We start from the raw sequence: 70,967 nt of genomic DNA, 5'->3' as shown, positions 1-70,967 counted from the left end.
AGGCAAGAGCAGTGGTTAGTGATTGCTCTAGAGGAATGTGCAGGTGGTCCTGGGTATTATAAGAAAGCAGGCTGAGCAAGCCATGGGGAGCAAGCCAGTAAGCAGCACTCCTCTGTGGCCCTTGCTTCCATTCCTGCCTTCATGTTTCTACCTTGGCCTTCCTCAGTGGTCTATGACCTGCGATATGTAAGTCAAACAAGCCATTTTCTCAAATTGTTTTGGTTATGATGTTTATCACACCAGTAGAAAGACTAAGACAGAATGCATCACACGTGTGCTTGATGCCCCTGGAAGGTTGAGGAGGGTGTGTGATCCCCTGGAAACGGAGTTATGGTTGTCTGTGTGCTTTGTCCTTACTACCGAGCCATCTCTCCAACTCCACGATGTCCTATGTTTTTTTTTTTTTTTTTTTTTGGTTTTTCGAGACAGGGTTTCTCTGTGGTTTTGGAGCCTGTCCTGGAACTAGCTCTTGTAGACCAGGCTGGTCTCAAACTCACAGAGATCCGATCTGCCTGCCTCTGCCTCCCAAGTGCTGGGATTAAAGGCGTGCGCCACCATCGCCCGGCTGTCCTATGTTTTTTTAAATATTTAAGCCAAGCATAGCAGTACACACCTTTATTTCCACCACTGGGAGGCAAAGACAGGCAGATCTCAGTGGGTCCCAGGCCAGGAGATCTCCATAGGGAATCCCAGGCTAGCCAGGGCTCCATTGGGAGACTTTGAAAAACTAACCAAACAACACACAATCATAGTCATATCACACTGTCCCTCTACTGCATACACCTCTGACAGCGCTCCACAGCTTTGTGTCTCGTGGCCTTACTTGGTGTCATCGTCCTGATTAAGGTGACAGGAAGGGCCCTCAGGGAGAGGAGCCAGCGTTCGCTTACTGAACATTGGGTTCTATTCTGATTCTGGAAGCTGTTCCAAGACCGCTTTCACGGAGCCTTAATTGTTAGGGGATTTTTTTGCTGACCTAACACAACTTGGCTCATGATTGATTCTTGTCCTTAAGCTTAAAACTAGGACAAGCCTTAATGAACACCGCACAGTGTCTGTGGTTCTGCTCAGCCAATTTCTTTCCAGCGGCAGGAATAATGTACTTGATTAAAGTCGCTCAGCACTCAAGGGCTTCTCATGGGCAGGAAATTCCCTTGGGTCCCAGGGAATAAGGAGGAAGAGAGACAGGTACACAAAGGTCACCTCTGTTACAGGGTACACCAAGACCAAGATAGGTATTGAAGGAACATGCTAGGCTATTCTACAGGAAAGGTCTTGGAGGGTTGTAACTTAGAGGTTTTGTATCAGTTACTTTCCTGTTGTTGGGCAAAAACACTATAATCAAGAAGTTTACTCCGGTTAACGGTTCTGGAGGGGGGAGTCCATCATGACAGGAAGGCATGGACAGGAAGGGAGGTGGCAGAAGCAGGAAGCTAAAGGCTTATATCTTTAACTACAAGCAAGGAGAGAGAGAGAGAGAGAGAGAGAGAGAGAGAGAGAGAGAGAGAGAGAGAGAGAATGACAGTGGCTTTGAATCCTCAACCCCCATGCCCATACTTCCTCCAGCAAGGCTATCCTCGGAGATTCCTTAAACAGGAAAGTAAGCAACTCAAAATAACTCCAGTAAGTCCCTGAAACTGACCAGATTCACTAGGCCTCTTTCTGCTAGAGTAAGCAGCAAACACTGCAAAGACTCCGAGACAAGACAAACTGCAAAGAAGACTGAGACCAGAACAGCTGCCTGGAAGAGGCAGAGACCGTCTGAGTTGACTGGAGGAGGTTTAGACCAACTGAGGCACCTTGCAAAGGACACGCTCAAGCCTGTTGAGCTGCCTGCAGGCTGTGTGGTGTGCTCGGGTTCTCCTCTTTTGTGAGCCATCATCTGTGCGGAGGTGGGCTTTGGTGATGCAGCTGTCTTTGAGTTATTTCTGCTCCTATAAGTAACCCCTTACCCATATTCCTGTAAGAAGAAGAAAGGAAGAAAAGAAAGAAAGAAAGAAAGAAAGAAAGAAAGAAAGAAAGAAAGAAAAATTTGTGACCTGGCATGGCTGAAGCACGCATGGGCAGCCCGTATATGGCGGTTCTGTTGAACTTGTCCATATTGGGTTTCATGGTCTTAAGTTGATGAGGACAACTGACCAGGTCTCTTCCTCAAGAGGGCACCAGGTCTCATTACAGATAGTTTGAGCCACCATGTGGTGGCTGGGATTGAACTCAGGACCTTTGGAAGAGCTGTGCCATCTCTCTAGCCCATTTTTAAAATTTTGTTTATTTTTTAAAATATTTTATTTATTATGTACATAGTACTCTGCTTGCATGTCTGCCTACAGGCCAGAAGAGGGCACCAGATCTCATTACGGATAATTGTGAGCCCCCATATGGTTGCTGGGAATTGAACTCAGGACCTCTGGAAGAGCAGCCAGAGCTCTTAACCGCTGAGCCATCTCTCCAGCCCTCTAGCCCATTCTTGTAAGTAACTCCAGGCAAACTCACCAAGTTGGACTTTGGTGGTGTCCATACTTTGTTCTGTCTTGAGCTTCCCTGCTAGGATGAGTCGAGATGTGCTTTGTCTCTGCAGGTGAAGTTTTGTCACACAGAATGCCCCCAACGTCATCAACTGAAGGCCAGGTAAACATCTGAGCCTGTGGGAACATTGTCATTCAAACCACCACAGTCTCGTTGATCATTAAATGCCCATTGTGGGTTACTAATGGGTCTGTTCTTTGTCATTTTCATCCTGGGACCCAAGCATATTGGCATCCTTGTCTAAGAAATGTCTAGAAGTCATGGAAGAAGGAAAAGATTTGCCGGGCAACTTCAAAACTGCTCAGAAGTGACACACGCCACCACGTTACTACTTCACTGGCCAGAGAAAATAATACTCAAGCTAGACAGCAAAGGACCAGGAAGTGTTGTGATGAACCATATGAGATTGGCATTTTATTATGTAAAAGAAAATGATAAAAAGCAATTATATGTAGCCTAGTATAATATAATTCCACAGTGAGGGCAGCAAAATTGAATTATTAGTCTACTCCATACAGTAAAATTGTAAAATATCAACAATAAGAAACTTAGTTTTGTTGTGCATTTGTGGAGGTCACATAATCTTAATAAGTTACTTCAGACTATTATGGGTTCTTGCAATGGGCAAGGTGCTAGGGGAGCCAACGACCCAGACTGATAGGATGGCTGTCCGTAAGGGCAGGAGAAGGCTCCACTGTTGGGCAGAGACAGACAAGGTCATGGGTGCTTGTCTAACAGGTGCACAGGACTGTGGCCAAATTCAATTCCTTGGTCCTGAGGAAAGCTAATCATGTAAGCACTGCTCGGAGTGACACGTGCCGGCTTCCTCAAGGCTATCAGGAAAATCTGAGTCAGCTCACGGTAGCCTGTGTTTGTGCATGTTTCTGTGTTTACTCTGTTTTGTTTTAGGAGTGCGAATGCCAAAGGGCTCTCCTGATCAGAGCAGGCAGACCCAGAGAACTCTCCCTTTTGAGGGATTCCACGTTAAACTCATTCGAGACCTTAATTATGCCTGTAAAATCCACTCCCCCATAGCTAACCTAACGACAGAAGTGACATCCATTATAACCAGGATCCTGTCCCCAAATGGGGGGGTTTGAGGACTAAGTAGGACCTGGCCACCAAGAGGCCAGAAACTTTGGAGGCCACCTCAGGATTCTGTCCACTTTGCTCTTTGCATGTTCGTTCTTCTTGTGTACTTGTCCATTGTTTAAACCTGTGTTTTCCTGACGGCAGGGGATGCATTGTGAGCCCCTTATCCAAGATTTTCCCCCTTAGTTTTGCCTTTTTTAAAAGTTAGTTTATGTGAATGAATCTTTGCCTGCTTGTTTGTATTGTACAATGTGCATGCCTAGTGTCCATGGAAGCCAGAAGAAACCATTGTCCCCTGGAACCGGAGTTGAAGATGGTTGTGAGCTGCCATGTAGATGCTGGGATCAGAACCTGGGTGCTGTGGAAAAGCAGCCAGTGCTCTTAACCACTGAGTCATCTCTCTAGACCCGCCCTTTTATTTTTGGGGTGTATATTCTGATTATAATTGCTCTAAAGCCCACTTTTACTGTTGATAGTTTGTCTCCATTTGTGATGAGCAGAAATTCTTCATTTTTAATTAGGTCACATAGGGGTCTTTTTTTTTTTTAATCTTTTCAAGGTTATGATTTTGTGTCCTGTTCAAAAATCTCTTGGTTCCCAGATCGTGCTGTCTTCTTGTGCAGACCCTTTTCACATGAACTCTTCCCTTGTTTCAGCTTTTCCCATTTAAACTTCTTATCTTCTTAGAATGAGTGCTTATGTCCTGATTGGATATGTCCTGTATGCATGGAACTAAAGTTCCCTTTTCCCTACCTGAGTAGCAGTTGGTCCAGCACCTTTATTGAGAAGACCACCCTATGGAATTGCTGCAAGGCCTTTGGTAAATCAGGTGTCTATGGCCTTGCACCTGTCTGACCTGGGCTCCCTTTTGCTCAGTTGGTTTATGTATCTGTGTGCCAGCACCATACTGCCAGCTTATGTTGTGAGACCTAGGCATCACCTTCAGAGGAACCCCAGGAGCTGTCACCTCAATGGGGACAGTTTGCCGGCAAGGTGTTTCCTTATGCTAGAGAGCAAACACGGCTTACGAGGCACAGGGAAGGTAAAACTGGAAAATGGAGAGAACAAGACACGTGTAGCTATGGAAAGAGTTGTTCTGAAGACCCAAAGATTCTGGTGCGTACATGCATGCCTGTGTGTTTTGTGTGTGCAGGTGCATGTGTGTGCATGTTCCCCAAACATGAGATCAAACTTTGGGTGTTGCTCCTCAGATGCCAGCTGCCTTTGATGCTTTGGAGTTATTTCTATTCTGAGATAGGACCTCTTATTAGGCTGGGGCTCTCCCGCTGGCTCTCTGGCCAGTGAGCCCAGGTATTCACCTGTCCCTCTCTCCCCGCACTGGGATTACGTGTGCACTCCACTTATGTGCCTAAGCTCTTGGTGTTTGAACTCAGGTCCCCATGATCGCACCCCAAGCAAAATTTCACCAACAGAGCTATCTCCTCAGCCCCCAAAACCTCTGTTTTTAAGGATGAGAGGGGATGAGGTCATCAAAAGGAGTGTGAATCCAAAACACGTCTCACTGGAAAATGCTGGCAAGAAGCTGCCCATCTCCTCAGGAGCAGTCGTGAGAATACTGAAGTTCAGAAGGCGCCTGTGACCATCTTCTGGCGCTGGGCACGGGGTGTCCCCTCGGCTGAGTGGCCAACTCAGAGAGCAGAGGTAGATGGAGGGAGGGGGTTGAGCTGAGGGAGAAGGCGGACGCAGCACTATGAGTTGGGCAGGCTGGGTCTGCAGTGCTGGGGGAAGAAGCAGGAGGCAGAAGCAGAGCTCTGTGCCTGGTGGGGCCTCCAAAGGGAAGGGCTGTCGAGGGCCAGCTCGGGTGGGCATGGAGGGGAAAGCGGGCTTGCTTGACCTTTCCTTCCTGGTCGTCTTATCGGTAACCTCCTCTAGTGTTAATGGTGAGCGTAGAAAATTAAACGCAGAGAACACCACCCATTGTTCCTCTCACCCAGGGGCACACCCTTGCCCCCATAAAACCTTCCAGATTTTGGTCTGAGGACAAATTTGTCAAACTGTTGGAGCAGCAACACACACACTTGCTTCATCTCTTGCATCTTGCCTACTGGATCAGCAAGGCTCACCCCAGGAACGCGGTTTCCTTTTGAATCTCAAACCAGGGAAGTTCAGCCATTAGGGAGGGGTTCTTGACTTTCCTCGGAGTGACCTAAGTGTCTGGGCTGGGTCTTCCTGAGGCTTAGGGTGTAGGTTTTCTCCCTCTTTCTTCCCAAGCTGTAGGTCTTCCTGAAAGGAAGGGGGCGTGGCTTCCAGGGTCCTGGTTTCTCAAGCAGGTGACTATTCCTTTTGAAGGAATGAAGAGCGAATTTGAATTTCCTAACTGGTGCCAGGTTGCAGGACCAGGCAAGAACATCCAGACATGGCAGCCAGGCAGGAAGAACACAAATGCCACAAGACAAGGCCTTAGGGCTCTCTGGGAGGATGGAGAAGGCAGGGTGGCAGCTAGCCAAGTGGAAAAGTACCTCAGCCGTGAATCACTGGGGACAGTGCTCTGCCGGGGCCATGTCCTTACCCATCTGGCACGCACACAGCTTTTGGCTGAGAGTCACATCAAAAAATGGAATTAAGTTTGGGGCAAGAAGCAAATGAAAGTCAAGTTGAGAATGTGTTGAACCTGGTTGGGGCCACAAACATCTGTTCGCACGGCAACCTCAGGCCGGAGCCTGCTGTATGACCAGCAGTGTAGACACATTGGGCAAGTCAGACTTCCGCGTTGTGGAGAGGGTGATGCAGTCACCATCTGGACACAGACTGACTGAGTAAAAACGAGTGCTAATGTAAAACACCAAGTATTCCAGTGTTTTAGACCTCTAAGGTCATTACCCTGGTTAAAGAATAACTGGGAAGGGGGATGGTTCAGTGGGTAAGAGTACCTACTCTGTAAGCATGAGAACCTAAGTTCAAATCCACAGCACACATGTTCAGAAAAAACCTGGGTGTGTCTGGGTGTTCCAGTATCCCTAGTAATATGAAACAGAGATGGGTAGTTTGCTGGCCGGTCAACCTAACCCAAATGAGAAATTCCAGATCAGTGAGAGACTGCTGTCTCAAGGCAACAATGTAGATAGCACCAAAGGAGGATTTCCCAGTCAGGCCTCTACGTGCACATGTGCCCACGTGGGCACGTGTACTCATATACACACATGTATGTATCAAATATGTACACATACAAAATAAGTGAGTGATTGAAATATATATGCGTATGTTACCCACATGGTGTCAGTATGTAGAACGGCCTGTCTGTGACTCTCAGCATCACTGCTTAGAGTTGGTTTGAGTCTTCAGAAATATGGGATGCTCGGTCCCTGCCCCAGCTGTTTCTAACAGCTCCATTGACAGACTGTTTAAACAGCGTGCAGTTTGCCCATTGAAGTTGTTCAGTTTGATGTGTTTGGTATATTCAGACACACATAACCATCACAATGACTTGTTTTTAGTATTATTTTTTGAGGTTTTGAAGCAAGGTGACTTGAGACTGGCCTCAAACTTGACATGTATCAGAGGATGATACTCTTTGACACTCCTGCATGCATCTCCCCAAGTGCTGAGATTACAGCCCGCCATGCCTGGCAGCCATCATAATCTTCTATCTCTTTCAGCCAGGTGGTGGTGGCAACACCTTTAATCCCAGCACTCATGAGACAGGCAGGCAAATCTCTGTGAGTTTGAGGCTAATCTGGTCTACAGAGTAAGCTCTGGAATGGCCAGGGTTACAGAGGGAAAACCTGTCTCAAAAAAAAAAAAAAAAGAAGAAGAAGAAAAAGAAAGGAAGGAAGGAAGGACAGAAAGTGGAAGCATCCCACTTTCTGACTGTTATGAATAATGTCACTATGGATGGTGACCCCAAGCTTCTGTGTGCACATGTTCCTTTTTCTTGGCTATACGTATGCTTAGGTATATAAATCTGGGTCATATGGGAGTTCTTCATTTAACTGAAGAAGGGCCATCTGTGTCCGCAGCCATGGCACCATTTACATTCCCCCAGTCAGGACTGACTTCCCATACCCTTGCAGTATTGCTGTCTGACTTTCTCGTCCTTTCATTGGAAGCTTTCGATTTGTCGGCTGCTAATGCTTGGTATAGCATCGTCTCGTGTGTTGTTGGTGCCCCTAGAGTTTTCCTTTCTTCATTTGGGTCCTTCCCACTCCCCGACACTCACACTTTTATGTTTTGGGGGGACAGGTTTCTCTTTGTAGTCCTGGCTGTCTTGGAACTTGCTTTGTAAACCAGGGTGGTCTCAGATTTAGAGATCTGCCTGCTTCCATTTCCCAAGTGCTGGAATTAAAGGCATGTGCCATCACCACACCTATCTCCTTTTTTGTCCCCTTAAAAGTTTATTAGTTTGAAATAGTTTCAGGCCTAAAAAACATTACCCCATTGCAGAATCTCACTGCCTTATGACTTGTCTGTCTGTCTGAAATGTCTATCTGAAACATTTGAAATGAATGAGTTGCTGGTTGGTGGTACATGTCTATATTCCAAAGAGGAGGATTTGAGAGGCAAAAACAGGAGGATTAATTAAAATTTGAGACTGGCAAGATTTACATAATGAATTCTGGGCTAACCAGAGCTACATAGCCTCACTATCCCATCTCAGACAGACACACAGACAAATGCCCCAAACCAAAATAAGTTTTATATATATAATATGTATATATATATATACACACACATATATGTATACACCCCCACACATATATACATATATACCCCACACATATATACATATATATACATCCCCACACACATATACATATATATACACCCCCACACATATATACATATATATATACATACACCCACACATATATGCATATACACACCCCCACACATATATACATATATACACACCCCCACACATATATACATATATATATACACCCCACACATATATACATACATATATATAGGCCCTTTATATCTAAATACTTCAGCATTTATAAAAAAACTCATAATGAAACTCATAATTTTATACAGTTAACATATGTCAATAATGTCTAAAAATGCTAAACCAAAATTTTCTCTTATGATATGATCAAAATGAGAAGATCAATCTTGACTAAGTACTATGATCTTCCAAACTTAGTCAAGTTTGCCAAATTCCTGTGATACAGGACAGAAGAAAAACAAAATTTAAGGACTATTATATTGCCACTAATCTCATAAACTTTTGATTTTATTTTGACTTTTTAACAGCTTTTCTTAAGGTATAAATAATATCTCAAATTTTATGAAATTAATTTAAAAATTAATTTCATAAAATTATATAAAATTAATTTATAAGATTAATTTATATTTAAAAATTTTTGTCATGATGTTAATAGTCATATAGAGTTCTAATTAGTTCTAGAAAAAGACTTCTTCTATCTTCCTGTACATGATTTCGGGTTTGAGTCCCTATCAGTTTTCTGCAGTGAACCATCACCATGCCTAGCAGTGACCTTTGAAGTCTCCAAAAGGAGGATTCCACAACGATGTTTTCTCCAGGACTATGATAACACCACTAAGCTGAAAAACACCACTTAAAGATCGGCTTTGGAATACAAACTGCTCAGAACAATTTTGAGGTGGCTAGCTGAGGTGACCCAGCCTCACAGACTGCTCTGGCCAGGACTTGAGACAAGCCCAGCACTTTCCCACTATACAGAGACTGGACAACAGGTGATACAGCTACCTCTCCCAGGACTTGACGATTAACCCAATTTTTTATTCTCAGGATCCTTTAAAGATGTCATTGCCCCAAGACAGAAGACAGTAAATTTAAGAATAGGACACCCACATTCCCAAGAGGTAGGGTGGGTGGTTTTTGGTCATTCATTGGGTTATGGATATTTGACATTGTTTAGTGAGATTGGTTACAATTTGTTATTGGTAATGGTCAGGGAAAAGAGTAAACAAAAGAGATTAGATTCAAGGTTCTTCTTTTGAAAAGAAAAAAGGGGATATAGATATGATAGGATAAAAGGGTAGATTATCGAATCTATTTTTAAAGAGCAACTACTCGTTTTAAATATTTTACATTGATTTGAACTTTTGTGTACTGTATACAAATTTTGTGTATTGATACAAATTTGAGACTAATTTTTTAGAACATACTGTACATACATTTCTATTCTTGTTCAAGTTATTGCACCTATACAACTCATTTAATAATGTAATGTAAATTTTTAGCCCTTGAAAGTTATAATTGCCAACTAATTAGGATAATAAGGAAATGCACCTATTACAGTCAAATTTGCAGTCACATTAGGTATGTTTACAAGATCAAACAGAGATATATTTTAAATAGATAGATCATCCTCAAACACTTCAGAGTTCAGGCATTTAAGATGTTTTAATAATATAGATTCTTTTTTAATGACAATGAGACATGTCTGCTCCTGGCAGCACCAATCTACTTCAGAGAAGATGACAGGATTCAAAGACACTCCACATGGAGTTTACTTTCTTTGTGGCAAAAGTAAGCCACTGGGCAAGAAAGTGCTCTTTTCTTGATTGTCAATGGAATGTTGTCCAAACTGGACAAGCAGGACACAAAAGAGAGTGACTTCAAAACCTTGTTAAGACAAGGTGGGACAGTCCTTCAAAAATCCTGTTTCATAGAAAAGTCTGTCTAATGTTCTAGGCCTATAGGTCAAGGATGGGTCCCCCATTGTTGCAGAGGAACCGTGGGTGACCATCCAGGCAGCAGCTGCTTCTGTCATTTTTTCACACTTCCTGCTTACTCAATTCATATTATTTCCTTCTCAGGTCTCTGAGGGAGTTGAAAAGTAGAAAAATAGTTATAGTTTTTTCTTGTTTACCAGACTCAGAAAGGAAATTCACTAAAGAAATGTAAAATATATAAGGATGAGAGACATAAAAAGATTATTTTGAATTGGTAATTGGTAATGCAAGTTAGAATAGGAAGTGAATTGTGTACAACACTTGGGACTCAACAAGATAGGATAGATAATGGAGTATTTTCTCTGAATTTGTCAAATGCAAACGGACTAGACATTGTTGGTGTATTTATTACCTGTATATACAGTATATAGTTATTGTACTTGGTGTATATAGTTTTTCTTATATTAGTTATAGCCTTCTTTTTATTTTAGACAAAAGGGGGGAATGTAGTGATATTTTATGTTTTAACAAATAAAGCTTGCCTGTAGATCAGAGTGCAGAGCTAAGCCACTAGAGGTCAGGGAATGGTGGCACACACCTTTAATCCCAGGACTTGGGGGACAGAGGCAGAGGGATCTCTGTTAGTTCAAGGCCACCCTGGGCTACACAAGATTGAATCTGTCTAAAAGAGAAACAGAGCTCACACAAAGTCGATCCCAGGACTTAGAATCACACGCAGGGATTAGAGGGAGTTGGAGACAGGAGTGATGTGGCTGAGTGGAGAGAGGAATATAAGACAGGAGGAGACAGGGGCTCAGGGCAGTCTGAGGGTTGGTGGAGACAGATGCAGTCTGGAGATGCAGTACAGTACAGGATTACCCCTTTGGTCTGAGTATTGGTAGAGGTAAAAGAACTCTCTAGTAGCTGGTCACTGTGCCTCTCTGATTTTCAGCATTAACCCCTATACTTGACTCTGGGTTTTTATTAAGACCAACTAGAATTCATGCTACATCTAGCACCCAGCATGGGGCACAAACCCACGACCCTGAGATTAAGAGAAGAGGGCGTTTACCACAAGGTCACCCAAGTCCGGGGCAGAATTGTCAGGGTGTCTGACACTTTTGCCTGTTGTAGGGAAAGACATATCTATTCAGGCTGATTGAGACAGTAAGCTGGCTTGGCAAGAGAACAGTGCCCTTGTCTCTGCGATTCTGTACCCCAGCACAAGGCACCCTTCCCTTCCAGGACCAAGCAGGCTGTGAGAAAGTGGGAGACAGATCAAGGAATCTCTTGGGGATCTGGGATGTTGGGGCATAGCCAAACGTGTACCCTGCATTTCTACCATGGGAGGGTCTGTGCTCACCACTGAACAGGAGGATAGACATGGTGACAGGTGGGGGTAACTGTGCCTTTGTTGCATTCTTACCCCAGCTGCTGAAGTCTGTACCCCACCTTCTACATTAGTGACATTTTTTCCTCGTGATCTGGCAAAGAAATTTAAGGGAGAACCGATCTGTCTTGGCTCCCGGTCTGAGAGGATGTACTCCATCAGAGTGGAGGAGGATGAGCTAGTGGCTCCATGGTTGTGAGAATGTGTAGCTGGAAACAGAAACGGGCTGTGCAAAAGCTTCACTGGAGGAAGCAGGCTACTAAGAGCCTCATGTTCTTGTCATCTCTGCCATGATGGATTCTAGCCCCTTGGAACTGAAGCCAAAGCAATATTTTCTCCTTTAAGGTGCTTTGATCAGAGTATTTTCTCATAGTAACAGAAGCTAAACCAAGACAGGAATAATGTAAAAAACACTGTCTCCTGGACAACTGCTGTGGGGTACCAGCTACCTGCACAGGACTGACTTTTCAACATTGTAGCATGGATGGGGAGGTATAGGGTATGGGGGAGTCATTATTCTTCAGGGTGTGGCTGTGGATAGGTTGCCCATGCTCCTGTGGCTAGCCCAACACCTGTGAGAATGTGGGCAGCACTAACTGGGATTACAAACAGTGGGTTTGCTTGTTTGTTTGTTTTGTTTTTCAAGACAGGGTTCTCTGTTTAGTCCTGGCTGTTCTGGAACTAGTACTGTAGACCAGGCTGACCTTGAATTCAGGAGATCTGCCTGTCTCTGCCTCCCAAGTGCTGGGATTAAAGACATGTGCTACCATTGTCAGCTTTCAGTGGGTTATTTAAAATAAAGAAGAGAAAGTAAAGCATGGTGCATGCCTTTAGTCCCAGCCCTCGGGAGGTGGAGGTAGGTGGATTTCTGAGTTCGTGGTCAGCCTGGACCACAGAGTGCATTCTGGGATAGATAAAACTACACAGAGAGACCCTGTCAAAAAACAAAATAGTAAAAATATAAAAGAAAACAAAGAAGAGATAAGGTGGGAGGAGGATGTGTTGGTGAGGAGTCAAGGGGTATGATTTAGATACATTGTATACTTGTATGAAATTGTCAAATAATAAATAAAAATACTACTTACAATTTCCTTTTAAAAACTTGGGTCTGACCAGGATGGTGGCATCACATACCTTTAATCCCAGCACTTGGAAAGCAGAGGTGGGCAGATCTCTGTGGGTTCAAGGCCAGCCTGGTCTACAGAGCAAGTTCTAGGACAGCCAGGACTACACAGACAAACCCTGTCTCAAAACACCCACCCACCCACCCCCTAGGGAAAAAAAAACCCAACTTAGGTCTGGGGTCTCAAAGTAGGCCTATTGGAAGTATGACTTAAACTTTCCTTTCTTTGAATAATTTTGCCTGAAGGTACCATGTTCCAAAGGTGACCTGGGCTCATGCTTTGCCTGTTGCCTCCGAATAATAGTCTTGTCATTCATTGCACGTTGGCATCTACCTGTGTTTCTGTGGGAACCCATGTTCATCTGAGCCTCATCTGGTGAAGAGTTTGGTCCACAAGCCTGGCACGCTGAAGTTTTCTAAAGCTCCTGTGCTGGAAGGGGCCTGTCAGTGCAGTCGAGTGTTTGTGCAATTGGTTTAATTTGAGGGACCATTGAAACGAGATCGTCAAATGACATCAAATGCATCATTTTGAAGAGTGACAGAGCAGCAACGGATACTGGGATTGCTGGTTAGGGGTCCAGCCTTTTGTAATGAATAGCCATTGATGGCAGTGTTTCTCAAGTGCATTAGAAGTCCTCAAAAGCCAGGCAGTGGTGGCACACGCCTTCAGCACTCAGGAGGCAGAGGCAGGTGGATCTCTGTGAGTTCGAGGCCAGCCTGGTCTACAAGAACTAGTTCAAGGACAGGCTCCAAAGCTACAGAGAAACCCTGTCTCAAAACAAAACAAAACAAAACAAAACAAAACAACAAAAGTCCTCAAAATATATCCTAAACATTCTTACCTTTGTTTTTGGGCTGAAGTGTCACCCTGAAAATGAAATGTTTCAAAGCCATCGGAATCTCTTTAGCCCCCTGGGTTCCATTAACCTAATCGCCATTCTCATTCAAAGTGCTCCTCAACAGAATTCTGCTGAGGGCCTGCGTGCTATCCTGTCACGTGACCCGTGCTGAAGAGACTTCTCCTACAGTGAACCAAACTGAACGAGATGGGATTGCCGCGGGGAAGATGGGCAGAGTGCTTCAGTGTGGCCTTCTGATGCTGGAGGGTTGAGGGAGGAGGTACGCTCAAGAGAATGGAAGCCTAAACCAGTTCAGAAGGAGTTCCATCTGGTGGCAGGCTTCTGTTACTACCAGAAGGGAGGGACAGGTGGGGCGGAGGGGATGAATGTGTCAATAAGGTTGCCTGTAGCCCTGGGATTGACGGGCAGCCTGACTCAAGGGGCAGTTTGGTGACAGCCAGGACACTGGAAAGAAAATGGAGAAACCTGGACTTGATCTTGCTGGGACTAACGGGGGTGGAGTTCAAAGAGCCCAGGAAGAGTCAAAATCACCAATACAGTTCCTTTGATCTGGGGCCGTATGAAGTACAGGCATCCCAGTTCTCAGGCATTTTGGGTGTTTTGCACACGCGAGTGAACATCACGCGGATGACAGATCTTTCTCCTGCTGCACAGTGGCCATAGCTTCTGGGGTCAGCTCAGCCTTTTGCTGAGTAAGGCTTTGGCAGCTGTGGTGTCTCCTCATTCATTATTCATGAATAGATCAACTGTTCAGAACTGAAGCTTCGATGTAAGAAACTGAGGTTGAGAAAGAGTGGCAGGGAACTTGCCGGTTTGTCAGCAGAGCTGCCCTCTTCACTCTGGAAAATACTTCTCTAGGAAACGGTGCCAACACATGATGGAAGAGAAATGAGTTTTCATGATGTGTCAAAAAAGTGCACTAAAAGGAAAAAGAAACAGTCTTTCCATATTAGTGGCTGCAGAGGGGAAGACTCTAGAGGAGAGAAAGCATAAAGCATTATGGTCAGGGTCACCACAACATGAAATATTGTTGAAGCGTTGGGAAGGTTGAGAACCACCGCTCTAGTGAGACTTTGGGAAGAATATACTGGGACTTGCTCTGGTTTGGATATGATTTTTTTTTTCCCAAGATAGGATTTCTCTGGGTAGCCCTAGCCGCCCTGTAGCTCTCTCTGTAGACCAGGTTGGCCTTGATCTTGGAAATTTGCCAGCCTCTGCCTCCTGAGTGCTGGGATTAAAGGCTTGCTTAGCCTTTCCAGCCTTCATTCTTACCTGAAAAACAAGGGAATTGAACAACGAGGAGTTTCGCTACTCACCGCCACATTTTTCCTTTTATGCCACCAGCCTACTGGGATGGAACCAAGTTTGCTGATCACCTTTGCAAATATACCCCCTTGCATCCCTCCTTTATTTTATTTTCTTTCTTTCTTTCTTTCTTTCTTTCTTTCTTTCTTTCTTTCTTCCTTCCTTCCTTCCTTCCTTCCTTCCTTTCTTTCTTTCTTTTTTTTTTTTTTTTTTTTTTTTTGGTTTTTCGAGACAGGGTTTCTCTGTGGCCTTTGGAGCCTGTCCTGGAACTAGCTCTGTAGACCAGGTTGGTCTCGAACTCACAGAGATCCGCCTGCCTCTGCCTCCCGAGTGCTGGTATTAAAGGCGTGCGCCACCAGCGCCAGTCCCTTATCTTATTTTATTTATTTATTTATTTATTTTGATTTTTGAGACAGGGTTTCTCCGTAGCTTTTTTTTGGTTCCTGTCCTGGAACTAGCTCTTGTAGACCAGGCTGGCCTTGAACTCACAGAGATCTGCCTGCCTCTGCCTCCCGAGTGCTGGGATTAAAGGCGTGCGCCACCACCACCCGGCTTCCTCCTTTAGTTTATTACAATAGAGGAAAACCCAAGGTCTCCAGCACATCCTGAGAAGAGTGGATCTCTGATCAAGGACTCCCCTCCTTAGCCCGTCTCTATGTTGTTGTAGGATTCGAGGATTCCAGCTGGGACACCAAAGTATTTCTCACAGAAGACCCCTTTCTGCTGCCCCTTGGTGGAAGGGACCCTTTGGGATCTGGTGGCAGTTGAGACTTAACATGGGCCGGGTATGCTTTGAGGGGAGTTGCATTTGGGTTTTAGTTTTTAAAAGTATTCTTACCGGAAAAGGAATTGTGCACAAGGGACAACCCAGAAGTAGACTAGAGCGAGATCAGCCTTATTTATCAGTGACTCCTCCTTTCCTCAAGGTCAACAGCACCCCCCCAGGTGTGTGTGTGGGGCGGGGAGGCAGCTCAGGTGGGACGTGCACAAACTGCTTGGTTATCTGGTTCTCTAAGATTTAAGTGTTTAGTGTTGGCCAGTAAGTGTGTCAGGCACAGAGACCCCCTTCCAGGCTTACAATTGCTCTTCCAAATGATTCTTACATCTATGTCCCAAAGAAGTGACTGTCATTGAAATCCTCACGTGAGAGCTCAAAGACGATAGGGACCCGGTTGATTTGTCAAGTGTTGGGACTGCAGGGGCGGGCTGGGCGCTTCTGTGTGGTAAAGACGCGTTCCCTGACTACTTAAGGTGAAAAGAAAAACAAAACAAAACAAAAAACCGTCCAAAGCCCTGCGGCCTCTTGCACGCTCCCGGCAAGCCTTCCAGGTACCAGTCCCAGATACCCTCACGCACACCACCGAAAACAACTTTTAAAATAAAAGAAGCGTCAGGAGGGTTTATGCTGCCAATTGCCTCTGCTTTTCGCTTTTCTTGCTTGAAACTAGGTCTGGGCGTTGGGTTTCTGCCAGTCCTGCCAACGCTGCCTTTCCACGGCAGGGTCAGATTGATTCACATCCACAGACCCGCATGCTGGGCACAGTTGTGGCCGGGGTTTATGTGATCGCCCTCCGCGCCGGACAACCTACGGGAACTTTCCCAGGCGATCGCGTGGGGATGAGCAGGCTTCTCTCTGTTGAGTATTACTTTGGTTTTAAGGTCGTCAACTTCAGAAGAAAAAGAAGCCTAGATTGGGAAACTGAGCCTGGACGGAGGGCGGAGTCGCGCGCTGCCCCGCCTCGTCCCCGCGGGCGGTCCCCGATCGGCCCCCCTCCTGGGAGCCGTGCCCGTCCCCCTGGCTCCTCGTCACCGCCGCTAGGCCAATGGGCTGGGCCGCACGGTCGCGCGCACTCACACCCGCTGTCCCCAAGATCCCGACACGCCGTCCCCAGCGCGATTCTTCGGCTCTCGTCTGGTCCACAGCCGTCGGAGTCGCCATGCAGTCCTCACGCACCGCGCTCTTTTCTCTATTGCTGCTGCTGCTGGCGGCGCCCTCCTTGGCGCTGCCGTCCGGGACCGGCCGCTCGGCCTCAGCTACCACTGTGTGCCCGGAGCGCTGCGATCCCACACGCTGCGCCCCACCGCCGACGGACTGTGAGGGCGGCCGAGTCCGGGACGCGTGCGGCTGTTGCGAGGTGTGCGGCGCGACTGAGGGCGCAGCGTGCGGCCTGCAGGAGGGTCCCTGCGGCGAGGGGCTGCAGTGCGTGGTGCCCTTCGGGGTGCCCGCCTCGGCCACAGTACGACGGCGCTCTCAGGCCGGCCTGTGCGTGTGTGCCAGCAGCGAGCCGGTGTGCGGCAGCGACGCCAAGACCTACACCAACTTGTGCCAGCTGCGCGCCGCCAGCCGCCGCTCTGAGAAGCTTCGCCAGCCTCCAGTCATCGTCTTGCAGCGCGGCGCCTGCGGCCAAGGTACCCGCCCCACCCTGCACTGCACTCCTGGGTGGTTCCCCACCCTCACCATCCCAACCCAACCTGTCCGGAGCGAGGGAGAGCAAAGAATTGTGTGGTGTTCCGGGGGAGAGAAACGGCACTCGGGATGGCTGTGTTCCAATTTTTGCGCCCAGCATAGGGTCGTTCCGCGCAACACCGAGCAGGTGCTTTGCGCACTTTGGTCCCGCAGTCCTTCTCCAGGGTAACCCCGCATGCCGTTGGGGAGAGCCCCATAGTACCAGGATCTTGGCATACTAATACACATGGCCTTAGGGGCCACAAGAACTCCTGTCTGTCGCTTTCCCTCCCTTCTCTTTTTCTGCTGCCCGCTTTCTTCTTGAAATTAGCCAGACAGTATTTTTCTTGTAGTTCTTCAGTGAAAACTTTCACTTTGGAGATGTGGAAAGAGGGAACAGCGCTGCCCAAGTCAGTCCGCAGCCCTCTTGCTTCCATTGATTTGAGTTAACTTTTCAAAAAAAAGAAATGAATAAAAAAGCTCCATAACTCATCCTTTGGTTCTTTTGAATGAGCTCAAACGGGTACCGGACCACAGAATTTGCCGAGGCAGAGGAGAGGCCCGCTAGGGAGGGGGAAAAATGTCCCCCCACCCCTCCTTGTGTGACCTTTCTGTACCAACAAGATCTGGAGGGGCAGGGAGCTGGTGATGGGGTGAAGGAGAGTGAGAAAGTGTCCAGCTCCCTGCCGGACCTTCCAGAGAAATGCAAGGTTAAATGCTGAGATACCCTGTGGAAAAACAGTAAGCTCAGACTGGCCACTCAAGCCCTGTGGGGACCAGCCAGTTGGGTTCGGTAGTGCACTTGGCTTCGGCTACAGGGCTCCTGCCCAAACCTAGCACCTCCCTCTGGGCATGTGGTGGGAGGATAGGAAAGCGCAGGACAGAGGGATTGATCTAGATTTTTCTTTATAGGAATATGGTGCATATGACCACTTTGGATTTGGCAAATTTTAACTCACGTGGACAGGAAGGTATTAGCGTGGTGTAGAAAGAGGTGTACCATTGTTTGTAATCTTACTACCAGAGCCCAGGGCTGACCCGCAGCCCCGGGAAACTCAGCCTCATTAGAGATAGGAAAGTTTTTCCAGAGAGGACTGATCCAGAGGGTTTCCTAACGGGCATGGTGAGGACAGATGCCCACTGAGTCCCAGCCCGTGTGACAGGTGAGTTCCCCTTCCAAGCTTATTCGGTCTCAGCCTCTGGAGGAGGCAGCTTCTGTCAGCTTCTGTCTTTATTAGTGCCTTACACAAAGTGGAACTGAGGTTGACTAACTTGTCCAAGGTCACTCAGCTGGAACCTGAACCCAGCAGCTTCCTTCAGACCAGGCCAGAGCTTGACCCCCTAGGCTGGATGGAGGCAAGGGGCTTCCAGTGGGCTGGAATGGCCGTCTCACCCTGGGAAGAAGTGGGCGCGGTGCCAGTGCTGAGTGGACTCTTCTTTGAAGCCGAGAATAGACTGGTGTTGCCGGAGACAAGTAGAGATGTCCAGAAGTAACCCGGAGTAGGCGTTCAGAATCCCCTGGGGAGGAAGGTGTGTCACACAGGCTGAGGTTCTTGACTAGTTCTCTGATAGGCACTTCTCAGAAGAGGGCCGTCGTAGCTTGCACTAACCTAGAGGAGGATTGCAGAGGGCATGGGATCTGGGCCGCTTCTGCAAGAATCTGAGTGTGGGCGGTGATGTCCAAAAAGCACATTTTGATGAAGAACGAAGCAGCTGTTACTGTTTGTGGCTCCACTTGATGGGGCCTGAGTTCCTGACACTGTGTGAAGCTGAGTCAGCTAAGGCCTGGACTTAGCAGAGACCAAATACTTGGCTGGTTGAATTGTCGCGGGGAGACAGGCCCCAGTGGCCCCTCTGTGTGGAGACAGCCAGGGAAGAAGAGCTGGAGGTTAGGCATCCTTCCTACATTTGTAAGCACTTGTTGCTCTGTATTGTGTCTAACATACTATGTCTGCTTACCTGGTACTTAGGCACTGATAGTTACTTGGGTGGGTGGACGGAAAGATGGAAGACGCTTGGCACACACAGTGGAACCGTAGCTTTGCTTTGCCCTTACTTCCCATCTGAGGCTGTGTCCTGAGGTAACTTCCAAGACCCTGGGGGTCAGCCCCCTTCCTTCAGCCTCACCTTGCTCCAGCTTTCAGCAGCTGGTGCCCAGGGCAGCTAGCTCACTTGATGTCACAGTTGAATAAGGAGAATTGACAATGTGCTCCAGTGTGAAGGGCAGAGAAGTGGGTGACCTGTTGTAGCTGGGTGGACATAGAGGCCTTTTGGGAGAAGTACCATTGAGTAGAAGATGAGGGGAAGCGCCGTGAGAAGACACTGAGATCAGAGAGGTTCTGAGGCAGAATGTAGGCAGACAGCTCAGGAGACAGGTGGGAATGTGGTGGGAGGAGCAGCCCCAGGCATTGCATGGGGAGTCACAGTAGCCCTCTGGATGGAGAAAATGCCATCACACCAAATGAAACTTCTGTTGTTGTTGTTGGTTTTGGCTTTGGTTTTTCGAGACAGGGTTTCTCTGTGTAGCTTTAGAGCCTGTCCTGGAACTCACTCTGTAGACCAGGCTGGCCTCGTACTCACAGAGATTCCCCCTGCCTCTGTCTTCTGCGTTCTGGGTTTAAAGGTGTGTGCCACCAATGCCTGGCAAAAAAAGAGAAACTTTTGTCTGTAAGTTGGTTAATGAAAACATCAGAGACCATCTCTTGTTTTGGAAATAGAGATGGATTATCAGGGCTGCGGGGTCTGGCTGAGAAGCAGACAGGTATCCAAAGGACCGGGGTTTGTTACTATTGACCAGGAGAGTGCAAAGAGGAAGTGAGAATAAATGATGGGTGTGCTCGTTCACATCTGCGTTCCCAGCAAGAGTTCGAAGCCAGTTTTGGCCAACAGACCCTGTGTCAAATTAAAAAAAAGTTTTTTGTTTTTTTTTAAATATTTATTTATTTATTATGTATACAATATTCTGTCAGTGTATGTGCCTGCAGGCCAGAAGAGGGCACCAGACCTCATTACAGATGGTTGTGAGCCACCATGTGGTTGCCGGGAATTGAACTCAGGACCTTTGGAAGAGCAGGCAGTGCTCTTAACCGCTGAGCCATCTCTCCAGCTCCTAAAAAAAAAAAAAGTTTTGATCAATATAGCGTGCCAGCAACAAGGTGCCATACGGTTCATACTTCTGCGCCAGGCGTCTGTTTACCAAGCCTTTGGTCCTCCTCACAGTGCTGGTGTGGTAATTCTCCTGGTACAGCTGCCCATCACACAGTAGCACCTTGAGCCCATGTGTGGATCCGGAGCCCACTGTTAACCACCACTCTGTGCTGTTGACACAGCAACGGAGATTATAAACCAGATCCAGCTGAGGAGCAGCTGATAGCTGAAATAAACAATACTCCAGATGGCCGTGGTGTTGGACGATGAGGGATGGATTTCTCCTTCAATGGGCACAGGAGTCAGGGCAAGGTTGCCTTCGGTTACTGGCCAAGGAGAAGCACAGGGTAGAAGGGGTTGTAAAAAGATGAGTCTCCAAGCCAGAGTTCCTGACTCTAAACCGTTCTTGGGCAGGAAAGGGACATTCCAAAAGACCAACCATGGTGTGAGGTGCTGCAGATGTCTGTTAAAGAGCCAGGAAAAAGACTCCCCAGATAGGAGAAACCTAGTCCATCCATTTCTCCTGCTGTACACACCAGGAAAGCCCACCCTACCCCAGACATCCCAAAGGGACAAGCATAGAGGTTTCCAGGCCTCAGGTGGGGGCAGAGAAGGGCTGGAGAGGGCCAGCTAGAGGTTGAACTCTTGGCGGCACAAACTATTTGTAAAACGGACTTTATTTAGCTGACTCTTTTGTGAACCTTGAGAAGATTGTCACTGTGAGCTTTAGTGCCTGGCCTTGCTGGACAGTGGAGATACAAAAAATACCACCAAGTCCCTGCCTGAGGGAGCTCACAGTTAACACAGTGGGGGTAAAGACAGTCGTTCATTACCAGAGGCTGTTTCCTTTTGTTTAGTGCAAGTACACTAGATTAATTTCTGCTATTGGCGGTTGGATGTTCCTTTTGTTCCTTAAGAGAATATGCATACAGGGTGGGGACCAGGCTTCATCTTAGGGCAGGGTCGGTAGGAAGAGTGAGAAGGATTCTGTCATCTTAAACTGTCTTCCTAGCCTTTGTATGGCTTTCTCATGGTCTGGTGCCTTCCCTTATTGCCCTGACGGTTTGCTAAAGTGTTAAATAGTAAGGCTTGATAAAATGAGTAAGTTAACAGGATCAAAAGCCAGGCATTTGGTTTACTTTATCCCATCCCAGGGAGCAATAAATAGATTGCTTTGGAACTTAACCATGGTTGGTCAGGGATGGTGAGGCTGTGAGCTGGCTGGCCGGATGCCTCAGTACAGCGGGCCGAATTCTGAGTTGGTTTAGAGATGGGGGATGCCTTGGATTCAGACACCAGGCTTTTCATGAGCTTATGTTTCTTATGGACAAATAGCTTTGGTCCCACATGCTGTGAGGAGCAGTCATGGTTTGCAGTGCTTTGAGGAAGCCTGAGTACTGACCCCTGGCTCTGGCCTGTGTGGGGGCAGCCTTAACCAGTACCAGTTCCTCTGGCTCTCAGGGCTGCAGCCATGAAGGGCCTGGATCCGTGCTTCTGAGGTCCCTTTTAGCTAGAATGGCCTACAGGTCTTATAAAGAAACTGATCTGTGAGAAGATTGTGGTCCTGTGTCTGTGTCAAAGGCTCGGATGCCCTAAAAGATGCTTCTTGTTTTTCCTTAAATTACGATGGGAAAAGCCAGGGTTGGCACTGAATGGTTACCCCCACCCTATGTTTAGCCGCCTTCATGTCAGCTGTCTGCCAGCTTATGAATGTTTCTGGGAGACAACGAGAAGTACATGCCCGCTCCCAAGAGCCAATGCCAGCAAGTCTGGTAATCCATTCTTTACTCTTTCTCTGTGACTTTGAGCCCTGCCTCCTGCTCCTTCAGGTTGAGATCCCCCACTGAACTATTTCTTTTGCTTTTCCACTTTCTCTGCCATTCGAAAAGGAAAGAAAAAAATGCTTCCAACAGAGAAACCGAGGAGGGTAGTAGATATTCCCTAAAGGCTCTCAGAAATGGCTGGAAAGTTGGTGTGATTCAGTCCTGTTAAATGACGGGCGTCTGGAACCACAGGGGAACATTAGCCAAGACAGCATGCTTCAGAGACAGACAGACAGAAGTGGCAGCGAAGAAGGATGGGTATGGTGCTAGAGGGTGCAGGATTCAGCTTCCAGAAGCAGTGGTGGAAACTCTAACTTCATTCAGTGCATTTACTGAACAGCCACGGTGTATGCAGAAGTATACAAAATAAGGGAATGAGGGCCTGGAGAGATGGCTCAGAGGTTAAGAGCACTGGCTGCTCTTCCAGAAGTCCTGAGTTCAGTTCCCAGCAACCACATGGTGACTCACAACCATCTGTGATGAGATCTGATGCCCTCTTCTGGCCTGCAGGCATACATGCAGACAGAACACTGTATACATAATAAATAAATAAACAAACAAACAAATAAATAAATAAATGGAATGAGAGGTCAGATTGGCTGGCCTTTCTTATCGAGGTGAGATGCCTGACTGTGGGCTAGGCTTCTTTTTGAGCTTCTCTTCTTGGATGTGTGACTAGTGTCCTCACCAGTGAAACACTGATGGAAATAAGATTGTTTGCCCAGACCTCTTGGAGCTGTTAGCATGGAAGGACATCATTTCATGAAGTGTGGAACATCATCTGTTGCCCTTTTAGCTAGAACTCTGTCCTGTCAGATAACCACTGACGTCATCGTCAAAGCTCTAATGAGGTAGTCAGTGCAGAGATAAAGTTTAGAATGTCTTTGTTCCGTGGACCCTTTGGGTTGGTGAGTGGGTGGGTTAGAAAGGATGTACAGAAGAGGTGATGGGAACATGTATCCCGAGGCTGACATGGGAGTTTCCTAGACTGGAAAGGTTCTCGGGGCTGAGGGAGTCAAGTGCCACTTTCCCATACCCTCCGATGGTCCCAGTTACTCATTACCTAACCATTATCTTCTGAGAAGTATGTGACTTCCTTTGAACTAAGAGCTGTATGTGTGGGACACCTGGGAGTGTGTGTGTGTGTGCATGTGCGCGCACGTGTGTGTGTGCATGTGCGCGCACGTGTGTGCGTGCATGTGGAGACCAGCGGTCCATTCTCAATCACGCTCCACCTTGTATTTCAAGACAGAGTCTCCCACTGAACCTAGAGTTCATAGATTCAGCTAGACTGCCTGGCCAGCGAGCCTCATAGACCCTCCCCAGTGCTAGGATGGTAGAGGTGTGCCATTGTGCCTGGCTTTTTCACATGAATGCAGGAGATGGAACTGGGACCTTGTGCTTGTGCCTCAGTTTACAGACCTGGGCGTTTCCTCAGTCCTTAAGACATTATCTTTACACACATTATCTTATTTGCCCTTCATGGAGCTGGTGACCCGCAGGACGTGACGTTTGATCGACACTCCAGGTCCTTCTTGAATCTGGTCTGCTTTTGTTTTTATGTTCTGGAAATTCCTCATAGGAAAAAAATTGTCATGTCTTAAGAAAAGAGGGAAATAAGAAATAACCCAAACAGTTTTACAAATGCCCTATTATTTTGAATTGCTAGAACAATTTGTTGACTTAGCATATTCCATAAATGATCCTGTACGGCACTGCTTGACTGTGAGTGCTCCCTCGCCATGGGACCGTCACATCTGTGCACTGAATTCTCTGAGGGTTGGCTGTCGTGGTTGGAATTTCTGATAATTCCCAAATTTGAATAACCCATGTCTTCATGAGTCAGAGCCTTGTGCAATGTTTCAGACCTCAGGAACGTCTTCCCCCCTGGTTGTGCAATAAGCTCGCTAGAAGGAGATGCTAGGCTGCCTGTGCGGTGAGCTGGGTCTGTCTCAGTGTGGATGAGATGTAGAATTCCCTTCCACACAGTTTTGGGCAAGACGCTATCTGATTATCCAGCACTGTGGCTTGAGATGAGTTCTTTCTGGGTGCCCGTACTCAAGTGGGAGTCCTCATTCTGTGTGAACAGATGGGCACAGAGTGCTGCCATTTGGAATTGTCTCAGTAGATGCTGGCCAGCAGATACGGGGAGGGAGGACTCATGCGGCAGTTACAATTGTTTTTCCACACACACAGTGAGCTGCCTGGAAGTGGAGATTATATTCTTGAGTCAGAATTGGAGAAATGTCACCAAACCACAGTGACCTGAAAAGTTACCACCACTAATTGTGTAACAGGCCTTATCTTGTTCCTTCATGGACACCCAGGAAGAAAGTAGCATCAAACCCTGCTACCTAACTGAAGAAATAAAAGAGGCTCCAAGAGATTTCATTCATCCAGGGCCACCCAGGAAGGAGGAGAGAGCTAAGATTTGAACTTGGCTCCGCTTCACTATCGAACTGTTTGGGGGAACTTCCTTGACTCAAGTGTTGTTTAAAAGCATGCTGGTTAATCTTCAAATATTTGGAGTCTTTTCCAGCCTCTTCCCTTTTATGACTTTCTAGTTCATTTCCATTGTGGTCTGAGAACATGCTTCATGACTTCTGTTCTTTTGAGTTCATTAGAGTGTGTTTTCTTGCCTTGAATGCAGTCAATCTTGGTAACTGCTCTCTCTGCACAGGCTCGAGAAGAGCATGTGTTCAGCTGTGGTTGGCTGGACTCTTCCAGATACTTCTCCCAGATATCAGTTAGATGGAGTTCATTGGCAGTCCTCCTCAGGTCAACTAGATGCTGGTTTAGCACCTCTGCCAGTGGGGTCTGAAAGGGGTGGATGCTGAATCTCTCTTAGCTGCAGTCTCTATTCTGGGGCCCCACCCCCACCCCTGGATGAGTTATGGACTCTCTGTGTTCTGTTTCCTGTCGTGTTGCACAAGGACAAAGATATTGCCTGGAGGACATCAGCAGGATCTTGTGAGGCCAGATAAACTAATGAGATAGTGAAAGGGCATTGCCAATCCTGAGTACAAATGATCGACCCATATCTGGGCTGCTAGACAGCTGTTCCAGGCTCTTCCAGCTCTCCTGCTAGGAAAAAAAAAAATACACCAAGACCAAGGCACTTGAAAAGATGGAAAATTAAGGCGCATGCTTACTGAGTCTCTTCTGGCCATGGTTCAGGAAATCCCTGAGACTAAATACTTTACAAAGAAACTAGCGTTATTCTGCTCACTTTCCTGGGGGTTCAGGCTTCTGCTTGACTCTGGTAGAGATGTCATGGTGGGTGGCACCATAATGGTGGGAGTGTGAACTGGAGAGATCATGAGACAACACGGAAGTCAGAGAGATGCCAAGCTTATTCTATCATAACGACCCTCTCATAAGAACTCACCAGGGACCCAGGAGAACTGCCTTAGTTCCGTCTGAGGGCCGGACCCCAGTCATTCGATTGCCCTGGCTTTTAAAGGCTCCATACTACCTCCTCACAGCAGCACCGCACAGGGGACATGCTCCAACCACAGCGGCTCATCATGGCCACCATGGCGACCTGCGGTACTCCAGCCCCACCACCTCCATGTTTTCATGTTTCCGTGGCTCTTGTGGGCCAAGACTTCACTGCCATGTGGGGATATCAGAGGCTGGCCAAAGCCACCAGGTGACTGCAGGGAAACCAGTCTCCCAGAGCATGCAACCTGGGGCTGAAAGGTAGCTGGGGAATCTGAGGCACCTAAAGGAAACTAGATTCTCACAAGCTGGGTTATCAGACTTGCTAGGGTCAGAGCCTGGGCCCTAGCATCTCTATTGACCTACATTCTGCTGTGTGTCCTCAGTAGGTCAATTAAAGTCACAATTAATAGTGGAAAGCAGAAATATGATGTTCAATGTGGCTGCTTTGGGAGGAGAGAGACAAAGGAGTCCAGTGACCCTTCCTAAGTTTATCTGTGGGAGTTCTGACATGAGGTTAGATTTAAATAGAGGGCCAGAGGCAGACAATGTAAGCAGTCCAGGTCACGGTGTGGTCCCACCCATCACTGACCCATCCTTGTCTCCACTCCAGTCTCTCTTGAAGGATGCTCTGACATGTCAGAATTGTGTGAAGTTTCCCTGAAGACACGTTCCTCCTCGGCCTGGCACCAGGTTTCCCCCTTTCCCATCCTCCAGCATGAGATTCCTGGAGAAATTCCATCATTTCAATAGTCTGATAGCCAATGGTGGGGACACAAGACTCTCTTAGAATTATCTCCCCGTCTGGGGCTGGAGAGATGGCTCAGTAGTGTGAACTCTTGCTGAGGACCCAAGTTGGGTTCTCCTTATGCTGGGTGGCTCACAGCTGCCTGTAAAAGTCCAGTCTGGGTAATCCAGCACTCTCTCCTGGCCTCACATGCACAACACACATAATTAAAAATAAAAATAAAACCTTTTAGAAAGAATATCTTCATCTCTGTCAGAACGGTTACTGCTGTGTATATATGAGCTTGGTGGTGGCGGCTGCTGCTATGAACCAATCTTCGTGATCCCCTTCCCTTGGAGCGGTTTAAGTGTTTGGAGGAGGCTAGGGTCCACACGGGGCGTTCCCCCGAGGCCCGAGAAATAGTGGATGTTTTCACTTAGTCTCACTTTTCAGATTGTCACTGTGGTAACTGGCTTCTCCCCTGGAGCATCTTGAGGCCCCTGGATGCTAATTACAGCGCACACGCCTCAGGGGAAAAGCTGCGTAAATATCACAGATGAATCAGGGCTGAGCAGCCTCAGCGTCTTAACCTGTGGGTTGAGCTTCTTCAGGAGGAGCCTGCTTTCCCCTGGGCGGACAGACTGGGTGTCTTTGCTCCATATTGTTTAGCCATCGTGGGAATCCATCTCTACGTCTGATCCCCTGTACCCTATCAGCTTTGAAAATCAGAAGCATAATCATCAAAATACACGAGGAAAGAGATAAATGTTCCTGCTGTCACTAGGGAACACAAGCTTGGCCCGTCCTCCCCTCAGGGAGCCATGGTTGTTAACACTTCCCTTCATGTTCTTGGGTGTTTTCCTGTGTCAAATTCTTTCAGGAGACACAGTAACAAATACAGTAGCTGGAGAGGAGGGGATCAGTGTGCTGTAGCCCTGGTGTTTATTGTCAAACTCTTTCCCCAAAGGGTTGCTACAGTATTCACCAGTGATGGAATTTTTCTTCCTTCCTTCCTTCCTTCCTTCCTTCCTTCCTTCCTTCCTTCCTTCCTTCCTTCCTTCCTTCCTTTCTTTCTTTCTTTCTTTCTTTCGTGTTGGGGGAGAGTATGAATATATGTGCCTGGGGGTGCACGTTTGCACACCTATTTGTGGGGGTCCAGAATCCAGGGGTTAACCTCTGCTGTCATTCCTAGGAGCTGGCTACTATGTTTTTTTGATTTTTTTTTTTTTTTTTTGAGACCTGGGTCTTATTGGCCTGGAGTTTGCCATGAGTGCACTTGTTTGATTCTCCCGGTGCTGGGATTACAAGCACCTGCCTCTGTATAGGCTTCTTGTGGATTCTGGGAATTGAACCCAGGTCCTCGGTGCTTGTGTAGCAAGCACTTTACTGCCTGAGCTCTCTTCCCAGCCCAGCTCTGGAATGTCAGCCTCTCAAGTCACAAGAAAGTCAATAAAAAATCCCCTCAAAGGAAATCCTTCATGATAAATGGCAGATGTTGGTTCAAAGCCAGCTATACTGTCCAAGTCAGCAGGTTTTCCTGTTGCCTGTCGGGTGCCTTCAAGTTCACCTTCTGTAAGGGGAAACCCTGTTTGGGGTGGAATGAGCGAGCACGTTAGACATTTGGATTTACCTGGGGTAGGTGACTTGGGATCATGGACCATCTAGAAAGGACTTGTGACTGTCATGTCAGTCATCTGGTTCCTCACCTGAGGGGGAGGAGCCTGGGACAGTGAGGGTATATAAAGGTCCAAGGGCATTAGTCCAGGGTATGACAGAGAATGCAAGTCCCCAGATGCCCGTCTCAGGGCTCAGTACATGGAACCTTCCAGATGCCAGCTCTTTCCAGGATGTGGATTAAGGCCAGTCTGTTTCTGTTTTGAAAATCGGAGAATGTGTTTATTCAAATGTTTTGGACACATGAAAGAGTGTAATGTGAGCCCCATAAATTCAGTTTCCTAGTTTATAAAAACAGAACATTATTAATTTTCATTTTAATGACAACATTTCAAAGACTTACTTCACATACAGGGTTTTCATATGTCCTTAGAGCCCCTAGTTCCAGAACTCTCGGGGTGTTCTGTGTAGCAAGCATCAGTCGAAGAAATCTTTTTTTTTTTTTTTTTTCTTTTTCGAGACAGGGTTTCTCTGTGGTTTTGGAGCCTGTCCTGGAACTAGCTCTTGTAGACCAGGCTGGTCTCGAACTCACAGAGATCCGCCTGCTTCTGCCTCCCAAGTGCTGGGATTAAAGGCATGCGCCACCACAGCCCGGCCAGGATGAAATCTTAAGGCCTATGCGGCAGCAGGACAGTCCAGCCGCTGTGATGGACTGAACCCCAAGCTGCCGCACAAATGGGGAATTATTGATGGTTATACCCAAAGTTGTTTTTTGGTAAAGTATTTCCTCATACCAAGGCTCCTAATCTAATCTGTATGTCTCCCTATTGCATCACGTGCCCTCATGACTCTAGTCCTTCCCTGTGTGTCGCTGGCAGCACACAGCAACTATTCATTCTCACGCCTCCCCCAAAGACAGCGGCTCTGTTCAGTTCCCACAACACAAAGCGTTCTTGTCACCTCTGGAATAAGCACAGCAGTCCTTCGCCGTCACCCCATGCGTGCTTGGCCTGGATGGAGCCAGCTACCAGTCTACTTCCTGTCTCTGGGAAGTCACATTTTCAAGATATTTTCTGTAAGTGGGGTCCTATCACACGATCCGCTGGGACTGGCCTCTGTCAGTTGGCATCGTGCTATCATTTCACGACTGAAAAAAGTCTTCCCGTTGTGTGGTTACAGGGAAGCCATCTCTCCCTGCTGGGGAACTCGTAAATCCCAGGCCTGAAAGTTTAAACTGCTCAGGTGGTATTAATGTATTCGGTGGTTCTTTGGGAGGAGACTGGTACCCGAACCACAGGAAGCCATAATTATAAGGTTGAGAATCCCACATCGAAAAGATCAGGAAGCGTACGTTCCAGATTTATTAAGTCACAACACTTTCTTTGTAGTTATAGAAAGGATGTCAGAAATGGTCTAACCTCGTCCCTCGTCTAAGGGATAAGGTAACTGAGGCCTAGAAAGAAGACGTGCCTTGTTTCAGGATCCAGGCTCCCCTTTTCACGTCTTGTTTGAGACATTGTTTCCTTCTGGTGTATGTTTCAGGTTTATAAGCACCCCCTGCTGTTTGGCTCGTCCACAGGAGCAGCGGCTCATTGGCAAGTGGGCATCGGTGCTTCTCTTAGGTTCCATCAGGGGCCAGCTCACTTCTCTGAGATGAGAAGTCCCATCTCTTGGCTCGAGCCCCAGCTCTTCTGACTCCAGAGGTGCGGTCCCTGGGCCCCACCTTCCAGCCCTGCCCTGGAGGCTGGAGTTTCAGCAACTGCACAGCCAGGCAGCCTCAGACAAAACAACTAGAGGAATCTAGCAGGAAGAAGGCTCAGACGAGAAATCTGTGAAGGTCAGGACCGGAGCCAGATGCTTATCAGGGGAAAGTGGAGGGAGGTGGTGTGGCCTGAGCTGTCAGCTTTGTCCCTGCAGTTAATAACAGACACACACTGGGCGTTCTGAGCCATCGAAAAAAGACAACCAGCCCCAAGCATTCACCACGGGCATGCGAGTAGGCTTCCTCTCATTTTCTTTTCTCTTGCCCTTGAGACAGAAAAGTAAATTTTCAGTGAATACGTCAATCTACATCGATACACGCCTCTGTAAAAGGCACCTTATCCCAGGACCGCCAAGACTACAGAATTAGGTCGACTCGTGAGTCACAACACAACAGTTAGGGGCTGCAGGCCAGCTGGCCAGGTGCCCCCAGTTGGGTCCTCATGTGGTCAGTTGAGGAAGACAGCCTCAGACTTGTTTGGGTGATCCAGCCCCCTTTTCTTCACCTGCTGTGAGTGTCTGGACACCTGGCACCGCAGCCTTGCCCCGGCCCCTGCAGGCAGTCTCTTGTACCACCCCCAGCCTGAGGTCTGGCATAGGGCAAGCTTTTCCCACGTGGAGCTGTCTGGGAGACTGTACCGGAAAGAGGGGCTGCCAAGGCTTGGAAGTGCCAGTGTGGGCTGGAAATCAAGGCTAGGCTCCCTGGCTCCACCTCTTCTTCCTTCTTTATTCACCAGGAGGAAAGAAAGAGGTCACAGGAAACTCTCTGGAATTTTATGCAAAAGACAGGGGCAGAGTCCATTTACTATTATTATTATTTTGGCAGGGTCTCCTGTATCCAGGTTGTCTGTGAATTCTCTATCTATTCAAGGATGACTTTGAGTTTTTGATCCTCCTGCATCCACCTCCTGAGTGCTAGGATTACAGATGTGTGCCCTCTCCTCTACTGGGGATTTAACCCAAGACTTTGTGCATTGTAGACACTGTCAATGGTGCCACCTCCCTAGAGCCCTTTTCTCCAATTTTTAATCATAAGAACTATCAGAACCAGGCATGGCTGCACACAGATGCCACCCTAATATTCGGGAGGGAGAGGCAAGAGCATTGCCACAAATCATCCTGGACTACGTAGTGAGACCTTGAGTGTCTATTGCCCCCCCCCAAAAAAAAGGGGGGGAAGAAAAATGACAAAATACTCATTGCATGAGCTTCACACTCAGGACACCAAGGACTGAGTCTTTACTGTTCCCTTTTTCTGCTTGCAGGCGATACCCAGATGATGGCACAGAGGTTTGTTTTCAGGTTAATCTTAGACCTCCATTGCTTGTCTGTGCCGCTCAGCCTTGCCCTTTGTGCCCCTTTCTCTGCCCAGGCCTCCCTGATCTTGCCTGGATCCCATGCTCAACACCCTGGAATTTACAGTCACAGCACCGCTCAGAAAAGGGGTTCTGGTTTCCCGGAATGTTCAAGGCCTTCTGTTTCCACGGCCTTTCCACCTCAGAACCCAGCACTGGAGCCATGCTGGCTGCTGCTGACATTGGAATTTAACGGAGTGGGACATGCAGAACCCAGCCATCCAGACTGAGGATGGGGCTTGTGAGCCTGGTGGGACGTGTTTGCTGTGGTTGCTGGTGGCGTATACCTTTTCTCCCCCTTACCTCCAGGCACATCTGCTTAGGACAGGAAACCCCATGTCCTGCTCACTTTATACTGGTCCAGCCTACAGCTATCCCTGATCCTCAGAGAAAGCAGTCCAAATTCACTGTCAGAGGCGGAGCCCTGCATGTTCCCCTTAGGCCCTTGCCTCTTTCCTTGGGGCTTTCCAGCCCTCCTCCCCCTTCTGCTCCTCTGGGCTTTCGCCCTTGACCTCTCAGGCCGTTCTCAAATTCAGCAAGAACTCTCACAAAGGGAGCCTTTCCTGGGGACAAGTCATCTGTCCCCTCCATGACTGTACAGCTTGCTCCTTCCCATCTGTTCCCATCCCTGGTTTTGCAGCACACACCCCTCCCTCCCCAGCTGCAGGTTCTAGTCCTGTCTCAACATGCCACCCATACCTGCCTTGGGTCTCAGCTGCCTGCATTTCCATCCTGACAAGGAAAGTCCCAAGGTGTGGACTCAGTGTGCTATGCAAGGTTGTTCCAGGTGCTTTCTTCTTCCTTCCAGGGACTAGCTGTTTCCGAAAGTGATGTTAGCTGCCTTGACCTGCTGGCTGCTCCTTCTTGCTGCTGTGTTGTGTCCCATTTAGTGTCTGTCCACCCGGAGCAGTGAAGCGTGTGAGCAGAAAGGTGCTTGCCAGGCAAGACTAAAGACCCGAGCTGACTCTCAGTACCAGCCAGGCAGGGCGGGCGTGACGTACTTGTAATCCCAGCATTGGGGAGGTAGAGACAGGATAGGCCAGCCAACCTAGCAAAATCGGCAAGCCCCAGGTCCCAGTGAGAGACCCCCATCTCCAGAAACAAACAAATAGCAAGGCGATGGCTGTTCTGAGGGATAACATCCGGGTCTCACCTCTAGCTTCCGTGCCATGTAAGCACGTGCGTGTTCAGACTAACGGAGAGAGCGGGGAGGGAGAGTGAGCGGGTAGTGCATGTATGAGGGCTTTGGCTTGAGCTCGGAGTGCTGGGGGCTTGGCTGAAGCTGCACTCCAGCCCCCAGCTGCCCTGTTCTGTGAACTCCTGCGCAGATGCTGCCCAGTGAGTAGGGTGGGTGGGAGCCCTTGCAGATGGGCTACATTGACTTGGTAGCTAGCAAGCTTTTTGTAGTTACTCGTCTTTAGGTCATGCTTCAGACTGACCCAAATATCAAAGACAACACGTGGCTCTGAGACAGCCTAAGGATGAAGAAGAGGATGTGCGCAATGTGTACCCACTTGGCTATAGGTTCTCAGCAGGGGGATCGTCTGTATTTTAGATCTGCTGGCATTTGAAGGTTGCGGCCCCAGAAGCTGGACCTCACATGGTGACTGTTGACTGTGGGAAGGTGCTGGTGACAGCTGAGGTGTGTGTCCTACCCCTTTGCACACTGGACCTTTCCCAAAGATCACTCCTGGTTTCCTCCACACCCGCAGGGTGCTGGCTGTGTTTGCCTGTGTTGTTTATAATTGCTTTGCCAGGGGAGAATGCCTACTTGTGTCTGCGGGAGCCTGGGGAAGACTCTTTTTCCAGACTCATGAGTAGGACTTCAGGGCTCCCAACAGTCAATCTCCTAGATGATAGCTTCTGGGTCTCAGGTGGTCAAGGGATCAAGGTGGTCAAGGCCCCTCCAGTGGGAATGAACATCTTTCTCACAGGCCTTCCTCTCTAACTTCTTGCAAGGCATTTTAGGTTCTTGCCTTGAAATGACTTGTATTACTTGGCCGGGCCTCCATGGCAGACGGAAGCCAATCTGAACCTGAAATGCCAGGGAGGAAGGCATGTTTTCTCTTCAAGGGCCTGTCTAGCCCCTTTCGTCTCCTTGGTCTCCTACTGAGCATGCCCTGGCATGACCTTTGAGTATTTTTTCCTTTCCTTGAGACCTGGCTTCTGCCACAGTAACCCACACTCTTTATTTGCAGTCTTTGAGACGTGAATTCAGGTATAACCGCCTGTGCTAGTATTTGGAGTTGAAGAAATTAGAGGGAAATTGATTTGAGAGCTAGTTGGGACCGTAGAGGCCACCCAGCAGAACTCTGTCACTGTGAAGAGGAGCCCCAGCCTGGCGGTTCCCCCGTCGGTGGTTATATAGCTTGCCTCTGCCTGTGCGTACTGTCCTGACATTGCAGATCACCATGGACAAGGAAAGTTCCTAGTCTCCCAGCAGATGGATGCTGTGTGAGCCCCAGTAGATGGTCAGTGCTCCCAGCAGATGGATGCTGTGTGAGCCTCTGTAGAAAGATGGTCAGTGCTCCCAGCAGATGGATGCTGTGTGAGCCCTAGTAGATGGTCAGTGCTCCCAGCAGGTGGATGCTGTGTGAGCCCCAGTAGATAGATGGTCAGTGCTCACAGCAGGTGGATGCTGTGTGAGCTCCTAGATGATCCATGGGCTCCTTGACTCCACAGAGTAGAACCAAGCCTCTAAGCAACTCTAGCATGGCTTTAAAAGTCAGGTGAACTTGAAATGTTGGCAGACCGACTTCTTTGGGCATGGACCTGTCTAGTCCCACAGGGCCCCGTAGCTATAGTCAGAAGGGGGCCCCACTTGTTTTAACGCTCTGCAGGCCCTGCCTTGAGATTCCTAATCTTTGGAACAAAAGCTTCATTTTCATTTTGCCCTGGGTCCTGCAGACGATGCAGCCAGTGCTGAATGTAGGGCAGTGCATTAAAATGCCACGGGTTTGACCAGTCTGTCCTTGCAACTGATTTTAATTTGGGGAACAAGCTGTTCCCTGGGAATAAAGGAGGATTCATTTCTTTTCCCTCGAATACACTGTGTTCTGTTTTCCAAATTAGCCGGACTTATCAACTCGGCAGAGAAATTAGATGGTGGAATTGTTCTTGCTGGAAGCGAAGGTTGGACTGTTGGACTTGCATCCTGGCCCCACTCTTCCGATTCAGAAGTGTGAATTGGGTTCCCACAGTGGTGTGGCTGTAAGGGGCTGAAAGAGCTGGGGCTGAGAAGGGAGGCTACAAATGCAGAACACAGAGATCAATCGGGGAGCCTCTGCGCATGGCTCAGTCTCCTGTTCTGTTGCTCCCAACTCTGAGGCTTTTTTGCGGGGAGATGAGGAGAAGGCATGGGGGTTCTCCTGTAGCCCAGGCTGGCCTGGAACTTGACAGATAGACAGTCAAGGATGACCTTGGACTTCTGATCCTCCCTCATCTTCCGAGTGCTGGGATTACAGATGTGGTTCCGTCGTGCCTGGATTAATGTGTGGTACCAGGGACCGGACCCATGCCTTCCTGCATACTAGGCAAACACTCTTCTCAATTGAGTTACATACTTAATCCAGTTCCAGGGCTCTGAACAAAAACACACTTTCCTTCTTCTGTATAGATTGAGGCATAAGAGTCACCCTGAAGGCTTTGAGGAGAAACTAGAGGAAACATCTGTGTTTAGCATTGTGCTCAAGCACATAGTCTTATTGGCTAGTCTTGTCTAGTATTTTACTGCCAAAATTGAAGGCTGGGTGGGATTTGACTAGTTGTAGGGAAGAATAAAGAATACCCTGCCTTCCTGTAGGCCGGGAGCAAAAAGGGTGTGAGTGCGGAGGGCTGGAGTGGAGAGCTGTGCTTTGGGGACTGAGAGGGAGGGGCCTAGGATTCTTAGAAGATTCCAAAACACAGGAAGAGCCACTTGGAGCTGTTGCAAGGCACTGGCTCCCCGCTGTTGGCTAAGCAAGTGCGAGCAGATGATAACAATAACAGAGACCTTGGCTTTGGGTGGGCGTGCTCTCTGTACAGCCTGTCACCTAGGGTAGCTGCCGCATGACAGAAGGACAGAGCCTGTGACATCTCTGTTGGCTTTTGGTCACCGTGACAAAATACTTGATATGAACAAACTTAAGGGAGGAGAGTGGTTTCTGTTCTGCTTTGTTTTTTAGACAAGACCTTAGGAATCTCAAGCTGGCGCTGAACTCAGTCCCGTAGCCAAGGATGACTTTGAGTTTTCTGGTCCTCCTGCATGCCTGGAATGCTACCAGCTACTGCACCCAGTAACCTAGGGCTTCTTCCTTCACGTTAGGCAAGCAGTCTGCAGGCTGAGTTACATCCCTAGTGCCAAGGGAGGAAAGATTTACGACTACCTGGCTCCGTTTCAGTGGCCTTGCGAGACACTTGCGGGAGCTGGTGGCAGAAGAGTCTGCCCCTCTCGGGCTGGCTGAGAAGAGGGCTGGGGTGGGGGGAGGGGGAAAGGAAAGATCTGGAGAACTAAAGATACAGTCCAGTGACCTCCTTCCATCTCCTGCTTCCTCCCAATGATGCCACCGTGTGATGACTTCATCAGTGGGTTAGTCCATCGGTGAAGTCAAAGTCGTTCAGTGATTGGATCCACCACCAGTTAGGGAACAAGCCTCCAACACACGATGAGCCTCGAGGGGGACCCTTCATGTCCAACCCACAAAACTCAAGCAACTGCAGCTGATTAACTGTTTTATCTCGACAAGTCTCCCGCATGTTAACGCTTTGCCACAGCCCTGGCCTTGGGGGCTCACTAAAGCCCCTTGTACACGGGGCCCTTTTTGGGAGACTTTCGTCTTATGTCGCCTCTGCTCTGCATCATCCACACCGGGTGTAGGGATTCAGTGGTACTGGAGGTTCCCAAACTTTCCTGGCTTATGACAGTCTCCACGTATCTGAACCGTGTGTCCCTCTCCTTCTTCCTAGAAGACAGCTGTGTCACAGTAAATCTTTCATGGCATTCCCAGGCTGAAAGAATACCCAAGAGTTCCATTTGTCGAGCAGTCCAAACGAATTATTTGTGTCCTTACAGCATAGAAGTCACAATTTCATATCACCTCTTTCCTATGAATGGGATATTTGTCCTTTCTGGTGACTCTTCAGGTATCCACTTACTCGACGTGGAGTTAGCTGAGGGGGTCTTACTTGGGCGATTGCTAATTAAATTGCTCTATGGGGCATTTTCTTGATTGGTAATCGATATAGAAAGGCCCAGCCCACTGTGAGCAGTACCATTCCTAGGCAAGGGGTCCTGGACTGTGTCAGAAAACTAGTGCCAGTCAGTGGTGTTTCCCCATGGTTCCTCCTTGGTTTCCTGCCCTGATTTCCCTGCACGATGGATTGTAACTATAAGATGGAATAAATCATTTTCTCCTCTAGTTGCTTTTGGTTGTGGTATTTATCGCAACAATAGGAAACCAGATAAGACTAGTGTCCCTTGACCTTGCTGGGATTACAGTCAACTGAGTACTCCTCCCACCATGTCCAGTGTTGAGTAAATTTTCTGTGGTCTGTTCCTTTTATCAAAGCGAGTGCCTGCACCCTCACTCACCTTGTGGACAAAGGGGGTGATCCGAGGCATGTGGTGACACATAGTTTTGAAGTTGAATAAGCTGGAACTTGTTTACAAGGTGTCCACTGGATACCGGCTGTCACCAGGGCTGGGGAGTATCCCATGGGTTTGCCATATGCTCTGGGGTGCCTTGGACCAGACATTGAGAATCATGGCACCGAGCTCATCTCGGCTTTGTTCTCTCCGACTCTGTTCTTATCTTTGCATGGCGCGTCTGCCTGAGAGATAAAAGAAACACACATTTTCATGCATCTAAAACACATACCCACTGTGCATGCCTTGCTTTGAGAGATATAAATAAATAAAAAAAATAAATATAAAAAGCTGGTTTGCCTGTGATTTTTTTTTTTCATTTTTACCATAGCCAGTTTTCTTAAACGTAATCATGTGTTATGTCAGGTCATCCTCATCGTGTTTGTATGTCTTCAGACTTCTCATCCATGGATTCAGCTGACCACACATGGCTCTCTCTGGCTAACAATCATCTACCATCAATTTATTTGACCTTCTTCATTTAGAGAAGTAGCCAAGTGGTCCAAGGGCTGCTGAGGTTGCATATGAGCTTGAAGCCCTTAACCTCCAGCTTCCACCTCTGGAATAGCTGGGATCACAGGCCGTGTGACTGCACCATCCTATTTTAGGCAGTGCTGAGGATGGAACTCAAAACTTGTGATGTGCTGGTCCTGCCTTCTACCTACAAAGGTACATTACTATCGTGATGTCATCGTCGTCTGTCACCTCTCTTTCTTCTGTCATCTATCATCTATATGTCTCCCCCACTATGTGTGTATACATAATATGTCTATATAGTTTTCTTATATACATATACTATATATAGTTATATGCAAAACTATATATATATATACACGTATATTTATTTAGTTTTCTTAAATGCACAGAAGAAGCTTCTATCTGTACTGCCCATGTGTAGGCGTCCACCTTGTGCAAATTCCTTAAACAGTATTATAGCGACCATTTACATGACATCTACACCATATTAGCTATGATTATATTCTAGAACCCATTTACATGGGAGGGTGTGGTAAGTTGCATGAAAAACACCATGCCCTTTACTTAAGGAACATAAGCATTAGATGAGGATCTTGGAACCCATCCCCCACCATGCAGAGGGTCAGATGTCTGAACTTCTTTTCAGTTAGCATTCTGTAATCGGTATGGAAACTTCTCCAAATTCTGTGTTTCTCTCCTTCCTCACAGAAAAAATGTTGTTGAGAGTAGCTAAACTTCACCTCCCCCAAAGGAAACTAAAAGAAAAACAAGAATGAAAAAGGCCAGGAGTGGTGGCGCACGCCTTTAATCCCAGCCCTCTAGAGGCAGAGGCAGGCGGATCTCTGGGAGTCTGAGGCCAGCCTGGTCTACAAATTGAGTTTTAGGACAACCAGGGCTATGTAGAGAGACCTTGTGTCAAAAACACAAAGAAACAAACAAAAAGCGGTTAACACAGACCCCATAATGATGGATTCAACATTTATGAAGTAGTGTGCCTGGTAGTTTATAAAAGAGAGAGATGGGTCATTTGCTTTCTTGGGATTGAATCCTGGCAGCCATGAGCTCATAAAGCTATCAGAAATTGTTGCCTGTACTTAATGGGCCATTTGTTGTGTTAAAATCAGTAATACTAAATATTTATTAGCCAAGTGGAAAGATTTATCTCTGTAAATCACTGTGATTCATCTTTCCGCTTGCTAATCCTGGTTATTTAGGATTTTGTTTTTAAGAACAAGGTTCTGTTGTAAGTCATTTGCTTTTTTCTTCCTGAGACTCGCTATGTATATTACAGGCTTTTACTGTCAACAACATTTTCGAGGTAGGTTATCGGTTTTGACCAAAACTCCTGAGATTTTTCCGTGGGTAGTGTGTTTTAATCTGTACGTTCCCTTGGGAAGAATCGAAAACGTAGCAACACTGAGTCTCCAAACGGCAAATCTAGTCTTTCTCTGCGTTTACTTAGGTCTTATTTAATTTGCTTTGACACTGTTTTGGAGCATTCAGTGGACAGTTCTTGGACAAACCTTTGTTAAATATTTTCCCAAGTATTTTAATTCTTTTGATGTTGTTACGATATTTTAAAGTTTCTTTGTTGTGATTATTTATGTATATTGATAGGTTTTCCTGTGGCACCGAAACTCACTTATCCTGGTAATTTTATTTTTATATTTCTAAGAAATTTCTAGAGGGGCCATCGTGTCATGGCAAATGAACACAGTTTTTCTGTTTTCCTTTCCAAGCACCGTGCCTTTTATTTTCCTCCTTTGCCTCATTGTGTGTGGGCCACCACTCCAAGGATATGGCATCACGACAACGAACAGGGCATCCCGTTCCAGCTTTCTGCTCTCTGTGTATAGCTGTGGAACAATCAGGAAGGGCCAACCTCTCAGCCCCACAGACTTCCACAGAAAGGGTGTGATGGGGTCACGCTCCTCAGGGTGTGCTGGTGAGTGGCTTGGGCCACTCCGTTGGGGTTGAGTGCCCACCTGGGCTGCAGTTGGGGTGAGATGAGGTACTGACACAACTGCTGGCCCCTCTTCCACAAAGCTGTGGGAGTGACTGTGTGAACTGGGAAACAGACACAGGCCATCATCACAGGTTACCCTTCCGACCAGTGCAGGGTTGGCCACGGAGACTGTTGAGCTCCCGACCCACTCAAGTTTTAATCGGTTGCACCTCTGCCTCCCTCCTCTGTCCCTGTTGTTTCGCTGATGGGAAATGTCACCACTGCCCAGAGCCTCCTTCTGAACAGCCATTCTCTCCTTAAGCTGTATTCCGTGGCTTCAGCGAACACTTCCTGGGCAGGAGGTCATACATTCTTATTCTGTGAAGCAAACACTGAGCTCTGCGCTCTTCACAAGGTTTTTGTTTTTTGTTTTTGTTTTGTTTTTTATTCTGACAAAGGACTTAAGCTTAGGGGAGTAGAGTCTGGTGATGTGACCAAGGCCAGATAGTAGTGGGTATGATGCCCAGAGCCATCATACGGAGGGCAGAGCTAGTGTTTGGCATTCTTCCCTTCATGTGGGGTCTAGATGCAGCAGTGTTCTGCCCCTCTGCATTCCCTGGGAGAGCAGGTGCTGGTAGAGCCAACCTGGCTTCACCTATGGGGTGGGGGTGTGTGTGTCTGTCTGACCATTTTTACAAGGAGGACAGAGGACTGCAGTGGAGATCAGAGCAGCAGGGCCACCAGGGTATCTGTAGACAGGAGGAGGCGGCAGCGGCAGCAGCAGAAGCGGCGGCGGCGGCAGCAGCAGCAGCAGCAGCAGCAGCTCCCTTCAGTTAAATGAGAGAGATACGGGCCCCTAACCATGCTGCTTTACATGTAAAGATGCTCTGAGGTTGCAGGTGCAGAAGCCACTCTTCTCCTTGGCATGATGCTTTGTCCGTCTTTGAGCAGTTGTGGGTACTCCTGTGTTAAGTCGCTTCCATTTAGTTTCTATGTGGATGTCTACCAAATGACAGCAGTGGAAGTCGGCAGCTGGCTTGTCACTGTCTATCCCCCCCCCTCCTCCTTCTGCCTCATCTACTGAGTGGGAGAGCCCTGTATCCATTCCCAGAGCCACCTGCTCTTTGTCTTGATGCCCCTGTCAGGCTGAGTGTTCCATTCGGGGTTTGAACTCTAAGGAGCAAACCACACACACACCTCATCCTAGCGGCAATGGCCCCATTCTACTGGTGAGAGAATGGGAGTTACCGTGTGGACTTAGGATGGGTCTCAGGCTTTCGTGCCCCTCGGTCTGGTCCTTCTTTTCTGGTGGACAGACCTTGGAGCCACTTTCCCTGCTTTGCATCAGCAAGACACTTGCCCATTTGAGCCTGAAGAAGGATCCCATATTTATGTTCGTATTTCCGTGGGCACATCTTCTTCTGTCCTAACACGGCACATCAGAAAGGCGAGGCGAGTTAGTTATCCTTCAAGGCAGGCATCTCACAGCTGTGCTTCTGGTGCTTGCAGAACACCACGTGCCCTCTGGTTGCTGGCCAGCTGGAGTTAAACCTCCACTTGGTCCTTGCCCAGGGAGCTGGTCTCAGGAAGCCCAGATGCACTTGTTTACAGCTGTGTCTCCGTGATGGCTGCCAGACTCTGTGTGCAGAAGGAATGTGAATCTTCTACTCCCACAGTTCCATCTTTTATTTGGGTGTTCAGGGGACACACCAATCACAGCTATCTAGATTCCAGGGAGAGGAGCTGCGGTGGTTTAAACAAGATCCCCACCCACCCACCGGCTCCGGTGTTTCAGCCAATGCTTCCCAGTTGGTGGCACTGCTTAGGAAGGTCTTGGTGGCGCAGCCTTGCTGGAGGAAGTACGTCACTGGGGGTGGGCTTTGAGATGAATAGCCTCTCATCACTCAGTTTTCTCTCTCTGTGCTTGTGGTTGAGGATGTGAGCTCCGGGTTTTCTGTTCCTGCCATCCCCCACCATGATGGCTCTTACCTCCTGGGGATGTAAGCCCTAGTAAACTCTTCCTCCTATAAGTTGCCATGGTGTCTTCATCGCAGCAACAGAAAGTGACTCATGCAGAAGCAGATCAGTGTATGTCACTGTGGAGGTGGAAAAGCTGTGGATTTGTTGAAACTATGAAGTTGGGGGGGGCGGCTTCCCAGATTTCCCTGTAGTTTATGTTCGTTATTAAGACCATTTAGTATTCATGGAGGAATCCTTGCCTCAGTTTCCCCAAATATAATATGGTAATGATACTTATTTTGAAGTCTGTAAGAAAGTAGAAAGTGAAAAGGCTTTGAAAGCAGGCATATTAGGATGTTGCTGTCATGAATCTGTCAAGTTAGTTAATCTCCCTGGAAGCTGTAGTCCTTTTCTTGAACCTGTGAACATCACACCGTGGGAAGGGAGATCAAATTTCTTGACTGTATCAAGCAGCTTAGGGAGGGGAACCAGGCTGAGGGGGAACAAGAGAGGACTGGAGGATTCCGTGTTTATGGAGGTACCCTTCTTCCAGCATGGGAAGTTAGTCCCCGTATGTCCCTTTGCCCAGTTATGTCCGGTTGGAGTATTGCAGATCTTAGTGGAACAGGAATAATCTACAGATGCCCTGGAACGGGGGGACCCTGGGGACATGCGGCTGTGGTGGGTCACAAGAGGACTGGAAAGGTCCCAGTTCTTAGCCTAGGGAATGATTGTTTCCCTTCCACAGAGGGTATGTGTGTTTGTGATGTGATGTGTATATTGTGCATATGTTCACGTGTATGATTATACAAATGTGTGTGTGCGTATGATTATGCATGTGTATGTATGTGTGCACATGCTCATGCTCTGTACGTGTGAGTGTAGGCATCTGTGTGGAAGCGCATGCATGTGCATGAGTTCATGTGCCTGAGTATGCATGTATGTATGTGTGTGTTGATCCTTTCATGCATTTTGTCTCCCTCTAAGCCACATTGTGTTCCAGGCCCGAGCACAGGCCCAGCATCACTAAACTACCTTGTCTTTGCTTTTGTTTCCAGGGCAGGAAGATCCCAACAGTTTGCGGCATAAATACAACTTTATTGCTGACGTGGTGGAGAAGATCGCGCCTGCTGTGGTTCACATTGAACTGTATCGCAAGTAAAGAGTGCTTCCTCCCCTTTCCCGTAATATCCGGAGCTGTCACTAACTAGTGACAGAGCTATTTTTGACGCACATTAAAGTGTTAGGAATGTCGCTGGGTAGATTCCTATATTATGATGGAGTTCTTTGCCTTAGGAAATTTTTCCTACTTAAATCTATAATCTTGGCCCTTCTTTTAATAACTTCTAGCTCTGAAGAGATTCCCAGGGAATATTTTCTAAGTGGAATTTTTGATTCATTCCAAAAAGTAACCTAATGTTATTTTTAAACCGTTAAACACTTGCTAGATGTGCGTGGGTTGCTCCTGCAAAGCCATTTCCTGGTTTGTGTGAGTGTTTAGAGGTGTTGAGGCTTCTCTAATGTCTGTTTCAGGCTTCCATTTTCAAAGAGGGAGGTGCCGGTGGCTAGTGGGTCTGGCTTTATCGTGTCTGAGGACGGACTGATCGTGACAAATGCTCACGTGGTGACCAACAAAAACCGGGTCAAGGTTGAGCTGAAGAACGGAGCTACCTATGAAGCTAAGATCAAGGATGTGGATGAAAAGGCAGATATTGCCCTTATCAAAATCGACCATCAGGTGAGAAGCTCCTGAGGCCCGAGCGCCTCCCCAGCCCACAGGGCCAGCCCAGCTCTCAGATGCCAGACTTGGAGAGGGCGAGGACACCAAAGTTCTCTGGTAACCCCGGAGCATGCAGCCACAGCGCAGAAGCTGCAGGGCCAGGCGACAGGAGAGAAGGGACTCGGGAAGCTCCTAGTAGAAGCTGGCTCTCAGATCGGAGGTTTTTAATTGAATTAAATTAGTTTCTTAATCAGTTTTTGAGGTGGGATTTCTCCTGAGTGCTGGGATTAAACGCATACCCCACCACCTGTCACATAGTAGAGTTTTTAAAAGTAGCATTTTTTTCTTCATAAAACCAGACTCTAAGGAAGTTAATGGGTAACTGGTGAGAAGAGAGACTCTGTCCCCGATGTTGAGGCATCTATGTCAGAGATGTTTGTCTCCACATGCATAACTGGGGGTGTCCTGGGTTCTCAGTGTGTATGGAATGGATTTTAAAAGTTTTTTTTTTTTTTTTTTTTAAGAATGACTTTTAACCATATGTTGTGTTTGTATGTGAGTATGTAATTAGAGAAGCTGGGTACCCTGGAACTGAAGTTACGGGGTTACCTGACTCTGGGTTTCTGCAAAAGCAGTGTGCTCTTTCAGCTACTGAATCATCATCTCTCTAGCTCCTTGCTAAACTTTCTGTGCCCAAGGTTTTGGGAACCTAAGACAAAATTAACATCTCTTCCTTGAGCCTCTTAGAATGTTTAATGTGCTGATGTGCACATAGCCCCTTGCAAAAGGGCTAGAATGCAATATCTGCCCAAATTATTGCTTTCTATGAGCCCTTAACTTTGAGACAGGGCCAGGGTGTAAAACTAAGACATAGCGAGAGTGAGCTCACTTTGAGAAATGCGTATGTGAAATTGCCTATGGGGGTCGGGGTGTTTATAGCTCAGATTCTTTCTAGTCCTACTTGAATTAATTTTTTTATTTAATTAATTTTTTGAACCGGGCAGTGGTGTCGCACGCCTTTAATCCTAGCACTTGGGAGGCAGAGGCAGGTGGATTGCTATGAGTTTGAGGCCAGTCTGGTCTACAAGAGCTAGTTCCAGGACAGGCTCCAAAACTACAGAGAAACCCTGTCTTGAAAAACGAAAAAAAAAATTAATTTATTTTTCGTGTGATTTTTTTGAGATAGGGTTTCTCTGTGTAGTCTTGACTGTCCTAGACTCACTTTGTAGATCAGGCTAGCCTCAAACTCACAGAGATTCACCTGCCTCAGCTTTCTGAGTGCTGGGATTAAAGACATGTGCCACCACACTTGGCAACTGAGCCACATCTCCCACCGTTGTTTAGCAAAGTCTTCAGCCCTGAAACTAAATCCAGGTCTTACTGGATCGCCAGCAAAAGTTCCCACTCCCCCTCATGCAGATCACATGATGATGTGACCTCTGTTTCTCCTTTCTTCCTGTGCCCAGAAATTTCTTCAGATAGAAGGTAGGAGGGTCAGTGGGAATTTTGTGATTGGTGCAGTAAAAGACCCCCCGAGGAGCTAATGAAGTGTAGCATCTTCTTGTGAAGCTCTTGCTCTCACCTGACTGTTAAGTAGGATGTCAGTTAGGTGAAGTCCTACTGTGCGCTCTGGACTATTGGATAGAAGTGGCTCAGTGTACTGTTGGGGCAGTAGGATGCTGGGTTCTTTTCTCCCTTTTAAATAGTATCAGGCATTCTTCCGGAAAAACCACAGGACCAAACATTCACTCCCTACCCTGTCTATTCCCTTACCTTCTCAGAGGCTGAGTGGTGAAGACAAGACCGAAGGCTGTAGCCCATACAGGCTCTGTGCCCGTGCGGGTGACCGACTTTAGTGAGGTCACAGTGGTGTGTTATTTCTGCCAGGTTACTGTGGAATTTCTATCAACAGTTCATCTTTCTAACTGTGTTTGTTGGCACCAAGCTAATTGGGCCAGGCGCTGCCCTTCACATCCAATGATTCTCTAATACACAGGCTAGCTGTGTTATACCCATTTTATAAAGGAAGTACAAACGTTCCGGGTAAGGTATAACCCGTACCTTATCACCCCCACCTCCTCGTAGCCAGTGGGCAGAAGTTCAAGTACCCAACTCTGCAGCCATAGCCACAGGGACAGAGCCTGGCTTTTACGTGGGATGGGACAGCACGACCTTAAATAGGTTGGCACATTTCCCATTTAGGAACGCTACTGGCGAGGCGTCTAGAATGTGGTGGTGGCACCAGAGGAGGCTGGCCAGAATAACACAACCGGCGGCCACATGTAGACCCTTCAGACCCACTGAGTTCACGGAAGACAGCCAGCGTTGGGTGGCCTCCTGGCCGTCTGCAGGTGGGACCCTGGCCTGCGTGGTGTGAGAGCTGTCTCCTCATGTCATTTCACGTTCGGAATGCGTGGGGGCATGGCATGTGACTCCTTCCAGCCCGGGGCTATTCTTTTCTGATTCTGAGCCAACAAGGAGACAGGAGCCTCGTGTCACCTCTGGCATGTCCAGGCAGAATGTGAGCGCTCTCGACAGAGGAGCTGTGTGAAGGCTTTCAGGCCGTCCCTAGGAGTCTAGCCCTTGAGCCAGAAGCCTGATGTTGACATGTGCTGCCCCCCCCCCCCCCGAATATTTGGAAATGTAAAATGGAACTGACGTAGCTTTTGAAAATGGAATTGGAAATGAAAGGCAGACACCCACATCAAAGTCTGATTCCTGCCGACTACCCCACCCCACCCCTTTTCTGTTTGTCTGTTCTGATGAGTTATTTCTGGGGAGAGTCGGGCTTGGCTTGTAACAAAACTTGGTTGGGAAGGAACTGGCCACCCAGGTGAACCGAGGTCCGGCAGAATTTACCCCTTAGTGTGCGAAGTGATCAAGGTGTGGGAGGCAGTGGATGGGAGTGGAGCTGGCTTGGTACCGTGTCCTCTTAGGCAACAACAAAGAAACAGGTCAGGGAAGGGGGGGAGAAGACAGGCTAGCATAGTGAGTGAAGTGGTGCACACCTCCAGTTCCAGCATTTGAGGAGGGGAATGGAAGGCAAGAAGATCTGGGCTTAAGGACAGCCTCCGTTAAGCATCAAGTTCGAGGTCAAGCCTGAGCCTCAGGCAGGAAAGTCACCCCCCAGGGTGCTTTGTCACGTGAAGATATGGATTGGGCCTCCCCAGAGCCATTGAAGAGCAGCCCACTGAAGCTGGTGTTGGGCCACCACATGCATGAGCCTAGTGACTAATTCAAGGGCTGGTCGTCTGGGCCTGGTTTCTCATCAGCATCATGAGTTTGCTTGAAGGGGTTCTCTGTGACTCACGCGTTTTACAAAATGGAAGGTGCAATTGACACCTGATGTCATTGTCCCCTTGATATGCATCTCCTTTTATTCTTTCTCTTTCTTTCTTTCTTTCTTTCTTTTTTTTTTTTTTTGATTTTTTAAGACAGAGTTTCTCTGTAGCTTTGGAGCCTGTCCTAGAACTAGCTCTTGTAGACCAGGCTGGCCTCGAACTCAGAGATCCTGCCTGCCTCTGCCTCCCAAGTGCTGGGATTAAAGGCGTGTGCCACCAACGCCTGGCTGCATCTCCCTTTTTTGTCAGAGAGTGCGAGCCATCCTATAATTTCGGTGGATCCGCTCCTCCACCTTTGGAGAGCCTGGGAGTGACTGTGAGCCTCAACCCCCACGGCCCAACTAGGGTGAGCACATGCTGCTCCTTCAAACTGCTAACTGTTGTCGCATGCTGCTCACAGTTAGGTCAGCGCTACAGCGCAGGCCTGCCCCAGCTCCTCCACTAAGGCCATTGTAGCCACTGCTACAGCGCAGGCCTGCCCCAGCTCCCCCACTTCCTCCCTCTTGGAGTGCGCCTCCCATCTCTAAGGGCTTGAAGCTGCTTGGCTTGCAGTTGCCAGAGAGGTTTCTGGGCTTGTGACCAAAAGACTCTTTTGTTTCTCTGCTGAGCCGACATAATGTGCATTTGCTCTGCTTGCTACATTTTGAGACCCTAAAGGACTTCGTGGGAAATGCTCACAAGGGAAGCCCTTTGTGGGCGGGGCTACTGATCCGCCCCTTGGAGGAGAGAGGGTGACCCCTGTGACTCTTCCCTTGAGCTTCATGGGATGCTTCTGTCCCAGAGCTGAAACTAGGGGTCCTCAATGGGATCCGTGTTGGTCTGGAGGTGGGAGATGGGGATCACCCATGTAAACATTTTAATGGGAAGCAGCTTTGAGGGCAAACCAGTTCAGCTTGGGATACAAACTACTTCCAAATGTGTTTAACACGAGTCACTGGCCATGTGTACAGAATATTTTTAACTTTTATCCAAAGGCAGTTTTTGGTTGTTGTTTTGTTGTTGTTGTCGTTTTGTCTTTTTTTTTCCTGAGCAGTTCAAGAGGAGGGCGGAGCCTTAAGAGATAGGGAGAGACATAAAAAGTGAACCAATCGGGTGTCTTCAGGCTGGAGCTAGGGCGTGGGCAGAAACACAGGCAAGTGTTAAGGTAGGAGGGAAAGTGCCTTTTGTCACACAGCTGTTTTTCCAGCTGTGCTGATTCCTTTGGATGCTGTCATGCCCATCCCTCGCAAACCTTCTGTATCCAGAACTCCTTCCTGGGGTCACCTGACTTGATCTGGCGCCCCTTCCTCATCCTCCCGCTGCCCCTCACCATCTCCTCAGGTCCCCTGGGGCTTAGAGCATTCTCTCTCTCTGGCCTTCCTTTCAGTATTTCTGTCCTTCAGTGTTGGATCACATCCTGCTTTAGACCCCAGGGACATCCCTTGTCTGACTCACTGCACGGAGTCGTTCCCCACATCCGAGTCCCCTCAGCATCCCCCATCATGGGAGGGACAAGACTCAAGACTCCAGACATTCTGTATTTGCCGTCCTTCCTCATTTAAATAGAAATCGGATGCTATTCATAGTTTAATTTCCCATCATTTTTTGGGGTGTGTGTGTGTGCGCTTAATATATTGCTCAGAATAGCCTCAAACTGCTGGGCTCAAGTGATCTTCCTGTTTCAGCATCCCAAATACCTAAGATTCAGGCATGTAACCCTGTGCCTAGTTTCACTCGGAGCTCTCTCTCTGCTCAGTGCTGGGATCACAGGTGTGCCGCTCTCTGCCCAGCTGTCTTGTAGGTTCGGAGGCTTGAACTCGAGTCCTCTTGCTTGCTCAACGAGCACTTTACGGCTGGAACCATCTCCTCAGCTCTTCGTTTCCAGACTCAGCTTTCTCCTGCTTCAGCATGAGGAACACATTTCCTTTGGCCTTCAGGTCAGGTCACGGATGTTGGAGAGCTCTGCTGGCTAGTTTTGTGTCAATACACAAACTAGTGTTATCTGGAAGGAGGGAATCTTAATTGAGAAAATGCCTCCACAAGATCCAGCTGTAAGGCATTTTCTTAATTAGCGACTGATGGGGGAGGGCCCAGCCCATTGTGGGTGAGGCCATCCCTGGGCTGGTGGTCCTGGGTTCTGTAAGAAAGCAGGCTGAGCAAGCCAGGGGAAGCGAGCTGGTAAGCAGCACCCCTCCATGACCTCTGCGTCAGCTCCTGCCTCCAGGATCCTGCCATTTTGAGTTTCCATCCTGACCTCCTTTGATGAGGAACAGCAATATGGACGTGTAAGCCAAATAATCCTTTTCCTCCCCAACTTGTTTTTTGTATGGTGTTCCATCACAGCAATAGTAACCTTAACTAAGACAACAGCATCTGCTCAGAGAAAAACCAGGTCCGCAACTCCCAAGTGTGATGGATTAGGAGAGACGCCATGGGCTAGTACCTAGTTGAGGAGGATTGTGCGGCAGGCCGACTGCACACTCTTGTCTCCCGCCTCCTGGTTTTGGAGTTTGGCCGGATATAGCCCGCGCCAGGGCTACACTGAGCCTGTGGTCTTGGTACCTCAGAGTGCTGATGAGGCAATGACGCTTCCTGCGGGTTCTTTTCCCTGACGCCAACCACCAGGTAAATATTTGGACACAGCATTTATCCAGGCTTGAGGTGGTTTTCTTCCTCCCCCGCCAAGGCCTACAATGGTGCCCAGCCACCTTTGGCCCACCAGTCCCACAGACCTGTTTGAAGTGGCTGAGGCTTAGCCTCTGGGTACTGGTTGGTGTTGTTTGCTGAGGGTCCTCTTACTGCTGAGCCTGCTGACAGGGCCTGAAGGCTAAGGCTTGATCATGGAGTTCAGAGCAGGGTCACTGGAGGCTGGGGCGTTCATATCTAAACCTCTCATAATTTGGCCCTGTGCGTGGAGAGTCGGCCACTGGTGATCTGAGTGAGGAAGGCCCAGGCAGTCTCTGGGGATGAGGCAGGAGCCAGGGAGGCGGAGCGGCTTGGAGCTGGGTGTGACTCACATGGGTTCTTCTCAGGCCACCTGATTGTCTGAGGATGCTGACTAAGCCCCTGGGCTCTTCCCAGAGCGAATCAGATAACCAAAGGCCCTGCATCCTCTGGATGCTCTCCCTCTTCCCATAAAGTAAACCAGAGCCTGGTGTAGACACACACCGCCCCGGAACCTTCCTCTCTGTCTTTTGTGTTTTCCCGTTTTGGAGGCTTTTCTGTGCCTCCTCTTGCTGCTCTTTTCTGTGCCCTTCTCTCCCAAAACTAGGAGGGCTTCTGCTGCGGTTGCCAAAGATGCCACCGAGCCTCATTACTGGATTGATATTTACCTTTTTTTTTAGAGAGGAGAGCATCAATAGTTCATGTGGAAAGAAGTGCAGTCGGGACGCGGAGGGTGGCTTTTGTTCTGCAGTGCCAGCTCTGTCCAAAAGCAAATGGCGGCATGGCTCCTTACTGTTTCTGACTGTAGTTCATTTTGGCATGTGAAAATATTTCACTTCCCCAAACTCAGAAACGGGGCCTTTTGTGTTCTTTGGCCCCGCTTCAAGAACTTCGTTGATGGTTGAGGAAACTCTCTGGCTCCATTTTTCTCTTAATATGGCAATGCCTTTTTTTCACTTTGGCACTCTTTGTAAGGAATTAGAGAGAGAAGATTGTGGTTCAGGCAAAACAAGTCTCAGCTCATTGGGAATGTCTCCTGACCATCCCACCTAGGAGAGACGTTAAGGGGGCATCTATCTGATTGCTGTGAGCATGACTGTGTGTTAGAGTCTAGACTGGCTCATCTGTAGCCTCTAGTACATATCTGACCTTCCATCTGTTTTTGTAAATAAAGTTTTATCAGAACACTGCCATGCCTGTTCATTTATATAAAGTCTATTGCCGATTTCATTCTGTACTGAAGGAGTTGCCTGCTTGGCCTGGAGACCACAGGGGAAGGGAAGTCAGACATATTTGCTTCCCAGTTCTTCCCAGTGAGACTTGGTAGATAGAATCCTTATTCTGAGGGAACAGGAAGTATCTGGGAAGAGGGTGCTTATAAGCACCAAGCTAGGTGAGGCCACAAGGGACCAGAAGTGGAGACAGCTAAGCTGACTTCCGCTGTCTTTCTTTTGGGAGGAGTTTGCCTCTGAAAATGAGGCTTTGGTTTTGCCAGACCAAGCAGAGAAGAACTGCTCTGGTCTGGCTGTTTCTCTGTGGTTTTGGTAGAAAGGAATTTATTAGAATTACAAGCTATTTTACAAGTTACTACCCAACTCTAAGCTCCTCTGGGTCCCCTTTTCATTTGCTGGTGTCCGTGTGTGCTTATTGCACACCTGCCTTGGCCAAATACTCTTAGGTTTGCACACTGTGGCAATAGTGGGCACAAGCTGTGGAGCTGAGATTAGTGTGGGAGTCAGGAGTGGGATGGTTGGCGGTGAAGGAGACAAAGGAAAGAAGAGCAAGAACCTCCCGGGGGCTGGAAAGCCCATATAGATGGTGTGTGTTGGGGGAACTTATCTGCAGAAGGGACAGGCCAGCTGAGGTGGGTTGCCTTGAGCCAGCCGTGGGGCCAGGTGGGAGAAGCTGCTCAGTTCTCCTCTTCTGCCCGGTCTCAAGGTCCTGGATCTCGATCTGTGTGTCAACAGTCATTTTCTCGTGAGTTTACGATAACTTCTAGAACACAAGGCCGAGGTGTCTAGTTAGCCGTTATCTCTGTATTGTCTGTGCTTCTTACTGGCCTTGGCCGGTTGGCTCTGCTGTTCCTCTTCTGGGAACCTCAAGGCCATGTATGCAGTCAGTTTCCCGAGAGATTCAAAAGGAGTTCCTGATTATCTGGTTATAGGACATAGTTTCCCCTAACTGGTTTCGAAACCCTCCAGACCTCCTCCTATGGCAAGGGAGAGCTAAGACCTTGTGGTGGATTGAGGACTCATTGTTCTAACTGAACAATAGAGCTAATAGAAGTACCTTCCCTCACCCAAGATCCAAGTGCATCTTTTAAGGTCATTTGTTGATTTTTTTTCCCCTAAATATTTATCGTGCATCCGCCATGACCCGACACTGCAGTCGCCGCCATGTGAGGTCAGCGGTCAAAGGGGCTGGTGCACGGAGAAGACTTGAGCAGCATCCGGCTTCTTCTCCTTTGGATACCACAGAACATAAAGCCTCTGGCTGCTAGTTCCCTTATAGAGCTGTTGACATTTTGTGGTCCAAACCAGAGCAAGAGGATATTTGAAGCAGCAAACATTTCTTGATGTATCTTATAGGAGACTAAATATTATGGTGGTGTTCATAAACAGCGAGGAGGAAAGAGCTTGCACTTTCGCTGTTTACATTCTTTTGCATCCTGTGTTCGCTTTCTCCTCCTGTTTCCCTCCATCGCTCTCACTTCTTCCATCTCCTTTCCAACTAACTTCTCGTGTGTTCTACATCCCTAGACACCACGTCTGATGTCCCCATGGGATGCTGGTGACATCAGTCTCATGAGCCTGGATACATTGTGGTCTCAGTACCCATGCAGCAGGTCCTTCTTCACCCTGGCCTCTCCGCTCCTTAGTCCCATCCCTCCATTCACCATAGCCATCCTTGACTCTGTCAAGGCTATACTCTAGACCTTGACATCGTTCATAGCCTTCTGTAATATAGATTCTAAACATTTCGATCTTGGTTCACTTGACAGGTAACTATGGACATAGATTGTGCATTTATAAGCCCTGGGCTCAGAAAGGTCTGTGCTCTGAGAGCATTGTTCCAGTTTGATCCTTGAATTTGTGTCTTATCTTTATACCCAGTGGGACAATGGCGTGTGTAGAGTAGGCTTTGAGCCTTGGCTCAGGTGATTCTTCCTCCTCAGGATAGTTCCTGGTCTTCCCACTACCCTCTACAGGGACCTCTGACCCTGCCTGTTCCCTTCTTCTTTGTTTATGTAGTATTCGTAAGTATACCTCATGCCTGGAAGAGGCACGAGCACAGGATCACTGTCACACGTCACAGATCTTAGTGCAGAGAGTTGTACAGGGCTTTCAGTGACAGACTCAGGGTATGTTCTGTGGATCACCGGGCAAGGAAAGCTTCTGTTCTGATCCAGGTACCCAACGTAGAAGCATAGAGGTGGTAATGGCAAAGCCTGTGAAGACTTCCATCATCTATGGGTTGGGCCTTAGAAAGCAGAGATGCCAGGCTTTTCTTCTCTACTCCCGTTGGTAAAGTATGCAGGTTACAGAGCTGTGTGGCAATGTGCTGGGTTGGGAAGCCAACTGGGTATCTGTGCTTGCTGATGTGGGAATTTCTTTGTTCTTTAAGGACCAAAACAAATACAAATTATTAAGATATGGGGGAGAGTATGTAGAAAAAAGGAAAGAGCCTCTGAAGAAGGGATCACGTTTTATCTCATATTGCCCTGTTGATGCTATACAGGGCATCAGCAAAGCTTTGACTCAGCTGGTCCACAGCCATGGTTCTACCTCTCTTGCTGGTCACGTGTCTGGAACACTCTCCGCTTGCGTTTAGGCAAGTCTTAGATGGTACCTCCCCCTCCCCCGACTTCCTAGCCTCCTCTACTTTTCTCTTTCTGGGTGTGGGAGATGGACAGTTCCTCCTCCTGCATAGTTTTGAAGAAAATGAAAGACTGACATACTGTTTCCAGAAGGCATGTTGAATCACTCAGTTGAGTTGCAGCCAGTGGCTGCAACATTAGCCTTTGAAGAAAGCTTCAGCCAACAAGAGGCCCAGCCTGCAAGCCCCAGCCCTAAACAGGAGTGTGTCAGGCAGCTTGGCAAACACAGTAAAACTGCAGACTCAGCAGCAAAAACATTTTTTTTTTTTTTTTTTTTTTTGCGACTGAGGAACCTGCTGTACTTCTCAAAGGAGAGAAAGAAGTGATGGACTTGACTCATTAGACTTAAAAAAAATTGGCAACTCTTCCTTCATTTTGGCTTCTTGGTTCATTTTATTGCTCTTCGCCTCAAGTTTCAGGGAATGAGGTGAGTCCCCAAGCTGGTAGCAGCTGCTGAGCTAGTGAAAGGGCTTTTTGCTGTCCTCGTGGGAGGATGACTGGTCACACCACAACCTCACGATGTCCAGACGTCGCTCCTCTTGATGCTTCAGAAGTTGGCAAGGATCTTTAGACCGCCTTGGGAGTTGTGTGCAATTTAAGGTTCCCCCATTACCTTTCTGATTTTCCTCTTTTTACTACTGCTAATGGAATTTTCAGCAATGGCCACATCTGGAAAGAACCCTCGTCATCGTAACGGACTAGACTGAACGGCCTTAGTTTTGGAGGAGGTATAAGGTCCAGAGAAATCAATCAAGTAACAGACTGAGTTAACTGAGGACCCAAGAGCCAGGGAGATGGCTTAGTGGGTGGAGGCAGATGCCACACAAGCCTGATGTCCGAGTGTGGTTCCAGAGCCCATATAAAAGAGGAAGGAGAGAACTGACTCCACAAAGTTGTCCTCTGACCAGCACGCATGTTCTGCTGCACACGCACAGGACTCAGCCCAAACCCAGATGTCTGCTTCTCCTGTGAGCATGGAACATACTGGGGAGCGTGCGTGCCTGTGAGTGTGTTTGCCTGATTTTCTCTGTGGCACCAGCTGGTTTGATATTGGAGCACAAGCCCTAGATGAGCAGCCATCACCATGAAGTGTTGCTTAGCGCAGGCTCAGTTTTCCTGCCCTGAGAAGTTCTGGCAGTCAGGGCTCATCCTCTGATTACTAATGAAACCTTCAGCACATGGTGCCTTGAAGCCACGGCCAGGCTTACCAGGGCTTGGATGAGGATAAGGCAGACTTCCCAGAAGACAGTGTAGGATAACAAGCAAGGGCACCTTTACCTACGAACCACCAGCTCAACTCGTGTTGGCTGGTCCATCTGATTGTTGTATTTTAAAATTTCATTGTGCTGGGGATAAAACACAAGATCTTGGCATGTGCTGAGATCCACTTATATTCTCTTATGTGGTTGTTATTATTATTATTGTTTTCCTTTTTTTCTTTCTTTCTTTTCTTTTCTTTCTTCTTTTTTTTTTTTTTCAAGATAGGTTTCTCTGTAGCTTTGGAGCCTATCCTGGAACTAGTTCTTGTAGACCAGGCTGGCCTCGAACTCACAAAGATCCACCTGCCTCTGCCTCCCGAGTGCCAGGATTAAAGGCGTGCACCACCACCGCCCAGCTATTATTGTTTTTCAAGACAAGATTTCTCTGTGTATAGCCTTGACTGTCCTGAATCTCCCTCTATAGACCAGCCTGGCCTTGAACGCAGAGATCTTCCTGCCTCTCTAGGATTAAATGACGTGCCACTACCTCCTGGCTTACATCACGGTTCTTTAACTTCTCTCTCATTGTTCTGTTCTGTTACACTGGCTCTTGTCCCCTTCCCTCTGTGCACGGATTACTTCTTCCCTTGCTAGTTGGTGTGACCCGAGCATCTGCCTGCTGGTGGGAACACTTGGAGTAGCTCTACTGCCCAGGCTTAGGAGAGAGGGAGTGTCGAACTCACACACGCACACCCCAGCCCATTGGGTGCGAGCCTGCCCTATGCTCATTGTAAACAATCCCTGGGCCACAAAGCGGGAGGAGGCACTTGTGTGAGGTGAACCTGCAGTGAGCTTGTCCGCTGTGGCTAGGCTCTACTCAGTCACCTGTGCCTTGACTAAGCTGAGACACATGTCACAGGCCAGATCTTGTGGGACCTTTCCTAGGGATAGAACTCAGGTTATCAGCCTTGGCTGCGGTTGTTTTTACCCGATGGGCTATCTTACTGGCCCTCTTTGTCATATAGCTACCAGGCATCTTCTTGTCTTTGTGTGATATCTGGAGTGGTGGTGACTGTCTGGTGACCACGAGCATACTGAAGTTGACAGAGTAGAGAGGGGGATGCTCCTGGGTCTTAATGTTGTCCTTCAGCCTCTGAAGCCTGGGCACAGTGGACAAGCCCACTCTTAGCTCACCTCACAAAGTGCTTCTCCTTATTCCCAGGCTTGGTACAACTCAGGCCCCAGACACATGGCTGTGTGGCTGTGTCCACTTTGGATTCAGCTTTTTCTTCCTTGCACGTGAGGCAGGCAGAGATCCTTGCTCTGTGCTTGGCATTGTAGACGATCTGTACCCAGTTGCCTACAGCAAGGGAATGGACTCCGTTTGCATTTACTCTTGGGCCCCGGTGGTTCGTCCATGCTCTGCCCATCAGACAGGAAGCTTGGAGAGCTGGACTGGATACATCGGTCCTATGCCAGGTGCTGGGAAGACTATTTGTTGAGACTATTCCTTTTCAGGTAGGCAGTGTGCCCTGAAAGCAAAGCTTGTAGGCCTGCTTTTGTGATGGCTATAATTTAATTAGCTAGAACCATGCTGTGGACCAAGCCCTTGACCTACTTCACAGTTAGCATCTGGTCTGTGACTATTTAGTAAATTGTGTGGACATGGTAAGCTTGTAGTCTATATCCGGGGCCACTGACACTCCCTTGAGCTCATTCTTCACCTACTCAGGTGACAGTGTGCCTATAACTTGGGCATTATGGATTCTTTTGTTGTTGTTGTGTGTGTATGTGTGTGCCTGTGCATATGTATGCAAGTGTGTCTGTGGAGATGAGAGGACAGCTTTAAGGTGCAGTTCTTGTCTTTCACTTTGTTGAAGGTCCCTCTTGTTCCTGCCACTGCCCTGTATATAATTATCCAGACTAACTGGTCCATGAGCTGCTGGCAGCATCTCCTGTTTCTGTCTCCCATCTCAAAGTAGGAGTGCTGGGGTTACAGATCTGTGACACTGCGTGTGGCTTTGTATGAGGTTTCTAGGTGTGGAACTCAGGTCATCTGGCTGCCTGGCTATGCCATCTTCCCGGCCTCCAGGAATTCTTCTTTTCCTAGGTTACTTTCTTATTGATGCTGAGGATACCATTTAGCGTCCGGCAGTGTCCTGAAGATATGGTACTTATACATCTTCCTGCTTCAAACTCTTCTCTTCTGCTGGCCTCGTAGGCTCCTGTTGCTCTCCAGCCTGGTGAGAACTCAACTGTGAGAGACTCACTAGGCAGTGTCCCTCATCCTAGAAGGACTTACATTTTGACCTAGTGTAAGCTGCTGGCCTTCCTGTTAGAGGCTGAGGGCTCCTTCTTGGCTTCATGATATGGAGCCTCAGAGCTCTGTTTTTCCGTCTCATGACTTTATTATTCCCACAGGCTACATGTCCGTGCCTCCCCAGCAGTGAGGTCAGTGGGAGAGATGGATCCCTTTTTTCCCCCTCAATCTTTGCAACTATCAGGATGGATGCTTGTCCTGTTTACTGCTTGGGGGAGCTTAGATTTGTAGGATTGGGGGTAGGGAAATGGGAAGTGTCTGTCAGGAGAGGAGCTGGTCTCTTGGATGGCCTAGGACTGACTGATGCTGCTTCAAAGGGAACCCTAGACAGCGCGTCTACAGCCAGGAGCTTGGAGACAGCTTTGATGTGGGCACAGAGGAAGCAGCCTGTGGACACGGAGCAAGGACCCTGAAGTGTGGCAGAGCGCCTGTAGGTCAAGGCTGCGGCACTGCTGTGCCTTCCAGCCATGTATATTTCCTCCCCTCTGTCCCCCCAAGAGTATGGCTGTCTAGACAGGGATAGAGTTAAAAGCTCAATTACTGAGCAGGAATTTGGCCAGCAAAGGCATAGCTACCGAGCAGACAGGCCTGAGTGAGGATTGTGGCTGAGAATCAGCCCCATTTGGATCTGAATAAGGCTAAGGAGTCTGAGGCTCAAAGCCAACCAGCACCTGCAGGGAGCAAGGGCCAAAAGGGCCCCTTAAGGCAACTTGACCTCACGGAGCCATAAATCTGGCCTGGCCGCCAGCTCGGCACCACCTCACTCTCCCTTGTAGGGATTTCAGCCTATAATTGGAGTCCAGCAATTAGAATTCCAGCCTTATGGGGATGGAGGCTCAAGCCTGGAGGCTGGTTCTTAAGCTTAATCAGGCTTTTCATGGCTGAGAAAAGTGCCTCCACCCTGAACCTCAGTTTCCATATCTATAAAATGGTGTGTGGGGGTGTTATGTCCCCAAGTCATCCGAGTGCCCTGTAAGAACTTGGCCATCTGGCGGGGAAAGGTTTAATCCTTTTCTATAAATTGAGGATTTGGACTATGATACCCTGCTCCTTACCCTGCCATTATGTGTCTGCCTGTTTAGTATTGTGTTTATAGTCACCCTTCATGATTTATAACATATATTTAAAGAGATATGACCATTGGGACTGCCCACCTGGACATATAGGACAGGGTGGTGACATGCGCTTTCCTATGGGTTCTCACCATTAGCGTTCCTCTTGTCCAAGCCCATGGTCACCTCGGTGACAGTGGATGAGTCCATTGTTTTTGAGCTTGGCATGTCTTTTGAGTACTCTATGACATAGACGCCTCTATCTCCTTCCTTCATAGAGGTCCCTACCATCTGTCCACACAACTTCCCCTGAAACATTTGTCTCTTTCCCAGCATCCTCCGGGCCTGAGCTCAGACTTTGGAACAGAAGAGCCAGACTTGAGTGGTCATTAGGTCCCTGTCGTCTTAAGGGCCTTGAAGCTTAAAGCCTGCTTCTGGCACCCCTCCTCTCAGGCAGAGGCAGTGGCTGGGTTGTGGTGCAAGACAAATGCTGATAATGGTTCTCAGTGGAGCTTACCTCCGATCTGATATAGTCCCCACTGTGTAGCTGGGCCCACCATTCCAAGTTAAGCTGGACTATCTGTGTAGACTGCTTCCTTGGATGTCCAGGCTTCCAGCCCTGGCCACCCCTTTTGCCTGCCCTTCAGTTATCCCTGAAGCCTCAAAGACAGGACTTTCAGCCACTCCTGGGCCCCCAAAGGAACGGTGCTGTCCTGGTGGGCCTCTTCCAGTGTGGCCGAGCAAATACACATCAGCAGCCAGACTCTGCCTCACCCTGCCGTGATTGCTGAGGTCATTCTTGGCAGAATTTGCTGGCAGGGACTGTTGGCGCCCACCCAGGGTAAACACGTCGCGCTGAGCTTGCTATGTGCCATTGGATGCTGAGTGGGTCTGTTTAGGGAATGCCATAGGCTCTGGCCTCAGGTGACCTTAAAGTGAAAGGGTCAAAGACTGGGTGGAACTGTGTCTGGAAAGGTGGCATACACTAGCTTGTCATAGCTCAGTTGCTGGAATCCTTCATTGAATTTTCAGGGACTTTAATACTGACGAATACTGATACACCAGCCAAGCAGGCTGTTTCCAGAGAACCTGTCAGGCTCCTGATCCATCGGGTTCTCACAAGAGACCCCTGAGATTGGTGGGCTGTCTTATTTCCACTTCTTAGATGAGGAGTTCATGCCTGTAAACTCATGCAAAATTTCAATTCAGCAGTCTGGCCTCTGCCTGTGCCACGGATGGCTGGTGTTCAGTGGGGCTGCGTGTTATCTGAGAGTCAAGGGGTGTGGCTTCTCAGGCTCCTTGCTGGTGAGAATTTGCACTCTCTCTTGCTGCATGAGTTTTCTTATCTAGTATTGGCTTTACTCCTCTGTCTGTTTGTCTTGTCTGTCTGTCTCAGTATGTGTGCGTGTGAGCACATGTGCGTGGCTTTGTGTGTGTGTGTGTGTGTGTGTGTGTGTGTGTATGTGTGTGTGTAGAATCTGTACTGGACTGTGTAGTGCTGGAGGGTAGATGAGTCAGGTTAAACCTTGGTTCTGTCACAAGTCACCCAGGTCTCTGGAGCTTCCCTTGTCTGTTGAACAATTGTCCCAGCTCATCAGTAGCTCAATTGTCTTTGTAGAGGGGATGCTAAAGTCACTGGTCTCTCTACCCTTCCCATCTCCACCCACACTGGGTCCTTTTTTTTAAAAGCTTATTTTTTTTTCAAGGTGAATTAATGTAAAGAGTTTCCCTTAGCAGGCAGCGGAACCAGCTCTTACAGAACTCCAAGAGCAACGTGCGGGATTGCTGGGCTACGTGGAAGAAAGAACGCAGGAGCTGGGGCCTTGTTAGTGAATGAAGGCAGCCTCTATTGCCTTTCCTCAGCCCATCAACCTCCGTAGCCTTTGGAGGGTCCTGTGTTGTTATGAGGAGTTATTTAGAGCTCATGACTCTGCCCATTAACTAGAGGGCATGGGAGATGGGGCTTCTTCTGCTGAATATTCAGTCTGCCTGGGCTGGGAGCGTAGACACCTTCTGAGGGCCGGCAGGAAAGATAACCCAACACTTGGGTCCCGAGTGCTGCCAGCCCCTCTGCTTGTCCTTGTGCCTCACCATCCCTGGGGCGCACAAGGAAGTCTGTGTGAGTCCCTGCCCTCAGGGCTCCTCATATCCCAGGCCTCAGGAAGGCTGTGCTTGTGGGAAGTAGGCCCGAGGTTCCTTGCTTCCCCTAAAACACCTGGGCTCAGGATTCCTGTTTGGAATCTTCAGCCTACGTTGTCTCCTGGTGTCCTCTGTCAAGCTGTGTGGATAGCTCCAAGATGTGAGACCGAGAAATGGTCTCTCACGGTTTCCCATTTTCCTTGCTATGGATGTCTTCTGTTTAGTTGGGTCCCTGATGGCCCGTGGTGTGTGGATTATGGCCGGAGCTTGAGAGAGCGGTGTTAGCACTGATGAGCTCATCCCTAGGAGCCAGGACTGCTCTGCGGCCCCTGCATCTGCATTATCCAGCATGCCAAGCTACAGTGCTGCAACGCCTGCCTTTGTGCTTGCAGGGAAAGCTGCCAGTTCTGCTGCTTGGCCGTTCCTCGGAGCTACGACCAGGAGAGTTTGTAGTAGCCATCGGAAGCCCCTTTTCTCTTCAAAACACTGTCACCACCGGGATTGTCAGCACCACCCAGCGAGGCGGCAAAGAGCTGGGGCTCCGGAACTCTGATATGGACTACATTCAGACGGATGCCATCATCAATGTGAGCCCTCTGCTCCCTCTACCCACTGGGGTGGGGACAAGCTTTTGTCAGAGGAAGTTAGCTATTGTTCCCAAACTTGCTTGTAGTCTCCACGAATTCTCGGAACTAGAATAAGTACATGGAGTGTAGTTCTAGCAGGGGTGTGCGGGTGGTGGTGATGGTGGTGACCCACTTGGGACTGAACAGAGTTGAACTATGGGGTCCTGAAGCAAGCGGGTAGCTGGTCTCATCCGAGGAGGAGGTGAGAAGGGGTTAGCTGCTCACAGTGGGCCTGGACCTAAATAGTCTCACTATGTCAGATCCCAAGCTTTGTGAAAACGGCCAAGATCTTTTTTGTAAGCCAAGTAAATATTAGGGGAGCAGAGAATCTTGGGGAAGAGCCCTGCCAGCTGCTTTAGCTCAAAGATTTGAAACCTGCTGGGCGGAGACATTGGTTACATGACGGTGTGAGACAGACCTGACCTTTCCCTTTCTTTTCTGTTTCAGTATGGAAACTCCGGAGGCCCGTTAGTAAACCTGGTAAGGCCTTTCAATACCTGTTCTGTGTTTGTTCCATCTTGGAGCATGCTATTTTCTTTGCTTTCTCTTTGGACATGAGCTTATTAGAACACATGATGTAATTAACTTTATAGGGGGCTCTCTGAGTGTACCGTATGCAACTTTGCACCTCGCCCCAGCAACCCTTTCTGGAAGCAGTAAGGCCAGAGGACACTCTTGTGTTTTAGGCCACAAGTGGACACCATGAAATTCTAGGCAGAAGGGGACTGAAGGTCCCTGCAGCATGCTCGGATGCATAAAGGTGCCTTTGGCCTCGAGGGTAGCTGAGTGGAGATGAGCTGGCCTGGCTTGTCTCCATGCCAGAACCTTCCCTGAATGCCTGTGGGTAGGATGGGGAGCCACCTCTTGTTCACACAAATCTCCCTTAACCTAGACTTTAATACCTCAGCATAAAACTGAAGGTCACAGAATGCCAGCGCTTGGGAGCTGTTTAAGAGAGTATAAAATTGAGGCCACCCAGTGATACTTCCTGGGAAGTATCATTGTCAGGAGCTGCTATCTGTGACGTTCAACGGGAGCAATTTATGTTGACCGTTCTTAAGGTCCCTTTTTTCAGTACAGCAATAGAAATTTCTCAGGGAAGAGCTACTTCCTCGCTCGTCCCCACCGTACCCTGGGGCAGCTGTGGGGAGTAAACCCTGAGGGTCCAGGCTCAACTCAGCATCTACAGCCACATCAGGGTCCTTGGAAACGGAGATAATGAAGGGTGGACACATTCTTCCTGTGAAAAGAGCAAATCTGGTGGATTTGCACATCATCTGTACATGCAGTGAAGCAGTCTTAAAACTCCTACCTGGAGCTTCTGTTTATCCTTTCAGAACTGAGTGTGGCAGGCACTACACAAGTGCCCTAATGTCTCTCCCTCCTTACCCCCAGGTCTCTTCCTTGCAGCCCCACCCCCTAGATTCTCAGACGTAGCCAAAATACTCTCCCTGCCATATGTCTATGTATATGAGCATTTGCATGTATGGTCCCAAGAGTGAGTGGGTGGGTGGGAGGTATTGTCTGTGCACGTGTGTATTTGTGCCTGGGGAGGCCCAGGGCTGATGAAGGTTCTTCCTCATTCACTTTTCTCCTTACCCAGGGAGGCAGGGTCTCTCAGTCGACCCCAGAGCTAGGTACTACAGCTAGTTGTACTAGCCAGCTTTCTCCCGGGATCCCGCCTCTGCCTCTGAGGCTGGAATTATAGGCAAGCCGCCACACACACCCAACATATACATGGGTTCTGGGGATCCTAACTCCTAGTTTCTCATGTGCCTGGTAAGCACTTTAACCATCATGTCATCTTCTCAGCCCACGCTTCTTCTTCTTTCTATTGTTTTAATTGTACACATTTGTGGGGTAGAGTATGTGATGGCCAGTGAAGATAGCTAGCGTCTTCTTCTCAACCTTGTTTTTGGAGACTAGGTCTCAAACCACAGCTCAGGCTGGCCAGGATCTCAGCGCGATCCTATCTCAGCTGCTTTTGAATGCTGGAATGACAGGTTTGAGGCGCCACACCTGGCAACACATTTCAAAGACTTCTGTCACAGGGCGCATCTGCTCATCTTCCTGTCTATGCCTGCCTCTGACCCTCCCAGGTTCAGCGAGCTGTGCTTGCTTTGCAGGATGGCGAGGTGATTGGGATTAACACATTGAAGGTGACGGCGGGCATCTCCTTTGCAATTCCATCCGATAAGATAAAAAAGTTCCTGACAGAATCCCACGACCGACAGGCCAAAGGTAACCAGGTCCAGGCATCCTGGGGACCTTTGCAGGTTCAGTCCTGAGGCTTAGCTGCCCCCTGAGGACTTGGGAAAAGGGAAGATGACAGTCCCTGAGACCAGTCCTCTCAAGAGTCAATGTATGTTACCAGGGTGGTGGCAGTAGAGACCGAACAAAGAGGATTTGCATTCTAGATACCCATAGGGGTTAGGAAGGAAGGGCTAAGCCCAAACTTTTGACCGTTTCTGAAGTGAGAGACATTCCTAAAATCCCAGGCCAGGACTGAACCACAGTCTTTGGGTGCCCTCCTCTGGCTCATGTTACAAACTGGAACCTTGAAATTCAAGGCTCCTGTGGCCCAATACTCCCACCAACTGGACTGACTTTTTGTGCCTTTGTTGCCACACCAGGGAAAGCTGTCACCAAGAAGAAGTATATTGGGATCCGAATGATGTCGCTCACGTCTAGGTGGGTAAACAGGACACACAGTGATATAAATGTGAACGTCTGCACTGTCTTTATATAACCCTGGGCATTACAAGGCTTCATGGCTATTCTTGAAGGGAAACTATTTCCTTCAGATACCTCAGTTTCTGCTTAAAAGTCAGCCACACTGGGGAAAGGGAGGGGCTGTTGGGCTTGGGCCTCTTTGTTTTTGCATTCTGACCACCTGGAAAACCCTGCCCTCCTCCCCGAAGGCAGGCCTAAACAGCAGAAGGTTGGCTCCCTCCAGCATACTCTCCTGCCTGCCTCTGGCCACTTGTTCTGTAGAAACTCACATTCCAGGAGTGCCCCAGCGCCTACCCGCCCGCCCGCCCCAGCCGAGAGCACCCGCCTCCCCTGCACGCTGCTGCAGCGTGGGGTGTGGCTGGGAATGCCAGGGCAGGCCCTGCCTCGGGGTACTGAAGACTGATGGACTTGTTTTCCTGAGTGTGGAGGTTGCTGCCTGGGGTTGCCAGGCTCGTGACGTACTACTAGAGGGGGTTGAAGGGAACCTGCAGGAAATCCAGGAAACCGAACTGACTGGCATGTCTGAGTCACTAAAGAGCAGAATGTATTGATAGTACTGTTTTACCCAGTTGTCAAAATATTAAGACATTCCATACAAGCTGTGAACAATAGTACTTTCCTTAGTGTTGTCAAGAATGGGACAGCTTGCTGAGCCTAAACTCACACGGTTGTCTTTGGGAGCCAAAGAGATGGAAGTGTGGATGGAGGAAGTTAGGCTATGGGGGTCACCTTTCGGTATTGTTTCCCCAAGCTCCTATGCCTCTCAGCGTTCTGTCCTGGGTGCTCAGCACCTTCCCCATTAGGATGAGGTTAACAGGGTGGGCGTGCCTACTGTATCGCCAGGTATGGCTCAGCCTTGGCAATGACAAACCCTGTTGCCATAGCTGTCTTATGCTGATGGTTAGATCAGTTTCCTGCTATCATACAGCAGCTGCGAATGCTAGTGGGCAGGCCATTCTAAAGGAGGATTAGGGGGCCGGGGAGATGACTCCTTGGGTAAAGTGCTTGCTGTGGTAGTATAAGGACCTAAGTTCAATTCCCCAGGACCTATGCCAAGCCAGGCATAGAAGTACATGTCTGTAGTCCTGGGGCTATTTATGTCAGGACTGGAGGTAAGCGGGGGAGACTCTCCATTGCAGACCAGCTGGCCTATGTGTGCAACAGCAAGCAAGAGACACAGTCTCTAACGAGGTGCGAAGCGATGACTGAGGTTGTCCTCAGACCTCTGCATGTGTGCTGTGCTGTGTCAAAGCCTGTGCATGTATGTGTCACGATCAAGTAAATCAGATGACTTGAAGTGGAGAATGAGAAGGTAAGAGCTGAGTGTTGGCACAGGAAGGCTGTGAGTGCTTAATATTAACACAAAGACTTTTGCCCCTAAGCAGCAAGGCCAAAGAGCTGAAGGACCGCCACCGAGACTTCCCAGATGTACTGTCTGGAGCGTATATCATTGAAGTAATCCCCGACACCCCGGCAGAAGCGTGAGTGATAAGTCTTTCCCCTTTTTCTAATATCCACGTGGCTTGTGGGTTAGGAAGCAGTGTTTATGGCTGGCTCAGATGGCCGTGTCAGCCCACCATCTCCCGCAGCCAGGGCTTCTGACTGGGTTGGACTCAGGGCTTGTCCCCAGAAGGAGGTTTCTTGCCTTGGGTCATGGCTGGGGTCATCCATATGGGAAGAGCACTCAACTGGTGGGCTGGCTGCGAGTTCCTGGGAAGCCTGGCTAGAGAGAAGGGTCTGTGGAGCAGAATGCAGATCCCCAGGGCCTTCTCTGGTTGTATTTGTGACTGGTGAAGTCATACCTGTCAACACCTATGCAGAAACAATCCGGATGACATCAAAATAGTGAAAGAAGCAGTTCAGCCAAAAGTTAGGCTTGTTACCTGGACCCCCGTGATGCAGTTCAGCCAAAAGTTAAACTTGTTATCTGGACTCCCGTGATGCAGTTCAGCCAAAAGTTAAGTTTGTTACCTGGACCCCTGTGACCTCTAGAAAGCAATGTGGACTGAAGCTGCAGATATGAGCCCCAGGGGCCAGACCTGGCCTGATGCCTCGTTGTCCATGACCTGTGGGCTAACAAAAAATAGCTTTTGCATTTTTTTCATGGTTGGAAAAAAAAATCCAAATGACACTGTCTTGTGATACTGCAAATTCTCTGAAATGCTAATATGAACACATGTTTTATTGGACCACAGCCATGTCCCTAGACGAGATGACATCTTGTCTGGAGCAATTTTTATGCTGCTGCAGCAGACTTTGGATAGCTAAGATACAGCCACTAAATACTCTGGGAAGCCTGAGCTGTTTCCCTTCTGGCCCTTTGTGGAATAAGTCTGTAGCCTTAGGATAGGAGGAGGAGGGCTGTGGTAGCACAGCGACCCTGTCACGTATGAACTAGAGTTCCAGCCACAGCACAAAGGAGCCTCTCTGAATAGAAGCATCCAACATTTCCCAGAGGAATCACTTTCTGGATTATGATGTCATTTATGAGCAATCTGGCTGTGGTCACAGTACCTGGTGTTTCCTTGTCCCCTCTGAGGACAGCTGATCATAGTCCTTACCAATGTCATAGGCATTTCTGCAATGGACATTGTTGATGTAGCCTAAAGATCTTGACAGGAAATATCACCTACTCGTCAGTCAGAAGTCATTTCTGCCAGTTCATCACCATCTCCTCCAAACCCCTGTGTTCTGGGCTTTTGGGTTCTAAACTGTGGCCTTCTGGATAACTGGGAACAATGGTAGTGTTACCAATGTGTTTTCCTTTGTCTTTCAGTGGAGGGCTCAAGGAAAATGATGTCATCATCAGCATCAATGGACAGTCAGTGGTCACTGCCAATGACGTCAGTGACGTCATTAAAAAGGAAAACACCCTGAACATGGTTGTCCGCAGGGGCAATGAAGACGTTATGATTACCGTGATTCCTGAAGAAATCGACCCATAGGCAGAGGCAGGAGCCTGACTTCATGTTTCCCTCAAAACTTTCTCCAGTGGATGACGCATGAGAACTCTGAGCTGGTGACGCAGGACATCTGGGACTTTTGTCCAACGTTTTGCTTGTTCAGGGAACATCCCTGCTGACAGAATCCTTCTTGATAGTGTGCGGGAAAAACAAATGTAATGTTGCAGATGCGCAGGCAGAAGCCCTACCCTCTGTGTGCTATGTATGCAGCGTGCTTTTCCTTACAAGCTTGGGCTGTTCCTGCTTAAGCAGTCAACATTCGTCTCTTTCCTTAGCCCATGTTGTCCGACTGATGCGGCTGACTGGATGCATAGATAAGAGGAAGGTCCTCACAACCATGGTCTTGGACGTGGTCACATTTTCCTCCAACTCTCAGCACCCAGAGGAAGTTCATGCCCTGACACCATGGGTGGGTGACCCTGGCTTCTGAGTTGGCCAGAGATGCCTCTTAGGAATCCTGGAACCAGGAGCACATGACTTTGAGTTTCAGCTATTAAAGTACTTCTTCATACTTGGGTTTTGGTGTGTTTCTTTTACCAGCTGTCGGCAGTCCTTTGGAAAGGGGCCCTGATGTCAGTGGGCTCCTCATTCAGCCACACTATGCATGCAGGGCTGAGCTTTCAAAATCTCCCCCTTGGGATTTGACAGCGTTGTACCACCCTATTTGGCCACTTTGGTTCACTGAATGGCCAGTTCTGCTTTTATCTGGAGGTTGTCAAACTAAAGAGAGTCTGTTGATCTCATACGTCATGTGATCAGTCAACAGCGATTTCCCTGGGCCTCTGCTCTGTGCCAAAAGGCCTTGCATCTGTCCTGCTGTGGGTCAAGTGTGGAGGACAGCCAGAGCAGGGCAGGACAGATGCAAGCCATCTGCTCTGTAGTCAATCAGGTCTCCCGAAAGACAGCCAGTTTAGACCAGGACACAGGAATGGCCTGATCTAAGTCTGCAGAATGCACAAGCTTCTGCAAACTCACTTATGGGGTCCAAAATAAGAGCAAGACCTCCCTCCGGAATTTAGAGCAGGGCTCCCTCAGCCTGCCTTCCCACAGGTGTAGCCTTCCCAGCTGCAGGGCTCCTTTTCCTGTGGAAAAGAATTACAAGGGTCTAGACAGTGGGACTCAAGAAAATTGTCGCCAGACTTTGAATTGTATACATACCTGGGTCTCCATGAGGAGAATACATGGTGTGTGGGGGAGGTGTTGTCAAGAGTCAAGTAATAACCAGCATCAACAAGATGGGTCCTGGCACTGGAGAGAGGTTTCTTTGTCCAGACTGAGTTTTCTCTCTCCAGCAAAGTCCAGTTTGTACCAGGAGAGGCCTTGGAGGGCCAGATTGCAGGGTCTCTGATGTTAGGCAAAGTATACGTCAGTTCTTGTCTTTGCATTTGTGGTATCCCGTGGTCCTTGAATCCCAGTCCAGCCTTCTGCTCTCTACTTAGATGATGTAGGCATGTCAGGAAGGAGTTCAAGAGTGCTTACATTCTGTTTCTTAAGGAGGAAGGGAGCATTCAGGTTCATCCTTCGGGAACTGGGAAGGTGTTCCCTGGAAGGTCTGGGGCTGAGGGACTGCACCAGGGTGGTGGAACTCAATTGTTACCTTAAGGTCCATGCCACTTCCCACTGAAAAACTGGGAGACAGAAAATAGTAAAAGGAAAGGGATTTGTCTGGGGGACACAACATATTACAACTAGAACCGTAGACAGGAAATCCTCATGCCATGGCCAAGGATATCTGTGCCAAGCAGACAGGCATTGCACACACCTTCGTTAGCCCCAGAGCAACTAGGAATAGGAGCTGCTGCTTTCCAGTCTCGTAGGCCTGGAAGTGACAATCCACAAGGAGTAGCTTGCCCAAGGCTACCCTGTTGGTCACTGGTGGATGCTGGATGTGGTTTTGTGGGCATGTGTAGAAGCAAGGAGCAGTCTGGGGACAGCAGTAGTTCAGGTCCCTCTGGGATAGGATTTTGGTAATAGAGATGAACCCTGCTGGGCCTTTAGACCCTCAGAAGCAGGTCTTAGCATCTCCCCAGGACCCAGAGATTTCTGACTGATGACGTCCATGCTATTGTTTCCATATTCATATTGTTTCCTTCTCCCTTTTAAGAGAACACTTTTTTTTTATAACTTTTATGTGCATTGGTGTTACCTGCACACATGTCTGTGTGAGGATGTTGGATCTCCTGGAACTGGAGTTACAGACAGCTGTGAGCTGCCATGTGGGTACAGGGAACTGAACCCCTATCCTCTGGAAGAGCAGTTAGTTCTCTTAACTGAGCCATCTCTCCAGCCTCATGTCTGTATCTACCTACAGGTTGTTATTTCTCTAATGTTCTGACCCAAAGCCTGCTGTTCTGTGCCCACAGCACAGCAGATCCTCCTATCTTCTCACCATCTCTGCCTCCAGGAATGGACCAGTGTAGGAGGAAGCCGCTTTTTTGTTCCCGGATGCCCAGAACAGAAATAATCGCACAGAAACTGTGTTAATTACAACACTGCTTGGGCTATTAGCTTATGTATATTTCTAGCTCACTCTTATCTCTTAAATCACACCATTTCTATTATATTTTACCACGAGGTTCGTGGCCTTTTGCCAAGGTTCCGGCTGGCGGCTTGTATCTTTCTCCTCTGGCAGCTCCATGGCGTCTCTTTTACTCAACCTACTTTCTCTCTGTGTATCTGACTATATTCTGTTAAGCCATTGGCTGGAAGCAGCTTCTTTATTCATTAACCAATAAAAGCAGCGCATATGCAGAAGGACTTCCCACACCAGACCAATGCTCAGGTGATCCCTGACCTAGAGACAACAGCACTGGCCTGGTGTGACCTGTGGATCCGGTCTTCCAGGCTGTCAGCCTGAGAGAAGCAGAGGAAAAATGCATTTGGGTGTGGGAAGGACTCTAGTCTTTGTCCAGTCTTTTCCTGGGTAATCTTCCCAGCTTGGCAATTGTACTCCTGGGTGGAGTTCCCCTCAGTGTTCTTACTCAAATTAAGGAACTTTCAAGAAATTGAGAAGAAACCTTCCCCTCCCCCTCTGCTCTTGGGGGAAAGAAACAAGGTCAAACAAAGGTGCTCAGAGATGCTGGAAGCTGTGGGTCAAGGGAGGTCCCTGGGATCTGAGTTCCATTCTACAGTTTGCTTTGGGACATCCTCTCTGAGCCCAAGCAGGACTAGATTCATAGGCTTTCCCCAAGACAGAGCCACAGGCCTTGTGCAGGCAGACAGAATCTGTATCTGTGGGCAAGCTTGTCTGCAAAACAGAGCTCTGGGTCCAAAAGGAGTAAATGATAGTTTGTTCTGAGCCAAATGTGGGTAACCATAGACTGGGAGGTTACATTTGGTTTGCTCTAAATGGCACATTCCATCACGGATATGCTTATCTTAATGGTCACAGAACAAAAGAGGTCATAAATTAATGCTGTTGCAAATGGTGTGTGTGTGTGTGTGTGTGTGTGTGTGTGTGTGTATGTGTGATGGGGTGGACAGACAACAGTGGGTCTCTGCTGCTGGCCTCAGATATTACTGATGACATTCTTAGATTTGGGGTTGATGAAAGCTGGTGGTATACTAATTAATTAATCTTTTTTGTTTGTTTGTTTTTGTTTTTTTTGAGACAGGATTTCTCTGTCCTGGAACTAGCTCTTGTAGACCAGGCTGGCCTGGAACTCACAGAGATCTGCCTGCCTCTGCCTCCTGAGTGCTGGGATTAAAGGCATGCGCCACCATTTCCTGACTAGTAAAACATACTTTAAAGATTGTGTATCTGGTAGCTAAAAGAATTTTAGGTAAGATACAGAAGTGGATGATTCATTCTTATTAATGGGACGGAAGACAGCCAAAGGTAATCTTAGCAGCCGGTGGTTATCTTAGCAGTCGGTACATCTGCAGTCAAGAGCAGAGAGGGAGCCCAGTGTTATGGTGCATGCCTCCACCCGCAGTACTCAGGAGGCAGAGGCAGACCTGGTCTACAGTGAGTTCCAAGACAGCTAGGGCTGTTACACGGAGAAATCCTATCTCGGAAAACAATACCAAAAACACAGAGAGAGAGGGAGAGAGAGAGAGAGACAGAGACAGAGACAGAGACAGAGAGAGACAGAGAGACAGAGAGAGAGAGAGAGAGAGAGAGAGAGAGAGAGAGAGAGAGAGAGAGAGATGGATGACTGCTCAGTTCTCTCTCTCCACTCTTACACAATCCAGAATACTAACCCAGGGAATGGTGCCACCCACGATGGGCTGGCTTGTTCTGTGCCAACCCAATCAAGGCCATGCCAGACAGCCATGCCTCCAGGCTAACCCAATCTGGACAATTCCCCATTCAGACATTTCTTCCAGGTGATTTTTCTAGACTGTCAGTTTGATAACGTAAGCTAACTGTTACAGCTGTGTGGACAACTTCTGGGGTCTAAGTAGGCAGTGAATGTTGCGGGAGGCACAGACACATGAGTGTGCTCTTCATAACCCCACCCACTGTCACTGTTTTGTCCTCCCTTCCGAGCATGTGGGGAATGAACGTTGACATATGCCAAGTGTTCATTTATTGTGAGGGGAAACGGAAACACAAAACGCTGGAAAGAGGCAGGGCCAGATTCAACCCCATACCCACTTCTGTCTCCTCACTATCTGTAATCATCACCTAGTTCCATGAAACCAGGAAAGGAATGACCAGTTGAGGCTTAGACACTGCCCGTGCCCACATGACTTGAGAGCTCTCCCGCCATATTGCCTTCTTGCTTGCTTGGTTGGGCCTTGACATTGCTCCGTGTGCACAGCAGGTTTCCCTCGTCCTTGGAGAGATTGTACACGTCACTTTGTGGCACAAATGGATCTGGCTTCTCTTTGGCTCCCCACTTAGCCACACTGCTAGCCCCTATGTAGGTTCACCCTGCTCCCCAACCTCCAGCCTGGCAGAAGAATGAGAGGAGCTCCAATGCCCTGCAGGATGCCAGTGCTTAGACTCAAATGTCTGTCTGCTGCAGGCACACATCAGAAGGGCCGGCCTTTCCAGGGCACCCAGCCTGGCCTTGGGAGGGCTAAGCTGTTCAGTGTCTGGGGCCCAGCTGGGCTGGACTCCTGGGCCCTCTGGTGCTTCCATCCAGATGTAGGTGGAGCAGAGCCAGGG

The 70,967-nt window shown here is 48.4% G+C and overlaps 1 protein-coding gene across 1 annotated transcript; it reads left to right on the top strand.

Moving 5' to 3' along the window:
* The first annotated feature begins 16,745 nt into the window (after positions 1–16,745).
* On the top strand, positions 16,746–66,367 carry Htra1 (HtrA serine peptidase 1). Its single transcript, XM_057779575.1, has 9 exons — positions 16,746–17,329; positions 42,297–42,396; positions 42,772–42,976; positions 59,922–60,116; positions 60,603–60,635; positions 62,282–62,396; positions 62,789–62,846; positions 64,274–64,369; positions 65,665–66,367. The coding sequence occupies exons 1-9, from the start codon at positions 16,858–16,860 to the stop codon at positions 65,831–65,833; spliced, it is 1,443 nt and encodes a 480-aa protein (XP_057635558.1). The 5' UTR covers positions 16,746–16,857; the 3' UTR covers positions 65,834–66,367.
* Positions 66,368–70,967: the final 4,600 nt, after the last annotated feature.

This window comes from Chionomys nivalis, chromosome 8, assembly GCF_950005125.1.
Source record: "Chionomys nivalis chromosome 8, mChiNiv1.1, whole genome shotgun sequence".
In the NCBI taxonomy this organism is placed as follows: domain Eukaryota; kingdom Metazoa; phylum Chordata; class Mammalia; order Rodentia; family Cricetidae; genus Chionomys; species Chionomys nivalis.
Note: the sequence above shows the minus strand (reverse complement) of the source record. Positions and strands in the feature narration are given on the sequence as shown.

Coding starts and splice junctions, on each gene's coding strand:
- Htra1 (XM_057779575.1), top strand. CDS start 16,858: ATGCAGTCCTCACGCACCGCGCTCTTTTCTCTATTGCTGCTGCTGCTG. Junction 42,397..42,771: donor CACATTGAACTGTATCGCAA/GTAAAGAGTGCT, acceptor TGTCTGTTTCAG/GCTTCCATTTTCAAAGAGGG. Junction 64,370..65,664: donor CCCGACACCCCGGCAGAAGC/GTGAGTGATAAG, acceptor TTTGTCTTTCAG/TGGAGGGCTCAAGGAAAATG.